Source organism: Acomys russatus, chromosome 11 (genome assembly GCF_903995435.1).
Source record: "Acomys russatus chromosome 11, mAcoRus1.1, whole genome shotgun sequence".
NCBI classification, from domain to species: Eukaryota; Metazoa; Chordata; class Mammalia; order Rodentia; family Muridae; genus Acomys; species Acomys russatus.
In genome coordinates, this window is record NC_067147.1 from 52,788,170 (window position 1) to 52,860,258 (window position 72,089).

The 72,089-nt window shown below is 42.6% G+C and overlaps 1 protein-coding gene across 2 annotated transcripts; it reads right to left on the reverse strand.

The window, feature by feature from the left end:
- Positions 1-3,114: 3,114 nt before the first annotated feature.
- LOC127195719 (solute carrier family 5 member 4A-like) lies at positions 3,115-39,951 on the reverse strand. Of its 2 annotated transcripts, none has more exons than XM_051153248.1 (15): positions 39,817-39,951; positions 39,102-39,173; positions 37,390-37,494; positions 35,501-35,560; positions 32,450-32,554; positions 26,381-26,486; positions 23,865-23,945; positions 20,441-20,661; positions 18,805-18,940; positions 14,525-14,632; positions 13,580-13,730; positions 10,524-10,692; positions 9,498-9,713; positions 5,950-6,052; positions 3,115-3,446 (listed from the first exon to the last, which is right to left on the reverse strand). In XM_051153248.1, the coding sequence occupies exons 1-15, from the start codon at positions 39,949-39,951 to the stop codon at positions 3,232-3,234; spliced, it is 1,983 nt and encodes a 660-aa protein (XP_051009205.1). In that variant the 3' UTR covers positions 3,115-3,231. The 2 variants fall into 2 exon arrangements, with proteins under 2 accessions (XP_051009205.1, XP_051009207.1); XM_051153250.1 differs by having other exon boundaries at positions 5,959-6,052; positions 39,817-39,849.
- Between the last annotated feature and the right edge of the window lie 32,138 nt (positions 39,952-72,089).

The following is a 72,089-nucleotide window of genomic DNA, read 5'->3' on the forward strand; positions in this document are numbered from 1 at the left end:
ACACTCCTGCTCATCTCTCCAGCTCTGCTCTCCAGCATCCTTTCTGGCTGCTCCTGTACAGCATCCTCCCTGCCAGCCGTGTGGAATCAGGCCCAGCTCCTCATGGGTCATCTTCTCTGCACATTTTCTTCTGCTCAGGGAACTAGCGAACCCACTCCAAAGGCTTTTGTGCCTTTATCTTCAACTGCAGCTATTTGATCAAAATGATCGGCATCTTCCATACATGTTCACATGCACACGCACAAGTGTCGCCATATGTATACGCACATTATTTAGAGATACGTTTCTATGTGTGTGTGACTCTGTGTGTGTGAGCGTATGTACGTGTACATCACATTCCCTGGACGTGGCGTTCCATGGAGTTGTGAGCAACCTTAGTGGATGCTGGGAACCAAACTCAGATTGTCTGCAAAAGCAGCCAGAGTGTGTAACTGCTCCGCCATCTCCCGAGCTCATAGTGCAATATTTAAACATCAGCAGACAATGTTGTCATCCTTATTTTATCATTAATTTATATATTTGTCTACAGTTTGCTATTTTCTTCACAATGTATTTCTTGCAGATAGCTTACTGATGGACAATTTTTTTTTTTTTTTAACCTTCTCAAAGACAAATCTTTATTATTCCTTTTATATCAGGACACTGATAGGAAAAAAAAATCTGTTTTTGTTACTGTTGGTGGTTTGGTTGTAGGACTAACATAGATTTTATGTTATTTCTTCTATTTTTATTTTTTGAAACAGTATAAACAGTGGAATTCACAACCTTCACTGTAGAGCTCCATGAATTTTTCCACAGGCTTGTTCTCCCATAGCCTGCAGCCCAATCAGCATGTACAGCACTGGCCCGACTCTTACTGCTTTTTGTCAATGTCCCCAAGGGCAAGCCTTGTGATAACTGTTGCTCCGGGTTAGGTTTGGCCCATCTATGGCATCATTGAAACAGGTGCATGTTTTTTCTCTTACATAATGCTTTGTATCAATCCATACTGGCTTGTTTTATTACCCTCTAGGCGTGTGCCGTACTCTCTGTTCACTCAGCCACGCCCTGTGAACTATTTAGTTCTCTTTTCTTAGGCTCCTTAGAGTGTCTCTGCTGTGGTTCACAGTCTCTAAGAGAGATCCCAGTAGTGTGATCCGCATTTTGTTTATGCCCAAGTGTAATCCTCTCTCTTAGTCTGGGTTGGACTAAGGGATTTGTTTCCAAAGGGAAGACAATGTCAAGTATCTTAGGACATCGCAAACAATGCAGCAGTGATCATCTTTACACGTAGATCCCCATGGATGGTTATATTTCTAGAGGATGCAGACATAATTGAGTCATTGGGGCAAGGATGCCTGAGGCCCTGGGGGCCCAGCCTCTGCCCCAGTGTGCCTGAGAAGCAGGGGATAAGAGCAAAGGCCATTACCTTGTGGGCTTAAGACCAACTAGCGACCAGTGACTGCTTTCTATGCCATGTGTCTATGCTGTGCTGACTCCACCTCTGAGCTTTGGAAGCAGCATGTTTGGTTTCCCAGCATGGCAGCAGGGACTTGTTTTAGAATGTGTTATTCCTTGAGTCTCATTCCTGGCTGCGTCACACAAATATTTTCTTTACTTCTGAGTTGTTCTGCAAACAAATTAGGGCCTTTGGTGTCACCAGAATGAAACTGGTATAATTTGAATGTAATGGATGGCGTGTAATTCTATATTTGAATAGATCCAATTCAGTGTCAGTGCAAAGAGGAGAAACCTCAATGCAGTGAGCAGCTAATGGAGGTTCTTCCTTCAGCAATGAATTAGTGTTATTGCCCGATTAGGCTCCTGATAAAAAAGACAAATTTGGTCCCTTTTTCCTTGTCACAGATGATCTCCATCACCCACCATTTGCCATGGAATGATGTAGCAACATCTCCTCTCCAGATTCTGGCTCTTAAATATAGTCTTTTCTCATCTGAAGAGCTATCTATAAAAACCAAATTCTTACTCTTCATAATTCTGGATATGTTGTGTTTGATGCAGCAGCACAAAGTACATAGAGCAGTGGTGCTTTCCAGGAGCTCAGGGATGGGACAGAAAGGGTGCAGGTGTTAGCTGTAAGATGAGTGCATTATGGAGATCCAATAACACATTAGATCTATACACCTAGGGAAAGTAACGATGTACTGTGTATTTCAAATTTGCTGAGAGCAGATTAAGTATTTTCTCCTTGTTTAATACAAAAGAGCAAGTATGCTAGGTTATGGATGCACAGGCATATTTTTTAAATCTATTTTTATTTTGGTTTCTTGTATCTCTTTCTCCCTTCTCCACTCCAGTCCTTTCCACCACCCCAACACCAGGCAAGAAGGAAAAAAGGTTAGTGAGGAGATGGGGTGTAGTTTTCCTTGGCTGCTTCCTGCTATTTAGAGTCATCATAAGCATCTCCAGCTAGCAGATGCAGCAGGAGACCCTCTTCCTCTTCTGACCATCTCCTGCAAGCATTCTTCTTGCAGCCCTTTTTCTTCTTTCTTTTTCTCTTTGGGCTCTTGTATTTATACCCTCTCAAAGTCCATATCAGGTTGTTTTCCAACTGGCAAAGACCATGCCTCCCCATGAAGCAGTTTCCTGTTGATAAAGATCGTGTGCCCTCTCAGGAGACTTATCAGCTGTGGACAAATTGGAGCAGGCCCCATATCCCACACCTGGGATTAAAACAAAAACATGTTTATATAATATAACTGAAAAAAATTTTGAGACAGGGTAGCCTTGGTTGTCCTAGGCTTACTTTATAGACCATGTTGGCTTTGAACTCACAGAGATCCGCCTGCCTCTGGCTCCCAAGTACTGGGATTAAAGGCATGTGCCACCAGCCTGGCCATAACTGAATTTTTAAATAAACCAAAAATTCCACAACATGGATGTGCCAGTTGATTTTTTTGTGGTGACACTTTCACAACATATATATGAAACCATCACATTATGCTTCTTAAATCTATAAAATTTCAGTCAGTAATGGTACTTTATGAAAGTATAAAAAGATATTTAGGTTCTTTGCCTACTTCATTTCTTATTATGAAGTCACTTTCGTGGTTTTATAAATTATAAACTATTTTGTTTACAAGGAGTGACAACAAAAAAATCAAGTCTGACGTCACCTTATTAGATAAAATTACCAGTTGCAAATGCCCCTTTGCAAGATAATAAACTGTAAAATGAAAGTGCACACAGTGATCCTTTGCTTAACCAATATTGTTGTGGATGAGATAGAGTTCAGGCAAAATAGCCATAGAAAAACACTGCCACAGCCAGGAGGACAATGACATTGGTGTTCACTACTGTCCTCCAGAAGGGATCCTCTGAAGTGTCTTCCAGCTGCTTCTTCAGAGCTTCTTCCTCCTCTTTTGTCAGCTTGTGTTCTGCATTTTGCAAACCACAGAATAAGTCACAAGTCCTCTTGAGACATCCATGAGGCTTTTCAGTTTGGCCTGGAACAAGAAAGAAAAATAAACTATCACTAAAGATGCGTAGAATGCCTTGTCAATGCTCTACAGATGTCTTAAACACTGAGTGTTTATTTTTATAAAAACCAGAAGAATCCCAAGAAAGTATGTATAAATTTGACTATACAGAATCTGAAAACTGGGCTGGAGAAGATGGCTCAGTAGTTAAGAGCACTGACTGTTCTTCCAGAGGACCTGGGTTCAATTCCCGGCCTCACAAGTTTCTGTAACTCTAAGATCTGACACCTTCACACAGACATATATGCAGGCAAACACCCATATACATACATACATACATACATACATACATACATACATATATGTACACATATAAATATATAAAATTCTGAAAAATATACTCAGAAGTAAATAAACACAAGAGGCAAAATGGGGGTGACATGGGGAGTGCTTTGCATACAATATCACAGAGGCTTTACTAATCTTAATATACAATAGGTTTCTGTAGTTATAGAAAAAAAAAAGAGCATTTAGAGATCCAGATAAACATACTATAGAGTTGATAGACAAGTTAACAGAAGAAAAGATGATCTTAAGCTCCTTTAAGTGATGGGATAACACTTGAGTTGTAAACTGAATAAATTAATAAAATTTTAAAAAATTAAATGTAAGTCAGGAGTGGTGTTGCATGCCTTTAATCTCAGTAATTGGGAGGCCGAGGCAGACGGATCATTGTGAGTTCGAGGTCAGCCTGGTTTACAAAAAGATTCCAGGACAGCCAAGGCTACACAGAGAAACTCTGTCTCAACCCCCCCCCCCAAATTAAAACTATATTGTGGCACCAGTTGTCACAACTGGTGACACAATTTCAATATTGTGCTTTGTGAAACTATTCTAATGAGTCTTTGTGACAATATGCAAGGATCTTGGTGTATGTAGAGAAATTGATGCATCCCTCCTGCCTTTGGTATATTGGAAAGAATAGTAAGAAACGAGGCTGGAGAGGATTTGGGGCTAGAGACTTAATCACGAGGTATGAAGATGGAGAAGTTAACAGGTAACTGAAAGTCATCTCAGCACCCAGTGTGTAGTAAGGAACATGGATGGACAGGGGATGCTAATGTCGCTGAGTGGATTTCATATCCATCAAGCTGTCTTCATTATTGGGCTGGTGAGATTTTAATGTTCTAGTTTGTTATGGAAACAAAAACTTCTTGAGAACTGGATAACTACAGGGGTCATTCCTCATCAAAGAAGCTTATCTCCTCAGTCCATGAAGTCATTACAGGAAACTACAACCTGACATGATGCAGAGATCAAGCCAAGCTCTAACAGCTGCGTCTGCATCACAGCTCCTGTGTCTATGGCTCAGTTAACATCTGGGAAGATGGATCACAAAGACCGTGAGAGCCAGAATACCAGGAAGTCTGCTGTGAGGTGTTCTTTCACAGAAGATGCTATGTCTTCGTTAGGGTTTCTATTGCTGTGATGAAACCCCATGAACAAAAATCAAGTTGGGGGCACTGTGGGAGGATTTATTTGCCTTATACTTGCAGGTAGCCATCCATCACTGAACGAAGTCAGGACAGGAACTGAAGCAGGGCAGGAATCTGGAGGCAGGAGCTGATGCAGAGGCCATGGAGGATGCTGCTTACTGGGCTGCTCCTCATTGCTTGTTCAGCCTGCTTTCTTATAGAACCCAGGACCACCAGCCCAGTCATGGCCCCACCCACAGTGGGCTGGGCCCTCCTCATCAATCACTAATTAAGAAAATGTGCTCTGGGCTTGCCTACAACCCTATTTTATGGAGGCATTTTCTTTCTTTCTCTCTTTCTTTCTTTCTTTTTGTTGCTGGTTTTTTGGTTTTTGAGACAGGGTCTCTCTGTGTTAGCCTTGGCTGTCCTGGACTCGCTTTGTAGACCAGGCTGGCCTCAAACTCATAGTGATCTACCTGCCTCTGCCTTTGGAGTGCTGAGATTAAAGGTGTGTGCCACCACGCCCAGCATGGAGGAATTTTCTCAAGTGAGGCTCCCTCCTCCCTGATGATTCTAGCTTGTGTCAAGTTAACATACAACCAGCCAGTTCAGGTTATGTAAACAAGACAAGAACAATGGCAATAGTAATAGATTTGTTAATGTGAAAGGGGCAATAAAAATCTCCCCGCATCCCACTCTTGGCCAAAATCTAAGGCAACTAATGTCGGCCAAGAATGGGAGAAATAACCTCTCCCAGGGATGAGCCCTTAATTGGTTATGTAATGCAAAGCTGTCAGCCCTGAAACCAGATACACACAACAGAAACAGACTCAGCAGGCTGTACTGATGTATTTGTGAATACACATACATATATGTAATAATATTAATTAAAGAAAAGAGGCTATAATTCATGGGAGGATTTGGAGGGAGAGGGATTGGGGGCTCCAGGGAGGAAAGGGAAGGAGGAAGTGATGTAATTATATTTTAATTAAGAGGGTATATAAAAATCCTCACTAAGTCACACTGTGAAAACCAACATGTAAGTGAGGCGTTACCTCCTTCACGCCCATCATCAGCTCCTTTCTCCTCATTTTCTTCTGCATCCAAATCAATTCTTTCCTCCTTGCTGTTCCGAAGAGTCCAGCACAGGCGATACAGCTGAGCAGAGACCACAGCAAGCATGAGCAAAAGGTACACGTTAGCAAACACCAAAGAATAGGCTCATGTTTGTATAACTAAAAAACTGGGCTGCACAAAAGAGGTTGTAATGGAAGGTCCTTCTGCCATATCACACTTTCCAAAACCCAGGAACCAGTTAAAATCATTTCTGTTTTTCATTCCTTAGGAAACATTTAAAAGCTCAAGATTCCTAAACCTCTTACTTTCAGAAAAGTAGGGGACCAGGCTAGGGTGCCTTACACCGTGGCTTCACTCATTGTCCTACAGTTTAGCAGGGATAGTGACTTTATTGTTATTTCATTGTCCTTACTGTCCAACTGTTAATAGTAAATTCATTGTTATTTTCAGTCTGGCTAGAGACTGCTTTTTACATCTATCTATCTATCTATCTATCTATCTATCTATCTATCTATCTATCTATCTATCTTATGCAGGGTCTCATGTAACCCAGGTTGACCTTGTCCTTGCCATGTAGCTGAAGATGGCCTTGAACTTCTGATCTTTCCGCCCCCACATCCCAGGTGCTGGTGCAGCATCATTCCTAGCTTAAAAGTTTAACTCAACACATAATAATTATACATATTTACGTGTCACAGAGCACTAATTTGATACATATATGCACCATGTAATTACAAAATCAAGGAAATTAGCATTTTCATTTCCTTAAACATTTACTTTTGTGAGTGAGGAGGAAATGGGGGTTAAAGAACTTTTAGCTCCTTTGCTCTGTTTCCTTATAAACACACACCAAATTGTTGTGCGGAATCTCCACTCCACTGCTCTACAGGACGCAAGAAGCTGTTTCTCTGACCCGACCTGTGTGTGTGACCTTCCTCCCTTCTCGTTCCTCTTCCTCTTCCGTGATGACTAGGGCTTCTATTGTCCCTCGACACATCGTAAGTTGTAATTCTGCATCTACTGGGGTTAGACGGCTATTTTGTTCAGTTCTTGAGTTCCACGTGTAATGACACATCTCAGTCCTATCCTGCCTAGGGACTTTGCCCACTGTTGTTATTTTAAAATTTTAAGTTTCATAGAATTTTGACTAGCATTTGTGTGATCATGATTCTCCTGCTTTGTGTATTGATTGACACTTCAGAAAACATACGGGATATGTGCTGGCACGTAATATTTTTATCATTCATGCAGGGAGTGTGATTGGATCCAATGGATGACTAAGACACACCCAAGGCTATTCTGAGGAAATTGGTCCAAGTGTCCACAGGGTTACAACCATCATAGTCTCAAAGTCACGCTTCCCTTCAGTGTCCCCAACCCTACTGAAATGTGCTATTGGCTCTGTCACTTTCACATCACGCTGGGATGCCCTGCCAGAGCTCCAGAGGCTTCACCACATTCGTGTGTTAAATCCACTCTTTTCTTTATTCTTTTGTGAGACAGGCTCTCACTATGTACCTCTGGCTTGTCTGGAACTCACTGTGTAGACCAAGTTGGTCTTGAACTTGGAGTCCCATCTGCCTCTGCCTCCCGAGGGGTGGGGTTAAGGCACCATCATGCCCTCTACTTTTTCATTAAAGATATTTTCTTGAGAGTCTTCTTGACTCCTGGCGTACTTTGGGCTACCACAGACTTGGCTCAAAGCTTCTGTCCCAGGATATCTCAGTATTGCTTTCCTAGGTGAGGCCTACAGCATTACACGACCACCTACGACATCTCTGCTGATACCAACATACCTGCTTTCAAAGTTCAACTCCTTTGGCATAAGCATAAAACAGAACATGAACTCTAGACAAAAGTTTTATAAAGAAAAATCAATAATAAATTATGGTTATTTGTATTAGCAGAAAGGAACCCGGTATTATGTGCATTGGTTTGGAAACCATGACATATTTCCTGGTGCACATTCAGCCTATATCCAAGATTCAGAGCAAACATATAGTTATGAATTCTGGTGACATGTCACTGGTAAAGTCATTTCACAACTTTAGGCATTGAGTTTCAACTTCACACATTATCTACTGGCCCCTCCTTAAAAATGCAAATGCATATTGCTTCAACATTGAGCAATGGGTAGAAAATATATGAAAATATATACTGCATAAATATGTTACTAATAAACAACACTAGTATGTAAATGTGTCATATGTACATATTATATATTAAGTGTAATAAACAATATTAGTCTGCAAATACAATGTATAATATATAAAATATAACTATAATGGATATTTATATACTAATATTATTTATTACATATGGATTCCAAAAAGATAAAAATTTGCATGGTTTTCACACTGTCTGCAACTATCTCAGAGGTAATGGTGCTGAAATTGTCAGTTGTTTATTTATATGTTTGTGTCTGCATGTAGACACATACACAAACACATTGTGAACACACCCACACACATGTGCCTGAACCTATTTGAAATATATTCCTAAATGATATTACAAGATCTCATGTTATCCTATATGCATTTTTTGACTGAACAGATTTATGGATGGTCTCAAAGCAAGTAAAAAGCTGCCTTCATCCACCTGTGAACTACTTAGCACACTGTTTTACAGAGTCATTTTCTAGTGATGGAAGTTGGGGGTTGTACTCCAGCTTTTTCCCATTTTCGAGTCAATGACATTTGCACAGATAATGCTGATTCACATATTTTTCCTACTTGTACAAGTATCTCTGCATAAGCTCCTGAAACTGCGATTAGGACTAACAAACTGTGAGAGTTAACTCTTGTTAAATAGCTCATGATGACATTCTTACCAAGCATAAACTCCCACACTTACCAATAATTTTGGATGCTGAGATATTTCTAAATTTCTAAGAATATTTTATAATAGTAATATTAAGCATTTTTTGCCAGCTTGAAAGACAAAGATGGACCTTGCTGTTCTATTTTTCCTTTCCTTGGTCACTGTTACTCTGATTTTTAAAAAGACATATCTACATGAACTTTTATAATGAATCTGAATTTCAACTCAAGCCCGGAGAGGCTCAGATGGACGGATCTGTTGTAAGATCTTTCTCTGTCTATTGACAAGAGTGACAGTTCCTTCCCAATGTCTGTGACAAGGGCACAGCTGTGCTCTGCACCTGCATCATGAAGCTTGTGAGATAGTATGCTCATTGGTTTTCACTATTTCTGTGCAATGCGTGTTGGTGGGTGCTTTCATAGGCATGCGTGGCAGTTGGAGGATGGTTTTGTGGAGTTGGTACCCTCCTAGCATCCTTTATGTAGATCTCAGGGACTTGGCAAGCCCCTTTACCTGTAGGAACATCTCAGTGGCCTTGAAAACATAGGCCCAATTTTTAGCCTCTTGTTAATACACTGTTGCTTCACACACACTCGTTCAAATTGTTTAGCTGAGTAATGGAATAATTGCACTAGCCCGGCATTGGCTGAAGCTGTCATTACACAGCTGTTGAGAGCGAGTGACTCCCATCCTGTGCATCACTCACATGTACATCGGGAATGGGGTTTGTTAGGAAAGAAACTCCCAGCATAGCCAATGCAGACACAGAGAAGAGGATGATGGCGTAATACAGATAGTGAACTCCACAGATGATCTTGGGGCAGCTACTGGCCGCCAGGCAGCTCCCCGTCCCATAGGAAAACTCTGCGATCATGCGGATAAGGCCCATCACGAGTCCAACCATCAGACCCCAGAACGCTCCCTGTTGAAAACAAAGCAAGAACACAGAGTGCTTAGGGAATGTGAGTCGCTCACTCAAGTATGTCATAATTAATCACCACCGGTTTCCTAGGTGCACACCAGCACACAGGGAGAATTGTGAACACAACTGTCAGTGGGATGTCGCCCTCTGTGGTCCTGGAAAATCATTACACTGTTGAGTGTCCAACTGCAGGACTCCACTGTCAACACTGAAAACTTTCCTCACTCTTTTCTTATGTGTAGAATAAAAACCTGTGCTTTAGTTTGTAGACCAAAGAGGATTATGATCCATATTACACATATTGAAGAGATGAAAAAAATCACTAGACACTAAGAACTACTAGCCTGTCACTTGCCTGAAGAATCACATAACACAGTAAACAGAAACATATAAGGGATTAGATCAACTATTCATGCAGCAATAACAGTGACCATATTTTAATTTTTTAACTAGTGATTCAGAAAGTATTTTCTATGCTATTTCATTTAATGCGCTTGGAAACTCCTATAAAATGGACACTATTACCATCCTCATTGCACAGAGTGGAGCCCTGATGGGACGCTGGCAGTCCAGCTGCTGCGCCAGTGCTCCCCAGCACTGCACCGTGCACATGGCATTTTATGAATGCTGCTAACGGGGAGCAGGAATATCTTCATGCCTTAGTAAGTACCAGACACTGTGGTGACCACAGCAGAAACTGAGGCAGGCCTTGGGCGCACACACAGAGTAGCCAGAAAGCATCCTGTGCTGCCAGTGAGAGGAACAGACTTCTCAGACCAGCAGGGAAACCCCTCCCCGTTCTTCACTTACCTGCTCATTGACCCTTTTACAGAAGATGGCGAGCAGGAAGACAGCTGCAATGGGAGGCCCAAGGTAGCTAGAAATAGACTCTGTGTAGTGGACCAGCTGTCCACCTTGAGATACTTCTACTATCGGGACCCACAAGATGCTGGTGACAATTAGCACAGAGACAAACAACCTATAAAAAAATAATTCAGATAGTAAACCACAGCACCACAGGCATATTTGCTGAGTGCTTGAATTTATCCTCCTGCCATTCATTCTATTTCAAAACGAAACTACGCTCCCTGATCTGATACGAACCCATCCTACGCTACTTATCTGTTAATGCAATAGCAACAATACTTATCTACACAAGGCATAAAGGCTTCATCTAAGGTTAATGGTTCCTCATAAAACAGTCAAATGTCAGTGTTGGTTAATATTTATTAAATGTACATCTCAGAAATAAACACTGTATTAGTTTTCTTAATCAGTAGTTATTTGTATAATAAAGTAGAACCCACTTTTTATCTTTTTTTAAAGCTAGAGATAACTAAGTCTGTTTCCATAAGTAAGGATTAAAACATCCTCCCCTTTTCCCATAATGCTAGATGAATTGATAAAAAACAATACATGTATTGACAAATACTAGTTCCTGTGTTTTCTTGACAGAAAGGGTTGGTTAAAATGTTGACTAGAAGATCCTAGGATTCATAAAGATGAGCTGTAAAGTTTTCTAAACACAGGGTTTGCTTTGTGTATAAATAAATGAGCAAATATGGTTAACAAGATTATGCATGAGATTTCATCATCTCCATATTCATCTGAAATATGGACAAGGTGATGGAGAACAGAGGAAGGCGTCTTTGGGTAGAAGACTGAGACACTAATGTCCACTACACTCTACAAAATCTCTGCCACCTTGTAACACAGCTTAAATGTGACAATCATGCAGCCCAGAACACAGTAAAGGTTGAATAAATTACACTGTTATTATTGCTGCTGTCCCTCTGGAAAGAAAACCAGATGCTTCCCAGCCCACTTTACTGGTCCTGTCACACACTGACATGGCCTGGCATGACCCAGCACCTGAAGACCTTGGTCAGCTGAGCCCTTTCTATTTTCTCACTTGCTCCCTGGGCTTTGTCCCTTGGCGTTAGCAAAACTGCCACACACATGACTCACAGGGCCTTGGCCTCCCCTTCCCCCACTTCAGGACTTTGCTCAAGTGCCACCTCCACAAGAGATTTCCTGACATCTTGCCAGGTCACTGCCATCTTTTCACTCTGACTTACTTTTATCCCTTTTGCTATCCTATTTTCCTTTTACTGAAACTAGATTTTTTTCATACAATATAGTCTGATTGTGATCTCACATGCTGTAGCTGTGTCTAACTCCCTAATCTACAGAGGCACAGCTTGCTTATATGAAGCAAGTATTTTTGTAATGTGCCTTTTCCATATTTGTATCTTGGGAGATAAATATTTGATAAGAAAGAAGAAGCATATTATCTTTTCAGTGAGATTTGTGTCTAATTATGTATTGAATGGTGGGATCACTGTATCTTGAATACCATCCCAGAAGAACAAACCACACCAACAACCAGCCAAACAGAAACAAAAAGCGATGTATGCCTTTCCATTTTCTCTCCTACATCCCTTATCTAGTCAGTATCTAGGCCACGTTAGGCCCGTCAGGTTTCCATCTCCAAGTGTTTAATGTAGTAAAGGTATTTTAAACCAAGAGAAATGTGGAAATGGGTGGTGAGTTTCTCTTGATATGAACGTCACAAGAAAGCAGGCAGTGCCCTTCTAAGACTGGTCTGGACAAACACTGCTTCTCAGGACTATGTGAGAGCGCATCTATCCAGTGCCACAGTGAGAAAGCCACAGGGGAAGGGCAGATTCCACACAAGGGAGAAGGCGAGGGCTCCGGTTTCTCTTCTGACTAGCTGAGAAGTCCTGGAAGGAACTTGCAGTGGTTCTCCAAGGGAAATGATAACCTGTTTTCATTAATGGAAACATACTCTAAGTTTATTACTAAAAATAACTACAAAATGGAAATGATTAATATTATCTTATGACAATACCCATATTTAGAATTAATACCACCAATGTAGGCTCTATTTCTTAACAATTAAACTTTATTATACAACCCAACTAGCTTACACAAGAGGGAAAAAATGTTAAAGGGAAAAAAGAGTGAACCTTTCAGTATCTGTCCCACGGGACAGGTCCTTAGTGTCTCTGGTCTGTGTGCTGGTCCAGCCTGTTCGCTGATCCACATGTGCTCAAACCCGATCTGAACCTGTTGCCACTCTCTCCTCTCCGCCTGCCTGTCTGGGAAATGGGGTCTGTCTTTCTTCCTGGTGATTTGTTTTTCTGTTGTTTGTCTTCAGGGCTTCCAGACAGCTTAGGGATTCTTTGGTTGACATAACCCTCTAAGCAACTTCTTGACCTAGTCCCCTAGCTGAGTCTTTCCCTTTCTAAAAGCCAGTCCTTAATGAATGTGAAGATTATAATCTCATCAGTGGTACAACTTAATTTATCATCCCTTGCAGATGATATATTTAGAGACATTGAAAGATGAGGCACCAAGAATAGGTGGTAATTTGTGAAGATGTGATTGGATGGGACTTGTGGAAGGAAAATTTGAAACAACAACAACAACAACAACAAAAAAAAAACCATGTGAACCCCCATGAAACACTTAAAATTGGTGGCACATGCCTTTAATCCCAGCACTCAGCTCTGTTACACAGAGAAACCCTGTCTCAAAAAACAAAATAAAACACACACAAACAAACAAAAAACAAAATAAAAAGGATAGGAAAGACAACCATTACATTTAAATGCCTCAGTTTTTGGCTATATGAGAGGATAAGTTGAATTGTTCCTAGCAGGTCTGGAAAAATGGCTCAGTCATTAAATCCCAGGCACACAACCAAAAATACGGATTGTTCCTAGTGTTCCTCCTCCCAAGGTAGATTGATGATTATTTTCACTGAGGTCAAAGATACGCAAACTTTAGTTCTACATCTCCCCTTCTTGAGAGGAGTCTAGGCAGAGCCCGGGTTCCCTCACCGTCCAGCTATCAGGAGCTCTCTCTCTGATGCCTTCTTCCTCATCTTGGTGTAGAGGTCCATGGTGAAGAGGGTGCTGGCACTGTTGAAGATGGAGGTCAGGGAGCTCATGAGAGAAGCCAACATGGCCGACAGCATCAGGCCTCGCAGTCCTGGGGTCAGGAGAGGGTCAAGCTCTGGTTAGACAGGATGCCCTAGCCTATGAGTGCCGGATAAAAATAGGGGATTTCTCCAACACAATGGATTTGTTTGAAACATTGAAAAATTGAGCCGATATCAGTAATACTCATATAATAGAAATGCGTGTGGAGCTTCCCACATCCTTCTTGGTGATCTCAAAATGATGTGACGGGGGAATTTAGTCTCAAATAGAAACTCAGATGACATCTTTTAGAACCTAGTTTTAGAATAGAAGAAACCGTGTCATGCCATCTTTCCTTGTGATGATCTCTTGACCTCACAGAGCTTTAGTGGAAACATCTAGTTAGTGTATCTGCTGTCTTTGGAGAGGAAAAACCAGCATTTTGAGGCTCTATTTCCCTCTGGCCTGACATCTGCTAGGACAGAGGATGGGGGATGTGGTGTCAGATCTGTGGGCTATATTCCTGTCACCCTGAGAATGTTCATGCGTGCCAGGATGGAGAAAGGGCCTTGGAAGTGTTGACCGAAGTTGTCCACTGGTCCCAGCTGAGCTCTCTACCTTGATCGGCTTCCGTTTCCCACAGTCACTTCCATCATCTTAATAAGTTACTTACTTCACATGTGCAACCTATTTCATATCCCAAGAAACTGAAATGCAATATGTGAAAGGTGCCCAGGAAATGTCTGCAAACAGAGCTGAATCAGTGGCAGTTAAGTGATAATAGCCAAGGGTTATATCACAGCCTTTCTGTGCTCATCTACAGACCAAGCATCTGAGGCTGTGTGAGCCCAGGCTGGTACTTACCCATGGGCATCAGCTTCAGCACCAGTGTGGGGTAGGCATAGTTGGTGCAGCCGACATCAACACCACACTGCTTTACACACTCAGAAGGCACAACACAGGCCACCATATCTGGGGAGATATTCAGAGATGAGTTCAGCGAACGGGACTCCAGCAGGCACAGTTTGCAACCACTGGACAAAGAGGAAAGCCCATGGGTAGGAGGGAAGGCACTTGGTAGAAAATAGAGATACATTTTTGGATTTTGTGTCAATGACCCAGCACCTCTTTACCCAGAATAGGGCATTGTTATCGTCTCATTTTCATAGATCCCAATAGACTGACCTGACAGGCAGGATGGTCCCTAAGATCTGTCCCGCTGTTGTTTTAGAGCACATGGAAGTAGCTCATCACTCCCCAGCATTCCATGGGGACCCAGTGTGGGGGAAACAGCTGAGGATCTTCACTCTCTCTCCTCCCCTCCAAATCCAGTCCCTGGTCTCCCCTCTCCCATCCCTGGAGTCTACCACCCGCCACAGTCTCCCCTTGCTCTTTGTGCAACCTCTGGTGGATCTTGCAGCCTTCCTCACTAGCGCATCCTGTTTTCTCAGCCATGCAACATGGAGGCTAGAAACCCGCCAGCCATGAAGGCCTGTGAGTCAGACAGACAATCTTCACTCTTCTTCCTCTGCTCCAAATCTACTCCCCACCTCCTCAGTTGGGTAGCCGACCAACTTTCTAAGTTCTCTCCCTGCCTCCTCATTCTCAGGGGACTCTACAGAGATCCTGGTGGCACACTCTGCTTTCCTCCCTCTGGTAGACATCCTCAGCCTACCCTTCTGGCTCCTTTCCATTCTCAGTCATTTCAGAAAACACTGTATACATAATAAATCAATATATCTTTTAAAAATAGTCAAAACACTAAATGTATAGAATAAACACAGACTGTTAAAAGTTCCCAGGGGAAAAGACCAAACAACATATAAAGGCAGATCTATTAGACTAACCCCTGACTTTTCAGTTGAGACTCTAAAAGCCAAAATGGCTTGGATTAATCTTCTACAAACTATCTCTTTTTAAAAACAGTTTATTTATTTTACGTATATGATGCTCCATCTGCATGTACACCTACATGCCAGAAGAGGGCAGCAGATCTCATTATAGATGGGTGTGAGCCACCATGTTGTTGCTGGGAATTGACTCAGGACCTCTGAAAAGCAGCCAGTGCTCTTAACCTCTGAGTCATCTCTTCCCTCTACAAACTCTTATAGACCACAGATGCCAGTCCAATCTGCTATGCTCAGTAAAACTTCCACTCACAATAGATGGAGAAAGACATTTCACAATAAAACCAAATTTAAATAGTATCTTCCTACAAATCAAGCCCTACAGAAGGTACCAGAGAGAAAACTTCAACCTGAAGGGGTTAAGCACACACACGGAATAAACATTATCAGGCCAGCAAATCAAAAGAGGGGAAATGCAGCCAGCACAGCAAAGTAACAGAACAGCAGGCACTGCTCACTGACAACTCTCACTCCCAGTGCTCATGCTTCCCAGTGTAAAGACACCAATGAACAGAATGGATTCCAAAACAGCTCCATTCTTCAGCGGCATCCAAGAAATACACCATAACATCAAGGATAGACACAACCCTGGGGTAAAACGATGGAAGAAGATATTCCAAGCAAGTGGACCTAAGAAGCTGGCAGGTAGAGCTGTTGTAACATCTGACAAAATAGATGTCAAAGCAAAACTAATCAGAGGAGGAGTGGAAGGAAAACTCTGAGAGGACAGTGTAATTCTTGCCATGTACACATGGAGCACAAGGGCACCCAAGTTCATAAAAAAAAGACTTCGGCAGCTTGAATCACATATTGACCCTCATAAAGTGATAATGAGTGACTTCAGTGCCCCACTCCCACCAATAGATAAGTCATCAAGACAAAAAGCTAAATTGAGAATTGCTAGAGCTAACCGATGTCATAAATCATGTGGATATAACAGATATTTACAGAACGTTTCACCAAACACAACAGAATACTCCTTTTTCTCAGGAGCTCATGGAACTTTCTGCAAAATTGACCACATATTTAGACATGAAGCAAGTCTCAACAGATACAAGAAAACTGAAATAACACGCTGCACCCTACCTGAGGGCCACAGATGAGAGCTGGGTACCAATAACAACAGGAACAACAGAAAGCTTGCAAACTCATGGATACTGAACAACTGAATTCAAACCTTTTTAGAACTGAATAAAATGAAAATACAATGACATATATGGAATGTTGTGAAGGAGATTATAAGAAGCAAGTTCACAGCATCAAATGTCTACATTAAATATTTAGAGAGACCGCATATTCGTAACTAAACAACACACTGGAAAGCTCTAGGATACCAAAAAGGAGATAGGAGGAATCAGGGATGAGATCAATAAATTAGAAACAAAAACTACAAAGAATCAATGAGTTGGTTCTTAGAGAAAATCGGTAAGATTGACAACCCCTTAGTCAAATTAAGTAAAAGGCAGAGAGAAGATGCAAATTAAAAAATTCAGAGATGAAAAGGTGGATGTAACAAACACCGAGGAACTCCAGAGAATTATAAGAATATACTTAACAAACCTGTATTCCACCAAACTGGAAAATGGAAATGAGTAATTGTTTTCAATATATGGTGACTACCAAAGTTAATCAAGACCAGAAAAGCAATTTAAATAACATATATCTCCTAGTGCAATAGAAGGAATAATTAAGTTTGTCAAATTAAAAAAAAAAAAAAAAGTCTAGAGCCAGATAGTTTGAGCACAGAATTCTACCAGAGCTTCAAGGAAGAACTAACACAAATACTTCTCAAACTATTCCACACAATAGAAACAGAAGGACCATTGCCCAATTCTTTTTATGAGGCCACAGTTACCATGATACGCAATCCACATAAAGACCCAGCAAAGGTGATTACAGACCAGTTTCTCCTATGAATGTATATGCAAACATTCTCAATAAGACATTTGCAAACCAAATACAAGAAGACACACAAGTGTCACCCGCCATAATAAGGCAGACTTCATCCCTGAGTCATAGGTATATATTGTTCAACACACACAAATTAAAAATTAAACCACCATCGAAATATTCTGAAAGATGGAACGACATGATCATCTCACTAGATACAGAAAAGGCTTTTAACAAAACCCAATAGACTTTCACAATAAAAACCCCTAAAGAAGTTAGGCATACAAATGACACACCTCAACATAATAAAGGCAACTTACAGCAAGCCCATAGCCCCCATCAACTTAAATGAGAGAAATGCAAAGCAGAACTAAAACCAGAGAGAAACTAAAACCAGGAACAAGACAAGGTTGGGCACTCTCTCCACACCTAGTCAATATCATGACTTTAGTTTTAGATGAAGAAATAAGGCAAACTAAGGGGTTGTAAATCAGAAGGGGAGGGGTCAAAGCATCTTTACTTGCAGAGGGTGTGATAGGGCATACATGAATGACCCTAAAAATTCCACCAGGAATCTCTCACATACCAGCTAGATACTTTCAGCAAAGTAGCTGGATACAAAATTAACTCCCTAAAATCAGTAGCCTTCCTACATACAAGTCACAAACGGACGGAGAAGAAACCAAGGAAACAAAACCTTCTACAATAGACTCAAAATATATAAACTATCTTGGGGTAACTCTAACCAAGTAAGTGAAAGACTTGCATGATAAAAACTTCAAGAGGCTGAAGAAGGAAACTGAAGAAGCTATCGGAATACGGAATGATCTCCCATGTTCATGGGTGAGTAGGATTAACATGGTAAAACCAGCCATCCTGCCAAGAGCAACCTACAGGTTCAGTGCAATCCCCACCAAAATACCAACACGGTTCTTCAATGATCTTGAAAGGATAGTTTTTACCTTACAGGTCCTTTGGCTATATAGTATGGCGTGTGTGTGTGTGTGTGTGTGTGTGTGTGTGTGTGTGTGTGTGTGTGTGTGTGTGTGTGTGTGTGTTGGAGAAATGGCTCAGCAGTCCAGAAAGAGCACTTCTGTTCTTGCCGAGGGCTTGGGTTTGGTTCCCAGCATCCACATGGCAGATCACAACCATTCATAACTCAAGTTCCAGAGGACCTCATGCGATTCTTCTGACCTCTGTGAGCACCGGGCATGCATGCGACACACAGACATACATGTAGCCAAAGCACCCTTACACAGAAAATAAGTATTTTTTTAAAATAAGATTTTAAAACACCCTCATAAGAATTCAAGCGTAAAATGGAGATGAGGTGCGTCCGTGGCTTGCCTGTGTACAGGATGCGGCTGATCATCCCTGGCATCACCATGAAGAACAAGGGCAGCAGCTTCAGGTACCCACACGCTATGCAGGCGGCCTTCACGTGGGACATGTTCTTGCCACACAGGCAGCGCTGCACAATGACCTGCCGGAAGAACACAGTATAGTCGTGAGACAACCCGAACATCACGTCCACGCTGTCTTCCAGCTTGTCGCCTGGGATCAGGCAGGTCCCACCCCACGCCCGATTCTGTCCTTGGTGACCATCTCATGATCTTGGCGTCTCCACTGCAGCTGAGCTGCGCTTTCACCAGAATCATGGTCTGGCCCCTCTTGGGCGACTCTGACTTTGTCGCATCGTAGCAAGCCTCCGCTTCTTCCATGGCCCTGCTGTAACCCAGGCTGCACTTTTACCAATAGCTTCTCCTAGACTCTCACACACCAAGCCTCAGAGGCTCCCCATGACGCCTTTATGCCTTCAGAACCAGAACTACCTGGAAAACCATTACACATGTCTCAGTTTGGCTGCTAGTGCTCGCTATAGCCTGGACTGCCTCTGGACCACAGCATCTGCGTTGACCCTAAGAAAAGACTTCCCGGAAGATTTTACCTCATTGATGCTGGTTGCTTCTTAATCACAGCTGATTTCTCAGCCCCAGCCAACCAGCATCTACTTCCTAATGGAGCAAAAGTTTCATTTCAATGGTTTCTGAATTCAAAACATCTAACGGCTCTGATGGGGTCCTTGAAGGGCCCTCAAACTTCCCTCTGAAGCTTCCTAGGGCAGGCCTCCACCGTCTGCCCTCTCTCCACAGTCCTATCTTCTAATCTCCTCAGAGTCTGTGCTTATGGATCAAGACCACTCTTTCTGTGCAAGAAGCCCACTGAGCTCTGAGCACTCAGTGTGTTTTCTAGCGCAGCGTTCAAATATTACCACACTCCTCCTTAAAATGCATGGCCAGGTCTGTCATGGCAACACTCCGTGACCCAGATTTCTGTCTTAGTTAATGTTTCTATTGCTGTGATAAAACACCACGACCGAAAGTAACTGGGGGAGAAAAGGTTGGTTTTATCTTATAGCTTATAGGTCCATAACTGAAAAAGCCAGGGCAGGAACTCGGGGCAGGAACATGGCAGCAGGAGCCTAAGCAGAGGCTATGGGGGAATTCTGCTTCCTGCTCTGCTCAGCCTGCTTTCTTTCTAAACTGGGCTGAGCAAAAGGTGGGACCCGAAACTGTTTATTTCTCGTGAGATCTGAGGTCACGTCTGCGCTTATGGTTCACAGAGCATTCTTTCTGTGCAAGAGTGGTGGTGAACAGCAAACACTTGGTGGGAGGAGCCTGCTGTGATTTCCTTCTGAGGAACATGATATAGGACAGGGTGTGGCACCAGGCAGCTGTTCTTCATAAGTCTTGTAAAAATGGTTGGATTTGAAAATGATGTTTGTGTGTAGAAAGTAGAACTTAGTGCTTTTTGTGAGATGAAAAGAGCAACATAAATTCTGTCTCTCTCTCCCTCTCCATCACCCTCTCCCCTTCTCTCTTGCACACAAGCATACACATATTGAATGCACATACACACAGAACACACAGCACACACACACACACACACACACACACACACACACACACACACACACACTTACCTGGTTTGTGCACCAGTAATACAGAGCTGTAATAACCATCCCAAACGCAGTCCCTGGCCATGGGATGTCTCCAGTGACAGCATCTCGGAAGATGTGGAAGGAGTCTGCCTGAGGCATGTAGCACCTGGGGTTGATGGTCAGGTTGTCCCCCTCGACCACAGATGGGATGGCGCTCATGTACTTCTCTGTAAAATTTTCATAGCCTCCAACTTCAATAAATGCTGCAAAAGCATCACAGAAGTAAAACGTCTCCTGCACATCGCAGACAGTGGCTGTTTATGATTATCCGCTGAAGTGGGGTCCCCTCAAACCTTCAGGGACCTTCCCTCCTGACCCATGCCTTTCTCCACTGGCAACAGGTCAAACTTCACAAAGCTCACAACACAAATAATTATTGCACTTTTTGCTTATGATTTCTTCACCATGTGTGTTTATTATCTAACATCATGGTAAAATTAAAAATATTAAGCATCAGGCTGCCATTGGTGTCTCACAGCCACGCAAAGCAGAAACAAACCTGATGGTTAAGTTTGCAGAGCAATCGCAGTGGAATTAGGCACCAGGAATCTCAACTCCTCTGAGAGGAACAGAAAGCAATGGCTCTCCTTATGCACATCAAGTTTTGTTTATATGACTATGTTTTCTGTTATATAATTATGATATATATTTAATTGTGATTATTATATATGTATATATACATATGTATGCAGAATGGGAAGAGAGGAAGGGGGTTAGAGGCAGCGGGTTAGCTGAGGAGAAATGGTGAGAGAGACATCGTGGGTCTGCAGTGGCTATTCAGGAGTCAACAACAGTTGATATGAGAAAGATGAGCCTGTCCATCAGGGCTACTGAGTTCAGATGATGCAAACATTTATCAGCCTAGTGAGGCCTGGAGAAACTATTCTGACGTCACATCACTAAGTTCAAAACACAAAGACCAAGGAACGAAAAGAGGGTAGACATTTTGGATAACTGCACATAATGTACACAGAGAACTGTTTCTAACACTTGTCTCCCATTCGGCAGTGTGCGGTGGAAAACCTTTGCTGTGCATGATGGGATTGTCTGAATTCCTGTTGTCTATGATGGGGAGGGACTAGTATTCCATGAGACATCTGACGTACAGCTGGGTAAAGGAACTGGATTTCATTCCATAGCCGTATGGCTAATGTATCCAGACTGTGTTGAGGTCGCCATACTGGTGTGGATTTGCTGTTTTCTCAGTTTTTGCTTCATACACTTCGAGCTACGGGTGTGGATACCTGCACGCTCAGGGTTGTTTTCATGGGGCTTATTGCACGGAACCTGGTGACTTCAGACCAGGGAGAGACACTTGTTCTCACCTTGTCCTCTTCTGCAACATTCATGGATTATCTAGGCAAAGTATCATTTTAAAATAATCTGTGCAAGAAGGGTACAGATCACCATGCTCATTAAACCAACTAAGAACATAGTAGGTCTTTTACTTAGCTTGCTGACAAAGAGTAGAATAGAACCTCAGAAAAGCTCTTGGCAGCTAAAACAGGGCAGGGTAGGACTTTAAAGTCAAAAGGCTACAATCACACTACACCAGGTGCACGCTGAGGCTTTTTGTTTTTATTTTTGTTTGTTTTTACAATGTACCTTTCCATGGCAGGGAAGGAAAAGACCCCCTTTAATCTGTAAAACATCACACAAGATCCTGTTTTAGGGAGATGCCTTTATCTGTATCAACATTCTCTCCCAGCAGGAAAGAAGGAATGCCTGCCCCCTTGAAGCCAGGAGATAGCACTGATTTACAAGGCCCATGAGGCTCCAGTGGGGAGGAGGTGGAGTCAGGGTAACCTGACCTTGGCTAAGCCACCTCAGTGTAGAAGAAAATTAAGACCTGCACATTGATGGTTCATTACTGCTGCCTGCCAACAAGATAGGAGAATGAGCCGGTGATAGATACAGTGAGAATCAGAAAGAAATAGCCAAGCCATGTTTGTGCATTCTAACAATGTACTGAATGAAGTGGGTTTTCTCTTAGAGTGTACATCCCAGCTCAGCCCCATCCTGCCACTCCTCCAAGTCCTCCCCCCCCCACCTCCCCTCTCCTCCAGCTCCACTGCTCCTCCTGTTCCCTTTAGGAAAGAGCAGACCTTCCAGGGTTATCACCTGAACACAGTGTAACAAGATGCAATAAGACTAGGTACAAACCCTCATATCCACTCAGGAGGAGGAAAAGGCTCCCAAGAACAGGCAAACCAGTCAGAGACACTCCCTTTTAATAGACTGCTATATAAAATAAATACAACTAGTTGAGAGTGTCCTGAAATTTTTTTAATGTTTAATTCTCTATTTAGTGAAAGTTCCAGATAGATCAAAATATTTTTTATTTTAGTAATTTTTTGATTTGAAATAAGGCAGGAGTGGTGGAGCACGCCTTTAATCCCAGCACACAGGAGGCAGAGGCAGGCAGATTGCTGTGAGTTTGAGGCCAGCCTGGTCTACAAAGCGAGTCTAGGACAGCCAAGGCTACAGAGAGAAACCCTGTCTCAAAAAACCAAAAAAAAAAAAAAATTTTTTTTTAAACATCATTTTCCCTCTTCTTTTTTTTCCCTCTATAATCCTTGCCCTGTACCCCTCATTGCTCTTTCTCTCACATGCATAGCTTTTAGGTCATAATGTGGGCCCCAAAATGGCAGTGCTGACCATGTCCTAAATGAGGGCCTGGGTCCAACCCAGTCTGGTTCTTACTAGATGAATGTGAGAATTCGTACCAAATAAACAGAAGCAGCATTCCCCAGAAAACCTTATTCTTCAGGGTTCTGTTTGTCAGGAAAGCCACTACTTCCGTGTGGAGCTACTAACAGTCCACAGATGGGGGTACAGTGCGTATGGTTCCCTATCACCCAGAACAGCCTGCAGCCGCTCAAGGACCCCGTCCTGCTGAGGGCCAAATACAACCCACTTGCTTTCCTGCTGAATTGCTGCTCTCAGTTCCTGTGTGATGGCCTGGCAGCCTGTTCTCCACTAACCTGCTTTTCTACTTACAGAGTGGTCTAGCTCAGGGTTTTTCTGCACTCAGCTACAATGGCCTCTTTAATAGTTGTTACCCTATTGATAGAACTACAACAGAAATCAACAGTTTTTGTGCTTTCAATCTGATCTGCCGATACTCCTCTCAAGTTATCAACCAAGGGCTTTCATCCATTGTGAGCACAAAGGAACACAGGTTAAATCAGATAATTGTCCCAAGCAATGTGTTTAAAGGAAATAAAACTCTCTCTTAGTTCCTCTTTTTTATGTAATAAACCAAGAAAGAAGCTAGGCAAATATTTCTGTGATGGAATGACATAAGTGACAGGAAGACGTGACCCAGGAGACTTTGAAGGAAGCACTGATGAGCAGACAGACAGACACAAGAGTCCGGGCATCTATACACAGGGTCCTGGCTTACCAAATACCATGAGAATGAAAGATCCAACAATCATGATGATGGCCTGGAGGGTGTCTGTGTAAATCACGGATGCCAAGCCCCCTGTGGAGAATGGAGAGGAGCCAGTGTTTCATTCCCATGAACTTACGCATTTGCCTTCATAGCTGGCTTCTCCTCCAGCCCAAATGCATAAAGAAACATTTTTTGTTTTTTCCATATTGCTGTCTTTTTTTATTAATTTATTCAGATTACATCTAAATTGTTATCCCATCACTTGTATCTTCCCATTCCTCCCTCCCTCCCACCCTATTCCCCTGCCCTATGTCTGTGACCAAGGGGGACCTCCTCCCCGACTATATGGTCACAGGCGATCAAGTCTCATCTTGGTAGCCTGCTTATTCTTTCTCATGGGGAAGTGTTCAAATATGGGGCATCAGAGTTTATGTCTGAGTCTGTCCCTGCTCTCCATGCAACTGTGGAGAATGTCCTGTTCATTGGATAGATCTGTGTGGGGTTCAATCTTTACTGCAAGTATTGTCCTTGGTTGGTGCAGTAGTTTGAGCAGAACCCTTGGGCCCAGGTCCACCCATCATGATGTCCTTCTTGTGGGTTTCTAGGACCCTCTGGATCCTTCTGTTTCCCCATCCTCCCATACTTCTCTCACCTAGAGTCCCAATAAGATGTCCTCACAACTATCCCAATCTCCTGGTAAGTGAAGACTATCATGGGACCTGCCCCTTGGGCTAGTGTCCAATTATAAGTGAATATATACCATGTGAGTCTTTCTGCTTCTAGGTTAACTCACTCAGTATGATCATTTCTAGTTCAATCCATTTGTCCACAAATTCCAGAAATTTCCTTGTTTTTTATAGCTGAATAGTATTCCATAGTGTAAATGTATGACAGTTTCTTTATCCATTCTTCAACTGAGGGACATTTAGGTTGTTTCCAGGTTCTGACTATTATAAATAAGGCCGCTATGAACATGGTTGAGCATATGTCCTTGTTGTGTGGTGGAGCATTTTCTGGGTATATTCCAAGGAGTGGAATAGCTGGGTCTTGAGGAAGCCCTATTCCCAGTGTTCTGAGAAAGTGCCAGATAGATTTCCAAAGTGGTTGTACAAGTTTGCACTCCCATAAGCAATGAAGGAGTGTTCCCCTTTCTCCACATCCTCGCCAGCGTGTGGTGTCACTTGAGTTTTTGATCTTAGCCATTCTGATGGGTGTAAGATGGAATCTCAGAGTTGCTTTGATTTGCATTTCTCTGATGACTAAGGACATTGAGCACTTCTTTAAGTGTTTCCAAGCCATTCAATACTCCTCTGTTGAGAGTTCTCTGTTTAATCCTGAGCCTCATTTCTTAATTTTTTTTTTTTTTAACACAGGAAGGAACGGCCAAGCTCCTGGCTGCCAGGAGTGAGCCTGTTATTCCAGCTACCTGGGAGGTTGAGGCAAAAAGATTGCAAGCCTCAAGGCCATCTTCTTCTTTTTTTTTTTTTTTTAAGATTTATTTTTACCTATATGAGTGCTCTATCTGCATGTGCGCCTACATGCCGGAAGAGGGCGTCAGATCACATTTTAGATGGTTGTGAGCTATCATGTGGTTGCTGGGATTTGAAATCAGGACCTCTGGCTGCTCTTCCAAAGGTCCTGAATTTAATTCCCTCAAGGTCATCTTAATCCCAGAATCAGTTCAAGGACAGACAGAGTAACTTAGATTTTGTAACCAAAAACAAAGCAAGAGAATAAAAAATCTGGCTAAGTCACAAGCTTGACTTTCAGTTTTGTTTTGTTTTGTTTTGTTTTGTTTGAGATAAGGTCTTACTCTTTAGCCAAGGCCAGCCTGGAGTCTCTATGTTGGCCTTGTCTGTCTTGAACTCCTGGCAATCATTCTGCCTCAGCTTCCGTTTTCTGGGAGTACAAGTGTGAGCCGCCATAGCTGCCTAAATAAACTGTTTCCACACCCTCATCTTTTCTATACTTCTGTCTTTAGTTCTACTGTTTCTCTTGCTTTGTTCTTTTTTATTCTGTTTTCTCTTCCCTCTCTCTCCTCCCGTCTCTTCATCTCCCCTTTCCTTTTCCTCCTACCCTTTGTCTCTTTATATCCCAGGGCTTTGCTTTATGGCCCAGGTTCGCCTTGAACTCTCAATCCTCCTGTCTCAGCTTCCTTACTTAGCTCTGGGATTAGAGGACATGACACCATATATGGCCTTATGTTGTATCTGTCTAATTCAAAGTATCTCTTACAGGGTAGTTTCCCTCTTAGGCTTATTTATAAATGATAAGTAGGAGAAAGGGCAAAAGTTTACTATCACAAACGTTTTCCTTAATAATCCCCCAGCTTCCCCCATTGAGCAGTTCCCTGTGCAAAGCCATCTGGCAAAACTGTTTTCGCTCTAGTTTCCTCCATTGACCGTCTTGTTTGGTGGCTATGCTTTCTGCAGTATGGCACAGGCACGAACATGTATGCACACACGTGTGTGGGATCAGCAGAGGGTGGCACAGCTCAGTGAAGGGCGAGGACACAACGGACTCACCAGTGATTGTGAAAACAGCTGTGATAGCCAGAAGGATGAAGATGGCCAGGTAAAGGTCCAGCCCGAAAGCCAGCTTGATGAATATGGCGCCAGAGAAGATGTTTGCCTAGAAAGGGGACAGAGATGATGAGGAGAGGCGTGCACCTCAGGGTCTGGCTTCTTTCCCCACTCTCTTCCTGGTGATCTCCTATTTGTTGAAGTAAAGGGGAAAAAAGCAGCTAATGATGTTTATTATTAAAACCTGTAGTTATCATGGCTGTTCTCATTACCCTGCTATCAGGGAGGCAAGGTTACACAACAATATTTGGGGTACATGAGTGTCAGGGAGCAACACAGTTAACAATCAAATAGAAAGCATGAGTCCATGCTGTCACACCTATTCATCCCTAAAGATGCTAACATCAACGTTCCCACAGGAAGATGTTCACACAGCAGTTTCAACACTGTTTATCTTTAGTGTTTAGTTCATTGCTCCATTGAGGCACTTGTTAAGTAAGGTCCATAGCCTAAGAATCTCTGTACCATGAGATTTAAGGATGCTCATTAGTCGCCTATGGGAATGTCTGGCTATGTTGGCACAAAATATATTCTTTTTATAAGTGTGTGTAGTGTGTATGAATGATGTGTGTATGTGTGTGTGTGTGCCAGCATATACGCCTACATGTGTGTACAGGGCAGAGGAGGAGATAAGATATTCTGCTCTGTCATTCTCCATCTACCCCCCTTGAGATAGCATCTTCCAGAGAACTACAGTAGACGGGTGACGCAGCAGCTCACCGATCCTCCTGCTTTCCTCTGCCTTGTCCCCCAGCTCTGAAGTCATAGGCGCTCACTGTGTCTGACCATGTCTGGATTGTTCCTTGGGTGCTAGGTATTGAGACTCCTGTCCTCATGCTGACACAGGAAGCCTTGGTACTCATAGAGCCATTGCCCCAGCTCTCAACATACATTCTTACCATAGAATTCTTTTTGTGGTGATGCGGATTGCAGGGTGGGATCTCACTATGTAGCCCTGGCTTGTCTCCAGCTCAGAGATCCACCTGCCTCTACCTCCCAAGGGATGGGATTAAGGGTATATACCACCATGCCCAGGCTTCGAATTAGTGTTAGTATTCTTGTTTACCAAAGAAAACACACACACACACACACACACACACACACACACACACACACCATATAATTTTATATGGGATTGGTCTATTTCAAGGGGTAAATGAGCTAATATTTTTATTCTTCATTCTGGAAATCCTTTAGCTGCAAGAGAGTTAACTGGATGTTTTAATCTTTGAAGAAGACTCCTGTCAAATGTCAGGAAACCAGTGAGGTTTAGGGGTTGGGGTGACATCACACAGGCAGCAAGTGGTAATGTTGGGGCTCATTGGTTCCTATGTCCAAAGGTCACACTGTTAGACACTTTGTTGTACAGCTATCATGGGATTCTAATTAGTGATATAAATCTGGAACACCTGGAAATATAGGGAAATTCTTCTGGGAAGATGATGGGGTTAGCACGATAGTTTGTGAACCTCTAGGAATCTTTACATTAAACAACAAGTAAATACCAGACAAAGTACAGTGTCAGGGTATGTCCATGGGGTCAGTAACAGAAGATGTGGGGGAAACCAACCCCAGCTACAAGATCTGAGCGGCATGAAGATTAGAGAGGATGCAAAGAGAAACAAAACTTACCCGAGGGCCCTGGAATTATGCAGCATCCGTACCCAGCAGCACTCGCTTACAAAGACTCCGGCCAGTCTTAGGTCTACAGCTGAAACTGGTAGAGGATTTGATCTAATGACTGCTGGGTGAAAGTAAACATTTCTGGGTTTCTCTTCCTGTCTTCCCCTTGGACAGTGTCTCTCTATCTTGACCAGGCTAGCCTTAAACTCCTGGACAAATATCATCCTGTCTCCTTGGCCTCCCAAGTGGAAGCTGGAAATAATGGGTATGTGCAGTCACTGGGCATCTTTACTATTACAGTTGTGTATGTGTGTGTGCGTGTGTATGTGCACAAGTGTGTGTGTGTGTGTGTGTGTGTGTGTGTGTGTCCATGCACATGTGGGTAATGATTGTGAGAATTGATTCTCTCCTTCCATCGTGTGGGTCTCAGGATTTAAACTCTGCCTGTCAGTCCTGGCAACAAGCACCTCTGCTCCCTGAGCCTCAGCCCCGCCCCTCGTGGTGGGTTCTGAAAGGAGATGACTAGAAGCCAAATGACTTCTCAGACCTTACTGACAAAATTGTCTTTCAGAAAAGGGCCCCGTGCAGAAGAGAAACCTCTAGAAGTAAACCCCACATTTAGTAAAATGAAGGGTAACCCACTAAATTAAGCTTCTGAGATTTAAATGTATATGTGTATAAAACTAAAACTAAAATTGTTGTTTTGAGGCAGGGTTTCTCTGTGTAGCCTTAGCTGTCCTAGACTCGCTTTATAGACCAGGCTGGCCTCATACTCACAGAGATCCTCCTGCCTCTGCTTCCCTTAGTGCGGGGATTCCAGGTGTGTGCAAATGGATGGAACTGGAAACAATCATTGTGAGTGAGGTAACCCAGACCCAGAAAGACATGTATGGTATATACTAACATATACACAGATATTAGCCCAGTAATACAGGATAACCACACTACAATACACAGACTTAAAAAAAAAAAAAAAAAACCTAAATAACAAGGAGGGCCCTAGGGAGAATGCTTAATTCTTATTCAGAAGGGCAAACAGAATAGATACTGGAAGCAGTTGAAGAGAGGGAACAGGACGGGAGCCTACCATAGAGGTCCTCTGAAAGACTTGATTGAACAGGAGACCCAAGCAAATGCTGGGGAAAGGTTTTTGGGTTTTTTTGGTTTTTGTTTTGTTTTTTGTTTTTTTGTTTTTTTTAGCAACTACAGATCTAGGTTAATACCCAAAATATACAAAGAATCAAAAACTCTGGACATCAGAAAACAAATAACCTAATTAAATATAAGGTACATATATAAACCAAGCTAGGAAAAGATGAAACAAATACTTAGAAACATTTAAAGGAAAGTTCAACATCCTTAGTCATCAGGGAACTGCAAATCAAAACTGTTTTTGAGATTTTATCTAAGTCCAGTCAGAACAGCCAAGATCAATAAAACAAATGACAGCTCATTTATTGCTAGTGGGACTGTAAATGTGTCCCGCCACTATGGCAATCAGTGTGGAAATCAGCTTCAGGAAGCTGAGAGTAGATCTACTTTAAGGCCTAGCTATACCACTCTTAGGCATATACTCAAAGGACTCTGCAGCCTACCACAGAGACACTTGCTCAGCCATGTTTGTGGCTGCACAAACTAGATGACCATCAACAGATGAAATGTGGTACATTCACAAAATGGAATATATTCCTCAGCCATTAAAAAAATGAAATCAGGGATTTGCAGATAAGTGGATGAAGCTACAAAAAAAAAAAAAAAAAAAAAAAAAAAAATCATCCTGAATGAGGTAACCCAGACCCCAAAATAGAAAAATGGTGTGTATTCACTCCTGTGTGGATGACAGCTGTTAAGTCTTCAATCAGCAGGCCACAATCTGTATAATCAGAGAGGTTAGGTACAGAGTAAGGGACTAGGAAGGAAGTGAATATCCCTAGGGAGGCAAAATAGAACAGATTTCGATGGATGATTAGGAAAGACTAGAGTGGGAGGATCAAATTGGGAAGGGGTGGGGAGATGGTACTAAGGGAGGGAAAGTGGGGAAAGACAAATGAAAATAAGAGCTGCTTGAGAGGTCATGTGGAAATCTACAACAGAAGCTTCTTAAAATATACACATGTATGAAAGATATCCAAACTGGACTCACCAAATAACGAAAAAGACAAAGCCCCAATTAAACATCTCTTTCCATCAAGTGAAACCTCTAGTTCCAGGAACAGGTTACAGCTAATTGAGTTGTTAGGCAAACATGCCACATGGAAACCCTAAACAACTATTGCCAGAAGTACTGCTTGGTCTCCACAAACTGATGGTGAGGCCTTATTGCTGAAGACAACATCTGTATAACCCACTGAACACAGAGACGCTGATCTGGTGCCTACCTAGAGCCTTCACCCCCCTTCGATAGTGTTGATAGCACTGGAAGGTACTCTGCACACTACCAGAGAAGAAATGTAAACACCCACCCAGCTGCAAACCCTGTGACCTGCTTTGCAAGATACGCTGGTGTAGTAGTGGCACCAAAGTTGTGTGAGTAACCAACCACTATCAGGTCGGGATTAAGGGCCACTCCATGAGATGGAATCCATAAATGACATTACTTGAGTGGCCAAGAATCTGAGATATTCTTGGTGGGTGGGTGAGAAGTTAAAAATGTAGTAGTAAAAAAGTCTCAAGAGAAAGGAAAAACAAAGGAAAAAAGAAATATTTCTAATAAAGAGGAATTTTAATGACACAGGATTTTCTTTTGCTAAAAGGGACCATTTTAATATCTCAATAAAATAGCAGCTTGTAGATATGTTGATTTCCCAGCTTTGTGGTTTTACAGAAGAACAGCAGCATTTTAGGGACTGTGAACTGAAGTCCTTGGGGATTCCAGGACGCCGTGCCCACTAATGAGCCTCCATCACATGTTATTGGGGTTGAGAACCTGGGCTCCATCTTTTCTCAATCCTGCCAGGTGAGATTCTGAAAACTCTTCCATCTTAAGTTCTTATAATGATTTGTTTAAGGAGTAGCCAGGATAGAATTGGCTATCAGGACATTAGTGTATATAAACAAACATGTCTCAGGTAACCCTCATTAGCGTCACTCCAGGCATAACCTTGTAGGCGTAAGAGGACATCTGCTGCGCCACCAGCCGATCACAGACACACATGGAAACACCTGCGCACGAATTCCGTGTACCCCATTCAGCTTACCTGCATCCCACTTCTCATTTACCACCCAGAACCCTGCACTCCAAAGGCCAATTTCCTCGAGGGAGCATCTAACTGCCACCCCTCTGTTGTGGCACACATTCACGATTTTTGGAATCATAAAGCTGTAGATGTCAGAGAGGACCTGGGAGATTAGCAAGTCCCGCCCACTCAGAGAACATGCGAACACAGTGTCTCTGGCACCAAGAAAGTTACTGTGCAGTGGACAAGGCAGAAGCACGAGGCCCCTGCAGGCTCTTCTGCTTCTACTAAGGGTCCAGCCTCAGGGACTGGGTAAAGGAAAGGCCATTTGCAATTCCCCCTGGCAGGTACTGACACCTTCCCTGGCTGTGTTTATGTCTTCAAAAGTAGCCATGCATTAATGTAGGCACTCTTGTCTCTTGGAGTGTGGTGGCTTCTGTTCATGTCGCTCTCGGCTCAGTAAAGGGTAAAAGTGTGTGCAAGGCTGAGGGAAGCCTGCAGCATCTAGGCCAGCAGCTGGTTTTCTCATGACAGTGACAGCCTAACGGGGAAAGCAACTGTTCTCTCCTCGCACTGACACCTGTGCCCGGGCTGTGACCCCAGGTGTTTTATTGGACATTGATACGTAAGGATAAACAAGGCACTCCTTCTTTCTGCACGTGCTGCCCAAAGTTCAAATCAGAGATGATTTCCAGGAAATTATCACTTTAGCTCTGCATTTATGATACAGTTTTACAAGGGCAGCCTTTGATAAGGCAAACTCAAGTGAGTTTAATGATACAAAGCACGTCCCTTCTGGATCAAGTGTTTGACAACCAAACTGTAAAGAAAGATGCGGGATTTGATTCCGAGGGAACATAAGAAAATGAGTGTGCAGTGGGCAAGGCAGAAGCAAGAGGCTCCTGTAGGGAACAGACATTATTACTATCATGACTGACATTTGCTCTTTGGCCACACCTGCTTTTTCCCCACATAGATTGCTCTCAGGGATAGATATGCATACATTCTTGTGCTTCTGATGATGCAGTGTCCGGTGCTCTAGGCATAGGCTTGGGATAGCCCCAGCATTTTTCCACCCAGGCAGGTTAAAGCGTCTGGATGTTTTGACCCTGCTAGAGTGATCAGCAGTCGATGCACACCAGTCTCTGATTCTAGCAGCTGGCCCCAACAAGCCAACTGTGGACTCTCCATAGCCAGGAGGCGGGGAACTCACCGAGATTGACAACGCCACACAGGTGAAGAGGGAGAGGACGGAGAGATAGATCTGGAGTCTCTTCCCACCAAACCGCTTCCTGAGATATTCTGGCATGGTCGTCACCTGCAGAGAGAGACAGCAACGGGGATTCACCTCCGAGCCTAGTGCATTGAGATGATGTGAGATTTGCAGTTGCACACCGTGTGTGACATCAGGAGGGTACAGACGCAGGAAAGACACAGTTCCTTGGCAGAGTGACGATTCTGGGATGAACTCAGGCACTGGAGGCAGAATGACAGTCTCTTCCAGGCTCTGCTGTTTACCACACACGTGACTGTTAGCAAACGACAGTCTCTGAATTTCCCTTTTCCTAAAGTAGAAGGGTAGCACAAAAGTACAGATAAAGAACCTGCCGCATCACTCAGCGGATGACACGCAACAAGCAATATTCATTATTTTTACTAGAATGCTGGAGTATAGCAAAAATATTTGGCTGTCATCTGAGAGCCCTGAAGAGATGGCAGGCTACAGCACAATCCACACATGTGTTCTGGGGCAGGAGCTCTGGAACCAAGGACGCCTTCTTTCAACAGGGATATCGGGGACAGACAAAATGGCCACTGCCTGTGGCTGTGCACGGGAGGGGCTCCTCATCCAGTGTAAGCTTTCAGACAACCATCCTGAAGAAAGTTTACCTGGCCACTTGGTTTTTCACTGCGCATCCTCAGAGCCACACAAGGCTCCCAAACCATGTTTCCAGAGAGCTGGGTGCCCATGTTGGATCTCACACAGATCTCCCTCCTGACCAACCTGCTCATCTCTTCACATGTGTACTACAGGATACACACACAGAGAACACAACACACACACACACGTACGTGTGTGCATACTCACACACATGTGCACACATACACACATATGCAGGCACACACAAACTGTTGATTCAGCTCCCCTCTGTCATTCTTGCTCCGTTAATGGAGGAACCATGCATTCTGGCCCCAATTTTAAGCCTGAAATTATTCATGCTGCCTTTACTTCTAATCTGCTAACTACCACGCCACAAGTAACCAAGACATGGCTTCCCTTCTCCCTGTTTCCTTCCTTGAGCCTCACAAGGGATTGTATGAACTTTTAGTCATTATTTTTGAAGCATGGTCTCATGTAGCCCAGGCTAGCCTCAAACTTGATGTGTAGCCAGCCAAAGAGGATAGTGAACTCCCGGTCTTTCTGCCCATGCCTCCTAAGTTCTGCTATTATAGGCATGTGCTACCATTCCTAGCCAAGGCTTTATGAGCGCGTGCACACGTGTGTGTGTGTGTGTGTGTGTGTGTGTGTGTGTGTGTGTGTGTGTAAGCCAAAGGACAGCTATGGGTTTCATCCCTGAGGAACCATCCACCTTGTCTTTTTGAGGAAGGGCATCTTACCAGCCTCGAACTTGGTGATTAGGCTAGACTATCCATATAGGAAGTCCGAGGCATCTGCCATGTCTGCTTCCTCAGTACTAGATTACAAGCTCACACTACCATGCCCAGCATTTAACATCAGTGCCGTGGATCAAACTCACGTTCCCCTGTTTGCATGGCCAGCACTTCATTATCTTCCCAGCCCCAGATTGTGTGGACTTTTGATCAAGTCCATTGTCCAACCAGATGCCCAAGTGAAACTTCATAAAATAGGAATATTGATAATGATCACTGAATCCTTGAATGCCCTTCACCTCCCATTTCTAAGAGGAGATAGAACACTTCAAATTTTATTAAATGTATCTAACTATTTTTCTATGTGCATATATATATATATATACACATACACATATATGGAGAGAGAGAGAGAGAGAGAGAGAGAGACAGAGAGAGAGAGAGACAGAGAGAGAGAGGGGGGAGAGAGAGAGAGAGAGAGAGAGAGGGAGAGAGAGAGAGAGAGAGAGAGAGAGAGAATGTGTGTGTGTCTAAGTCAGAATCAGCTTGCAGGGTTGCTTCTGTCCTGCCACACGGGTCCTTGGGACTGAACTCAGGTGGTCAGGCTTGGAGCAAGTGCCTTCACTTACTGAGACATCTCTCTTACCCTAGAACACCTTTTTAAAATAGAAAATCATTTACAATTTGTTGCCATTATACTAAGTATATATTAACTTCATTTCACTGTATTTTTTACTTTATGTGTGTATGAGTCTTTGCCTACATTCCTGTCTGTGTACTCTATGTGTGCAGTGCCTGAGGGGGTTAGAAAAGAGTGTTGGTGTCACTGGGACTGGAGTTACAGATAGTTGTAGTCACCTTGTGGGTGTGGAGAATCAAATCTGGGCTCTCTGCAGGAGCAGCCAGTGCTCTTAACAATTGCTCCATCTCTCTCCAGGCTCTCTATCACTGCGTTCTTATCAGCACATTTTCCTTATATGAAGCGGTGCATTCACTGTGACAGTTTTGCCCATGTACATAGCATCCTCTGACTGTCTTCCTCTCCTGCTTTCTCTGTCCCATCCCCTCTTCCATCGCTGTGACAGTTCTGCCCGTGTACATAGCATCCTCTGACCGTCTCCCTCTCCTGCTTTCTCTGTCCCATCCCCTCTTCCATCGCCCTCATTCCTCTTCCCAGGTAAGGATGCACATGAGACCTTCATAACTGAACCCCACTGTGCCTACGGACACGTCCACTTCTCCCTACTCTTCTCCCACAGAACTCGCCATTTTAGCTTTAATTTTAACTGACCTCCAAATACTCCAACAAGGAAGATTTTCAGCTTCCATATATGGATTCCATCAGTCTTTCTACCTGAAGAAGCCAGCCATATCCCCTAAGACTTAAGCCAGGTCACCATTTCTCTTGAAACATGCCTGTGACTCCAGCTTTGCTCCCTGCTCAGGCTTACATTTATCATAGTGATCATTAGGCAGGGCCACCACTAAATTTACCCAGTGACAAACACATTCTATATTGGGAGACCCTGTGGGCAAGCGATTTGATATTTTTCCTTCTGTATGTTATTAGCATTAGTACAGCCAGGTTTGAATATTTAACATGGAGACCAAGTAGGCTGATAACTGTGTGACAGCTGCGTCACGTACTCACCCCTGCCTTGATGTAGATGGGGACAAAAAACCACCCCAGAATCAGCAGCAAGAGAAACGACTGTAACAAACCAAGAGCAACATTAAGTTAAAGAGAGTTTGGCCTGTGGCCTTCTGTTATGACCTCTGACCTCTGAATCTCAAGACAAACAAACAACAAACAACCACTTCTCTTAGCTCCTGTCTAACACAGTATTTACACAATATAATATCTGATATTTGGCAAGCACAAGATAAGGAGTTTTGAGTTGAGCTGGACTAAAATAAAAATATTCTAGAACCTCTGTCAAAGCATTGAACTTAAATTGGAGAATCATAGATGTGTGTCAAAGCAATGAGAAAAGTGCCCTTTGGAAAGGGAAGAGCACCCCCAGTTCTCTTTAAGACTTGCCAAATCTAGTAGAGCTATCGATATAGCACAGAATTAAAGTGCAGATTTGATGGCATCTGCACACGGCACTGACACTCTCCCACAGCTAGTGAGGCAGGTAAATGACCAGCAGAGTTATCATTGTCATGTCAAGGGCAGGAAGGATCTGAGCTTCATCCGGATAAAGAAATTCAACATCAAAAGCTAAAATAAATAAACAAACAAGCAAATAAATAAATAAAACTTAGATGTCTGCAACCTAATAGTGTATTCATTGGGTTATAGTTCATTTTCTTCATGCCTATGGAGGCAGTCTTCATTGTATGGTTTATGGCACTATCAAAAAAAAAAAAAAATATCCTACTCCACAAGGCTTAACTGCCCAAAGTCTGGGTATGTTCTGATATTTGTGAGGTAAAAGTAGGAAAAACAAAACAAAACAACCTTTAGCCTTGAAAAGGCAGAGGCTCTTGTAAGTGGCCCAAGGTTACTTCCTGAGTCCACCTGACAGAATCATGAAAAGAGTGGTTCTGACCTCCACATGAACTTGTGGTGTGGCTCAGCCCTAACACACATCTTCAATCCATGAGCTTCCTGTACACAGGATTAAATAAAATTAGCCACAGGTCAACAGTCAGATAGAGGGACCAGCTGACCAGTTGTAAACAGAAAGGAGGGACATTGAGTTGAAGGGTTTGCAAGACTATGTGGAGAAATTTTTTTCCATCTGGCATGTAGGTTGAGTAGGAAAGTCAACCGGGTGCTTTCTCTGCCTCTCTGAGCTAGCAGTCTTTCACCCCAGCATCTGGCTCTTGAGTCCCTATTGGTAAAATTGAATCTTTGGGATTTTCCTTCTTTCAAACAACACTCATGAGCTGTATATGACACCCTCACCACACGCCCAGCTGTGTGCTAGAGTGGTGTGTGTGGAGAGAAGACATGATCTCCAATCTTAAGAACCTGGGTCTAGTTAACGGATAGAGCTTTCTGTAAGATGGCAATGGAACAGTTAGGAGGTCAGTCATGAGATCTCATAGGCTTGATGCGCCATCTTTGAAAACATTTATTCCTTACCACACTGCCATTGCCTAGTCAGAGCTCACTGGAGTTCCTACTCATCCTGGCCCAAGCATCTGTAAAACCTCACGGTACATGCCAACAACCCCTACTCTTGTCTGTGATGGGTGGGCCTCCTGTGTGATCTCTCTTTCAAAAGTGGTTCCTGAGGATTGCCTACATGCATGCTGTAGTCCAGTCAATTCCATTCCTCTGTTCCCCTTCCAACATGTCATGTGTCACTCACTCCTCTTTGTGCTTGGATTGCACAAAAGTGACACTCTGGAAGGAAGAACCGCCTAGGGAAAGAACGAGGCTACAAAGAGTGGACTCCTTGAAAGGAAAATAAGAAGGAGAACAAAAGGAGCACATTTGACATACCCAGGGAACCCCGAGATAAGTTTTGTTGAAAATACAGAGGCATGGATTTGACTTAAAGTGAAAAAGAATTTGCTGTCACTTACGTGGGATTCAAATGCGGTAACGGCGATTCCTGAGGCTGCACCTGTGCCAGCCAGGCCCACGAAGTGGCCACTGCCAATGTTGCTGGCAAACAGAGAGGCGCCCATCTGCAAGGCAAGGGATCAGACTAAAGCTCGGTTCAGAAGCCTCAAACAAGAGCGCTAGGAAACAGGAAGGTGTCGAGATGTTTCAGTCGCTGCTTCTGGGAGCAAAAGCAACAAGTAATCGTGCATGGACAAACGCTAGCCGGTTACCAGCTCTTCTGTGGTCTGTGAGCCAAGAACACTTCCTATACTGTGAATAGTTTAATAAAAAAAATTTATTTTTAATGTGAAGAGTAAGATGTATAAATTTGGGACTATGTGGAATTTAAAATTCAGCATCCCATCCTCTTGTACAGGAACCACAGCCATCAGTTTCATATGCCACAGCATACCGACTACAGGTGCATATGTTGGAGGCACATTGTGTGTGTGCATAAGAGACTCCAACCTCTAAAGCACCAGATACTTAACAATTAGGCCTTTAACAGAAAGACCTGCTGAGCCCATCTTAGGGGAACATGGCTGTTTCCCTGTATGTGTTGTGAGTGGAGCCCAAACTTGCAGATCTCCTGCCAGCACTTGACTCTTGAGTTGGTGACAGACTCCAAAGTTTCCTCAGAGGGGATTTCTCTCCTCACAGGAATAGCCCCACTCTCATTAGTTCTCCTTTCCACACACTGCTCTGTGTCTTTAAAGTTTGGAGACTTTAAAGAGAGCGCCCCCCATTGGTCAGAGACCAGCACTGGCCCTGGGAACCAAACTGGAACATGGGGTCCTGTGGCACCATCTTCGCCTCTGTTCTGCATCCTTCACATTCACTCTTTGTATGCAGTGTTTGGGGTCAGGAAGGGGCGGAGCTGGATTGTGACTAGGATTAGTTGAGAATCACATGTTTCACAAGAAGAGTAGCAGGAAGGCAGCACCTAGATGATTGTGTAACCCAAGGAAATATGTTCCTACCTTCCTCACCAGATAGTTTTATGTTATCTAAATAAGGCAGAATATCTGTTGAAAGGAGTGTATTCTAAGCACTTACTCTATCCCGAACCTAACCCTGAAATGATCTCGGAACATGCTGCCTCTTCTGCAAAAAGAAAAAAAAAAAAAAAAAAAAAAAAAAAAACTGGCTGAGGAAGCTATACACCAAAACTCAGAAAGAAAATACTGGTGGACAATGGTCCAAGAGAATCATTGTAAACGTCATCACTGTGAACACAGCTGCAGTCAGTAAGCGTGCAGAACAGAAGAACATGATGCTCAAGGCAGGACTTGGGTGATCAGGGAGGGAGATGATACCGATGTGGGTGGTCCCAGAAGGTCATCTCCCAGAGAGGAGCAGGATTCGCTCACAGTTGGGAGCAGAAGAGAAATTCAGGGAGCTAATAAATGCTAAGGAGGTTTTTCATGAGAACTAGTGTAATAGAACTGAAGCGGTAGATGTCCTGGGCCAGACTAAAGCTTTTTCAATAGATTATATGGTAGAGTCTTTCTGGAACCCCAAGTCCCACTCGTGTGTGTGTGTGTGTGTGTGTGTGTGTGTGTGAGAGAGAGAGAGAGAGAGAGAGAGAGAGAGAGAGAGAGAGAGAGAGAGAGAGAGAGAGAGAGAAGCAAGTGCCACCACCATGACTTGTCAGTCACTGCACATCTCCAGAAACCTTGGATCCACTTACTGGCCACCAAGTCATAGCTCGACCCGCCAGGAAGAAGCCTCCAACAGTGCTCCGGTTCGTCTTCACCATTGCCTGAGCAGAAAGGAAACCATGGAAGGTTAGAAACCACAGGTGCATCCAAGAGCAAGGAGACTCTCCCACCCCTACACACCCCAGCTGTTCCACTCAGCAGGCTGACAGATATTTCTGCACTCCCCCCAGAGACATGCCTTTTTATATAGAATGACACAGCGTCAGGTTTTGAGGAACATACAAATCATGGTTTTATAATGGCTCAGCTGAGGACTTCAAGAAATTATACTTGAAAACCTGGTATTTATTTTAGCTCATGAAATCATGGTATGTGTCTTGAAAGCTGTCTTTGGAAGAAAAATATTTAGCCTCAAACTTGATACTAAAAAGAGAGAATTACAGAATACAAATGGTCTAAATTTCTCACTCAGTGAGAAAGTGAGTAAACAGCAAATGGAAGTAATTAAATGAGATAACAGAAGCAGCAATTCCTTTTTTGATGACAGGTTGTGGGCATGCCAGGAAGAGCAAACACCCAGCCCTAGCTGTGCTCAAATGATGGTCTTGCAAGCACTATTCCTACACACACAAGCCGGTTATGCAGGCAGAATGACAATGATACTTGGAAATCACACATCAACGTGACATGTTCTCCTCTGCACTCTTAGTGTCCACCCAGAAATCCCACTGAGCGCCCACATACCCACACTCCAACAGCCATCACCACCACAAAATAGATGACAATGACAGAGATGTCAGCAGCATTATTGATGTTCTGTGACAATGAAGACAACTCTGAACCCTCAGTGCTGGCAATGGCACTTGCTGTGGTGGCCATGGCTGTAAGGCAGCGCTGTCCCCGTTGCCAGCACTGACAGGTCTTTATATATAAGTAATAAGTTAATGATCAGCCCCAGGTAGGTGGGAAACAAGGCCGTATCTGTCCACAGGAGACCTTTAACCCTCTCCTGCACACTCAGGCGCTCACCTTACAGTGACGAGTGCCAGCCTCGGTGGAACTGGAAAACCAAGGAGAGAACCCAGCGCTGGGCATGAGTGCCGAAGATGGAGTGATGTGCCAAGCGCAAGGGAAAAGGTAATTAAGACATTTGGCCAGCACGAGGCCACGCAAAGGGAGGTAAGGCAATGGAGAAGTGAGGAGGGCAGGACAAAGTCAGGTGGGATGGACGGTGGAGGCTCCTCGTCAGACGGATGGAACTCCTGGCTAACTCCTGCCCCTTGAAACTGAGCTCACTCAGAACAGGTGGACTAAGGCGTTGGCCGCATCAAGACCCCCGCAGCCTGTGCAGAAAGGGCAAGCCACGCCACCTGACCCACGTGCAGAAGGGTGTGGGCGAGGCTGTATAGGGAGAGAGGCAGGGCTTTTGAAGAGTGAATGAACCTGCAGCCATGTGCCGGTGGTCCTCATGGCTCAGGATCCAGGCTACACTGTAGACACCTGCTTGGCATTAGGAGTATGACGTCAGAGCATCCTCCTCCAGAGTTCATTGCAGAAAGTCAGAACCGGTCACAATGCATAGATCAACTGACCGTGGAGTGTCTTCTCCCAATTATTAACTACTGTATTTACATCACAACCCCTGCACTTAAGGCTCATAAGACATTGTGGAAGGGGGCATGGTAGAAAGATTGTAAAAACCAGAAGACCAAGACACCTACTGGAAGAGAGTCTCTTCTTTGAAAAACATGGGCATGAAAATGTGGAGAAAGCGTTCTGAGTGACCAAGAACCAGGAATGTAGATGTAGGTTACCCCAAATTCCATTTTCCAACATGGAGGTAGTTTCACATGATACATATATCGATATACACATACACACACATATATGTATATATACACGCATATTTGTATATATACATATACGTATATGTGTGTAGTTTTACAGGACAAAGAAAATCAGAAATTAAGGCAATTTTAATCATTGGTGGGTACTATATAAACTGAGCTCATGACTGTCCAGGTATGGTTGAGGAGAAGGCTTTTATTGTAGATATGAGGGAGGGGATAGTCAGAAGCATCTAGAAGAGCAGAGAAAGAAAGTAGTCATTGATCATGGCCAACAGAATGGATGTGGCCATGAGAAGAAAGGGGCCAGGGAGCAGGAGAAGAGGATGAGATGACTGCGAGAGGAGCAAGAGAGAGGCATCAAGACAGGAAGACAAAAGAGTGCTGGCTGCTCGCTGTTAGTTAACGGAGAAATCTGTATCTGGCCATCAACACCCACAGAGACATGATAAAGATAAGTTTAAGCAGGAAATACAATCCAAATGGCCCCTACATCAAATAAAACAACAGAGACGTCCCTTCCACCTGGGTGGCTACCCTAGGCTCCTTGATGGTTTTGTTGAGGCAGAGGTCTTCGGTCCTCAGCTGTCACACAGGACAGCACTGGATCTTCAGTTGCTACCCAAAACAGCACCAGCATTCATCTGCCAGACCCAGAAGGTCTCAGAGATTTTCCTGTGTAGTAGGTGTCAGTCCAAAAGAAACGCAGGACAAATGGCTACCTCTGGTGCCTGTTAGCATACCAAAGTTCATGCCAGCCTCCAGGCTCACTCAGAACTTCTTCTCTTTCCTCTCTTCTCAGCTCTTTCTCCCTGGCCCTACTCTAATCTTCCCATGGGCTTCCCTTCTGTCAGCTCCCCATGCCCATATAACCCTGCCCTTTTGGCCAGGCCCTGTCTTTGCTCTCTTCACACTCTCCTCTTTGCTTCTCTTTTCCCTTCCTCTCTCCCTCATCCCCCCTTTTCTCTCATGGCCTGGTTCAGTGTCTTGACCATGTTTAGTTTACTGCATGCTCTCTCTGCTTTGAATGTGTCCATATGCTTCTATCTGTGATCTTTTTGTTTGTCTGTTTTGGTTTTGGTTTTCGAGCCAGGGTTTCTCTGTGTAGCCTTAGCTTTCCCGGTCTTGCTTTTTAGACCAGGCTGGCCTCTAACTCACAGAGATCTGGCTGCCTCTGCTTCCCAAATTCTGGGATTAAAGGCGTGCGCCACCACTATGTATTCATATCTGCAATAAAATACCTTCCCCTTGACCATACCTTTGAGCAACCATGTTCTTACCGCATACAGAAAGAAATTTGGAAAACTGGCTGTAGTGATTTGAATAAGAATGGTCCCCATAGACATATAGACTTGAATGCTTGGTCACTCGGAAGTGAGATTTGAGATTTCAAAAGCCCATGCCAGGCCCAGTCTTCCAATCATATGGATGTCTAACTTTCATCTATGTCTCCACCAATATGTCTGCCTGCATGCTGCCATACTGCCTTCCACAGTGACAATGGATTAAACTTCTTAAAATGTAAGCAAGCCCACATTGAATATTTTCCTTTATAAGAGTTGCTGTGGTCACAGTGTCTCTTCATGGCAAAAGAACACTGACTGAGACACTGACCTACCATGGTATGGCACTGACAGTAGGACAGTCAACCCAACAGTGTTCACATTGTCCTGGCAGTGTCCAGGCAGGGTCCTAGCAGTGGACAAGCATGGGGCAGTGCTTAGCACACTGGCTAACATTATCACAATCCAGGTGGAGTCATTCATGTTCCATCATCTTTTTTAGAGGAAACCTTAAGGTCACTGTAATACCCAATACAGTACAATACCTGTAAGCCCCACCTGACCAGGAACCAGGTAACTTCTGGAATTCTGGGAGTTGTAGTTTTTTTAAAGACCTCATGGGCAGATATGGTGGCCCATGAATTTTATCCATAAAAGCATCTGCAACACTTGAGGACAGTCAGCTGGGAAATTACAGGAACGGTCCTGGTCAAAATCCACCTCTTGGTCAGAACTTAGCATTTAATAAAGCATGCTCCAAATTTAGTTCAAAATGGGGCAATTCTTTTTCTCTGGTGACTCTCAGAGTTAACATTTGGAGGCCCCAGTGAGATTGCTTGCAACATGAGTCTCAGGGCCACTATGCTTGGATATCTCAGGGAGTGGTCCAGACCAAAGTCTATCTCTTGGTCAGTATTTAATATTTAATAAAGATGCTCCAAATTTGTCTCAAAATGGTATAATTGGTTTTTCTTTGTCAAATCTCAGGATTAGCATCACCTCTAGGATCTGGCATTTCTGTCTTCCATGAGAAGCTGTTTGGTTAAACATTTTAAATCCCTTAGAAATCTGAGGGCCAACATATATTAAGTATGTTTGATTTTAAATAAAGTTTACTTGTTTTCAGTTATTATTTGAGGCTTAACCTTGAAAAATATACAGACCACTAAATAAAGCTTTTTTTTTTTTTTTTTTTTTTTTGTAGCTGTAATTAGCATGACTATAAACAGCTCTGAGCACATGAAAGGATTTGATCATTTATAGGTAACCGGCCATTAAGTTGCATGTCTAAATTATCTTGAGCACCTTATAAGACATTAGTAGCTTTATGATTTTACAATTTTATCCCTGTTAAGTTTGAACCTTGAAAAGTTTAGATTGAAGATTTGATTGAAGATCCTTTAGCATGAAGCTAAAATTTTAAGTCATAAATGCAGTTCATAGAAAGACTGGAAACTTTATTTTCCTGATCCTTTCATAGTGACCATTATAGAATATTGAGGTGTCTTGTATGACTCAGTTTATCCAAATATCTGAAGCTTAACAATGTTAACAAAGACAAAGAGACTAGACGTACATCTTCTAGTCAGTTATTGTTTTTTTTTTAAGTTCACATATTTTAAGTTTGTGAGTTTTCTATCTTCATGTACACCAGGAGAGAGCATCAGATCACAAATGGTTGTGAGCTACCATGTGGTTGCTGGGAATTGGACTCAGGCCCTCTGGAAGAACAGTCAAGTGCTCTTAACCACTGAGCCATCTCTCTAGCCCCAAGTCAGTTATTGTTAGCCTGAGTGGACCTTAGGAATTGATAAACTTAATCAAGCATACGCTGTTCCTTACCTAAGATCTTTCTAGAATCCTAGTGTCGAGCACAGTTAGCGAAGACATACACGCTCAGATAGACATACACCAACTAGGTCAGCATTTGCTAATCTGAGTAGATCTTTATAACCTTAGAAGTTTATAGGTCTTATTTATCAAGTGTGCTTCATAACGTAAACATATGTTGTTCCTTATCTAAGATTTCCTAGAAGCCTGGTGTTAGGTATATATCACTAGGTCACCTTTTGGTGATCTGAGTAGATCTTTATAACCTTAGGTGTTTATAGGCCTTCTTTATCAAGTGTGCCTCATAAATCAAACATATGTTGTTCCTTATCTAAGATTTCCTAGAAACCTGGTGTTGAAGAGAGTTAGCAAAGACATCAGTGGTTAAACATACATCTCTAAGTCAGCTTTTGCTAATCTGTGTAGACCTTTATAACCTTAGGAATTTATAACCTTAGGAATTTATCAACCTTCTTTATCAAACATATCTTATTAAGCAAACATATGTCATTCCTTAGCTAAAATTTTTACTCTCAGAACAAAAATAATCATAGAAAAATCCATCCTAATCCAAAATATCTTGGAGATCTATTGCTGCCTCTTTAGTCTAAAAAGGAGACACAGTGATAAACAGAGATTATGATGTTTTATGAATGCTGCCCTAGTTGGTTTGCACCACTTGGTCGTCCTAATCAAGGTGGAAGTAAAGTCACATGACATGTATTCTTTGTTAACCTTAGTAAAGATGGCTGCCAGACACATGGTTGCTTCCATCCCGATGAGGTCATTATCCTGATGAGGTCATCATCCTGATGAGGTCATTAGCCAATATGGAGGCAATCCACATTTTTGCTATTTTAAAACATATTTTCTAGCTAGGCATGGTGGTGCACTTATTTTTTTTTTTTTATTAATTTATTCTTGTTACATCTCAATGGTTATCCCATCCCTTGTGTCCTCCCATTCTTCCCTCCCTCCTCCCCTTTCCCCTTATTCCCCTCCCCTATGACTGTTCCTGAGGGGGATTACCTCCCCCTGAATATGCTCATAGGGTATCAAGTCTCTTCTCGGTAACCTGCTGTCCTTCCTCTGAGTGCCACCAGGTCTCCCCCTCCAGGGGACATGGTCAAATGTGAGGCACCAGAGTACGTGAGAAAGTCATATCCCACTCTCCACTCAACTGTGGAGAATGTTCTGCCCATTGGCTAGATCTGGGTAGGGGTTTAAAGTTTACCGCCTGTATTGTCCTTGGTTGGTGCCTTAGTTTGAGCGGTACCCCTAGGCCCCAAATCTGCCTATCATAATGTTCTACTTGTGACTCTAGATGAGAGAAGCATGGGAGAATGGCAAAGTAGAAGGATCCAGAGGGTCCTAGAAACCTACAGGTGGTGCACTTTTTTAACCTCAGCACTTGGGAGGCAGAGGCAGAGGCAGGTGGATTTCTGAGAGTTCAAGGCCAGCCTCATCTACAAAGTGAATCCAGAACATCCAGGCCTCAGTGTCACAGAGAAACCCTGTCTTAGAAAACAAAACAAAAGAAAAAACAAACAAAAATAAATTTAAAAAGCCATATATTTTCCTAAGTAAAAATTGAACATGAGTCATATACAAAGTATTCTGTAGCAGATCTATTTTTCTAAACAAGTTAAATCACATATATAATATACTGCTTAACTTGTAGTTTTCCTGGAATTGTTAAGACCTTGGCTTAGTTAGGCAGAGTAAATACCAGAAGCCTCTGATGGAGTTGGACTAGTCAAGTAAACTGGGGCTTTTGGGGGGCCTGGGGTCTTTAGGGAAGTTCTCTTCATTCCCCCCTTGAGACATGTCCCATCTCAAATTGTTGAGATGCATCTATAAATTGATGTGGTATTAATTATACCGTAGAAATGCATTCTTTGATAAATCTTATTAAAGTATTGATAACATATGGGCCACAAGTGAGAGCAAGCAATAATAGGATAATAGGCCTAGTGAGGGTGGGGACTGATGTGGTAAGCCAGAGAGGACAGGTTAAACATAGACTCATTCCAGCTTTGAGATTTTTTTCCCTTGTAATCCTTTTCTAACAAAAGCCATAGATTCTTTCACTATGGCAGAGTGGTCCACATAGAGACAACATTCCTCCCCTAGGGCTACACATAAACCTCCCTGTTAGAAGAACAGGAGGTCTAGGCCTCTTCTATTCTGCAGGACTACTTCAGCCAAGGAAGAGAGTGATTCTTGTAGATGAGTCATGGATTTTTCCAGCTGTTCTATGTCTGCATCTATGGCTGGCCTTAAGTATTGATAATTTTTGTCTTGTAGTACAAGGGCCGCAGCTCCTGTCCCTAATGCTCCTACCTCCTCAGCCCCTATAAGGGATGACAAGAGAATGGCTGTAACAGGCTCTCTTTTTACCCTTGTAGTGATTGCCCTCGGGTGGGGATAAATCTCATTTCCAGGATGATAGGTAACCTTAGGCACCAGTTGGACAAGAACACAGAAATCAGTGGTGTCATTTAGGATTACAGTGTGCACAGAAGGAGCTATCCCAGAGTTACAGGCCCACCATGTATTTTCGGGTAGGATAACATACCCAGTATTTTTAGGCATCTGGGTGTCATTACAGAGATGAGAGAATCTTTTTTGGAACTGATTTTCCTAGGCAGAAACCTTTTCTAGCAATTTCCTGCAAGGTCAACCTCTCTCTTCCTGATTGTTGCCACCTACAGGCCGAACCCCTTGACACCTTTGAATAATTTCCTGTTACATCAACACCTTCCTAAAGGGTGGCTTAACATCCTAGACATAGCCAGCAAGCTTCAGTAAGGTCTGGCCTGGAGGTATTTAAGACGTGGTAGGTGACCTCTAGAAGCCTTAGGGCCCTGGATCTAGATTTGGGCCCTGGACAAGGGTGGGGACAGTCCTGGACTGTTTAGCTGTTAACTCTTGTGTTAAGATGGGCTCAGACATTGCTTGGAGAGGGTCTGTAGAAGGGTCTTGGATTGGTTTAGACAAACTCTTGTTAGTGCCTAGGGTTTGCTTTTGAGTTGGTATTCAACTTATTAATTGGATATTAATTTAAAATCCCCCTTTTCCCCATCGATGGCCCCTGTCCACACATGATATGCTTTTATCCCTCAAGTCTTCCCAGTGTCCCAATTCGTTTTCTTACCAGCCTCAGTAAATTTGATTATGATGATCAGTTCACCCTTCCTACAGCCATATCTGGCATATGTACCTCTCCAGGGTTCAAATTTTTGGGACATAGTGACCAAGTCTGTAGTGACAGGTGCCTTCTAGGAAATGTGGCCTGCGGAAACGCCGTTCCAAGAGGCACAAAAATAGTCGGCTGGACCTCCAACCTTTTTTCTTCCATCCCTAGTTAGGTTATGCTGTGGGCAGACATAGAAGGAGCCTGCAGTTTTCTCCTCATGCTGTACAGGCTACAATACCATTAGTGTTTAATTCAATGTCCAGGAACCAAGTACATTTTGGAGTAATTTGAGAACTCTGAAAGAGGATGTCTCCAGTCTCAACATGAGTCACTACCCAGGTGAGGTTGAGTGGTTGATGAGGGTTTAAGGTGGCTAGGGTAGGGAAAGTGGAACAAAGGAAGTAAAAAATATGAACATAACTGAAGCTTCAGGGGGTCCCTGGGGTGAGGCGTGGCCATCCAGCATCTCTGGTCTTCTGTTGGGATTTGTTCTCTACAATGCCTCCACTGTTGGGAAGTTGCTTGCCCCACCGGCTTGATATGGGGATGAATGGTGTATCCAGGTCCAGATTCTGTCTATCTCCACAGCAGTGGGGGTAGTCAGGATCAGTGTGTGAGTCCCTTTCCCGCGTGGCTCCAGGGTCCCATGGTTGTGCCTCTAGGATCCAAACCTCGTCACCTGGTTCAAAGCCATGTGGAGGTGGGGCAGACTCATAAATCTCTTTCATAAAAGGCCAGAGTTTCTTTTGAGTCCTCTGTAGTGCTTGAAGAGACTCTTAAAAAAAAAAAAAAAAAAAAAAATCTCTGGCTATCAAATTCAGCAAGAATCTCTGACTGAAGATTGGGAAGAAGGGAAGGCGGTCTCCCATAGAGGATTTCAACAGAGGTAAGGCCTAAAGTATAAGGGGTGCTTCTAGCCTTACACAATGCATATGGAAGGAGGGCCACCCAGTCACCGCCAGCTTCAAGGGTTAATTTGGTTAGTGCCTCTTTTGGGGTCCGATTCATCCTTTCTACCTGGCCTGAGCTTTGGGGACAATAAACAGAATGAAGTTTCCAATTTATCCCCGATGTATTTTTAAGTCCCTGGGCTACCTGGGAGATGAAGGCCGGTCCATTGTCTGACCCTGTAAGAGTAGGTAGTTCATACCTGGGTACGATGTCCTCCAGCATCTTCTTGGCGATTACACTGGCAGTTTCTTTCTTTGTGGGGAAGGCTTCTACCCACCCTGAGAAAGTATCTATAAAGACTAGCAAATACTTATAGCCGTACATTCCTGGTTTTATTTCAGTGTAATCTATTTCCCAGTTGGCTTCTGGGCATCGGCCTCTCACCCTAGTCCCAGTCAATCTCTGATTTGGGCCAGCGGCATTAACAGCCTTGCACACTGGATGATGAGAGATAAACATATCAACCATTTTTCTTACATGGAAAATCTTATATTTGACCACCCCCCCCCCTCTTAATAGTCCTTTGATTTTTCTTTGACCCAAGTGTGGACTCTGGTGAACCTTGTGAATAAGTTGCTGGGGCAAAGTCTTTAGGCAGGATGATTTAGTTATTGGCAGTGTGGAGCCATCTGTGCTTTCGAGAAACTCCTTGACATTGCACTATGTCTTTTTTTGTCTTCCTCGTCATACTGAGGTGAGGCAGGAAGTTCAGGTGGCACTATGGCTACCAAGGCTTGGGAGGAGCTTGATGCATGATCAGCCTCACTGTTTTCTTTAGCTATTGCACAAATTCCCTTTTGATTACCCAGGAAATGAATAATAGCAACTTTGATGGGGAGCCATATAGCTTCTAACAGGGCTAAAATTTTCTTTTCTTTTCTTTTCTTTTTTTTTTTTTTTTTAACAGTTTTCCCTCTGCTGTGAGAAGGCTTTTTTCTTTATTAATGGCTCCACGCACATGCGCCTCTGCGAAAGCGTATCTGCAGTCAGTGTATATATTTACAATGTCCCCTTTGGCCAATTGCAAGGCCTTAGTTATAGCAATGAGCTCAGCTTTTTGGGCTGAGGTCCCTGTGGGTCAGTGCTTCTGCCCAAATTTTTCCCTGAGAGTCTAAAATTGCTGCCCCCACATACCTTGTACCATCTCAGACAAAGCTACTCCCATCGGTGAAGAGAACTCGAGCTGCGTCTGGCAATGGCACCTGAGTCAGGTCTGGTCGGAGATTTCGAACATGTTGCAGTACCGTGGAGCAGTCGTGTTGGATAGTCATGTCTGGATCCGGCAGAAGGGTGGCTGGGTTAAGTGCTGATGATAGACCGTAGCGTTTGCCGGGCGGGTTGAGGAGCAAAGACTGATAATGAGCTAACCAGACATTTGAAAGACATCGATCTGGGGCCGACTTTAAGTTCCCTTCGATGGTGTGGGGGGTAGTTATGACCAGTTCTTGTCCCATTGTAATCTTGCCCGCATCTTTAGCAGGGCAGTAGCTGCTACTACGCGGTACCTCCGCCAGCCCTTTGCCCCTGGGTCCAGGTGTTTAGACAAGCACGCCACCGGCCTTTTCCAAGGGCCTAAGGTCTGAGTCAGAACACTCCCTTTGCTAGGCCCATATTTTCATCTGTGTACGGTGGAAGGGGTTGTAAATGTCCGGCAGGGCTAGAGCTGGTGCCTCTAGCAAAGCTTGCTTCAGTCTCTAAAAGGCTTTATCCATTTCGTGTGTTCAATCTAAGGTGTTCTCCTGCCCCCTAATGGCTTTGTAGAGTGGTTTGACAATTTCAGTGAATCCTGGCACCCAAAGGCTACAGAAGCCTGCTGACCCCCAAGAACTTGTGTACCTGTCTTCTCGTGGAGGGGGTCAGTATGTTCAAAATGGTCTCCTTCCGAGCTTGAGACAACATTCGCTGTCCTCCCTTGAGAGTGTACCCCAGATAGGTTGCCTCTTCACGGCAGAGTTAAGCTTTCTTTGCCGATACTCGATAACCCAGTCTGGCCATTTCTTGTAACAGGTCTGCGGTAGCTTGTCAGCAGGCATTTAGATCTGAAGCGGCCACTAAGAAGTCATCCACATACTGCAAGAGACTGCTATTAGGGTGTGCTCGTTTATAATTACCCAGGTCTTCATGTAGAGCTTCACTAAAAATGGTGGGCGAATTCTTGAATCCTTGAGGCAGTCTGGTCCATGTCAGTTGTCCACTGGAGCCCTGCTCCAAGTCATGCCATTCGAAAGCAAACAATGGCTGATTAGCTGGGGCCAGCGGCAAGCTGAAGAAAGCATCTTTAAGGTCCCGTACTGTGTACACAGTCCGCTCAGGTGGCAGGCTGCTCAATCATGTGTATGGATTGGGCACTGTAGGGTGAATATCTTCTACACGTTTATTAATTTCTCTCAAGTCCTGTACCGGGTGGTAATCGTTGGAATGTGGGCTTTTTTTTTTTTTTTTCACTAACAGCAGGAGGTGCTCCAAGCTGATTGGCATGGAACCAAGATTCCCTGTCCCCAAAGATGGTTAATATGGGATATAATGAGTGCCTTGGCTTCCAGAGGCATGGAGTATTGTTTAACTTTGATGGGGAGGGCATTTGCCTTTAGAAGCACGATAATGGAGGGCTGGTGTTTGGCCAGTCCAGCTGAACTAGTCTCAGCCCACACTTCCGGAATAGTCAATTTTAATTCTTGCAAGAAGGCATCCTGATTAGGGGCTTCAGGCAGTGAGCTATACAACTTACATTCATCTTCTTAGGCTGGAGTCAAAACATGGGTTGGGCCACTTTCATTCATGACCTGGCTCCCATTTTGGTCAAAAGGTCACGTCCCAAAAGGGGGTAAGGGCAGCCTGGTATAACCATAAATGAATGGGTTACCCGTCCCACTCCCAAGTCCACGAATACGCTTTAGTGCCTGTGGTACCTTCAACTCAGGTCTTTCTGTCTAAAATGGTTGCTTTAAAACTGAATGCTGAGCTTCAGTGTCTACCAGAAAAGCCACTGGCTTCCCCTCCACTTTTAGGGTTACCCAGGGCTCGTGGAAGGGGCACGAGCCCAGAAACTCTCAGTCATCAAGGTCCCCTGGCTCTAGAACCTTGGATTTATTGGCCTGAATTCTCTTGGGGCATTTATTTCTCCAGTGCCCTTTTTCCTTTCAGTAGCAGCACTGATTTTTTTTTTTTTCCCCATGGGAAGGGTGGGTCTCAGGCTCAACCCGGGGACCAGGATTCTCTTGGGGATACAGCCTGGTCTACTTTTTCCTCTCCTGTATGCCAGATTCTTCTGTTTCTCAGTGTCAGGCCGATCACCCTGGGCTGCGAGCAAGATCTTTGTCAGTCCCCAATTTTGTTTTTTCCTCCAGAGTTTCTCTATTGTTGTAAACCTTTTCCGCTGTTGCCGCTAACTCAGTTAATTGTTTACCTCGGAGTCCGTCCAGTCATTGAAGTATTTTACCAATGTCTGGCGCAGACTGGTTGACAAAATCCACTATAATAGCAGTTTGATGCTCTTGGGGGTCAAAAGATGTGTTAAGGGCGATATGCTTCCAATAATCATTTTATAAAGGCACCCGAGATGTCACCCTTGCCCTATACTAGCTATTTAGCTTTGTTTAAATGTTGGGGGCCATCTAGCGGCCTCCCGGAGGCCCCTCCCCCATAAGAACCTGGTGGTAGACCCAGAGCCCCTCCTTACTTCCTGCTTCCTTAGCGTCCCAGTCGGGGCGACTCAAGGGAAAAGCCGCATCAATTTCAGCCTGGACCTGGGTGGGTACTCCGTTGGCCCCCGGGATTAATTTCTGAGCTGCCTTCAGAATACGGTCTCTTTCTTCAGGTCGTGAACAGGACCTGTAACAATTGCTGGTAATCATCCCATGTTGGAAGATAGGTGACCATAATAGGATCCAAAAGTTTTGTAACTTCCAATTACATTGTTAGCAAAAGGCAAGTGGGTACGGCATTGTCTCCTGTTCCCATCGGAGGGCCCCCTAGCTCGCAAGGGGAGAGCTATAGTCCAGTCAGCTTCAGAGACCTTTTGGGGAGTTGTGTGAGACCTGGTATGTGGTGGGCTCACCATGAGGTCAGGAGAAGATGCCTGCTGTCTCGCGCCACAGCTCCCTCAAAGGCCCATGAAAGGACTGGATTTGCCGTCGGGACAGGGAGGTAAGGTGGGAGTTAAAAATCGCCTTTCTCTGGGGCCTAAGGTAGAAGCAAGGGTGGGGGGCGTGGAGCCTCCTCCTTGACAGGGAGGAGTGAGAAGGTAGAGCTAGAAAAGGTTTAAGCCAGGATGGAAGGCGCTCTGCTAGATACTGCTAGGCTGTAGTGTACGGAACCTGTTCTGAGTGTCCTGGATTGTCATATTTACAGGCTTTAAGCCTGTAAATAACAGAAAGATGAAATGTTCCTTCCTCTGGCCATCCCACGTTGAGAGTGGGCCATGCGTTCCTGCAAAAGGTGATTAGTTTTCCAGGATGTACAACTAGACCCAAATCTTCTGCCATCTGGCAGAAATCCTTGTAAGTGTTTTAGCATTAGACTCAAAAGGGTAGATGTAGTTTGGGCCATAGTAAGCACTTTTACTATGAAATCCAAAGCAATAAGACTGAGAGCAAAACGTGTGCACACACATGCAGACAGAATGCCTATTCCAGAGAGACTAAAAGCAAAACCAAACTCTGCTTAGCAAAATTACGAATCTACCGGGAGTGCACAACTCCAAGAACTGAGAGTCTCATGCCTCTCCCCAGGAGCTCAGAGCATTCTCAGGCTTCCCTGGCCAGTGGACTGTCCCCACATCCACAGTGTCCCTTTGGGCCCCCTTTCCTGCACTCTGAGTGACTTTTCAGACATAGAGACACAAAGACAACACAAGACGCAAGACACAAGGTGCACGCAGAAGCTTACTGATCGGTTGGGGAAAGAGTCCCCTCAAACACTCTACTGCCCTTGGGAGGGGTTGTCTTCAGAGATTCCCAGCCAATGCACCAAATGTTAGGGTTCGGGTGGTCTGCTGAAGAAGACCCTCCAACAGGCAGTATGCAAAAACTGAGAGTGTTCTTATTCTAGCATGCTGGGATCACCCCCTCTCCTCTAGAGGCTGACCTTGAAATGAGCGTGCAGGTTCAATTTACAGACAGTTGGAGGGATCTGTGAGGACAGAGTTGAGTCAGAGTGTTCAAGGGGATTCAGGACGGCCTGTTTGGTTATTGAGGACTTTTGAGTCACTGAAGTTTTGGCTCTTACTCAGGAGTTGGCCTTCAATTTGATTGGATGGGGCCTGCTGTGTTCTTTACCAGGGCCATGAAGTAATACAAACATGGTATTTAGTCATTTTGTTCTGTCAGTTGATTAGCTGCCCATGAGCTGTCCATAACTTGTGGTTTTTCCACAAATTGTTAGGACCTTGGCCTAGTTAGGTGGAGTAAAAATCTGAAGCCTGTCGAGTTGGACTAGTAAAGTAAACTGGGGCATTTGGGGGGCCTAGGGTGCTTAGGGAGGTCCCCTCATCTCCAATTTCCTTATAAAGGCACTTAGTGTTATGAACTTTCCTCTTAGCACTGCTTTCATTGTGTCCCATAAGTCTGGGTATATTCTGCCTTTATTTTCATTGAAATTTTGGAAGTCTTTAACTTTTTTATGTCATCCCTGACCCAATTGTTATTGAGTAGGGAATTGTTTTCAGTTTCCATTAATGTGTAGGCTTTTGATTATTTCTGATGTAGATTTAATCCATAGTAATCTGATAAAATCCACTCTGTTAATTACATATTCTTGTATTGGTGGAGGCTTGTTTTGTGTCTAAGTATATGGCGGATTTTATAGAAGGTTCCATGCAGTGCTGAGAAGGTATATTATTTTGTGTTTGAGTGAAAAGTTCTGTAGATAACTATTAGGTCCGTTTGATTCATGATATCTTTTAATTTCATTATTTCTCTATTTAGTTTCTGTCCTGATGATCTGTCCATTGATGTGAATGGGATGTTGAAGGCCCCCACTATTAATTAGCATGTGAGGATCAATGTGTGATTTAAGCTTTAATAATACTTCTTTTACAAATGTAGATGCCCTTGTGTTTGGGGCATAGATGTTCAGAATTGAAATATTTTGTTAGAGAAGAACGCTTCATTCTCATCAATCTTTTTAGTTTGGTTGAAAGTTTATTTATTTATTTATTTATTTATTTATTTATTGCCAGATATTAGATTGGCTACTCCAGCTCGCTTCTTGGGTCTATTTGCTTGGAAAACCTTTTTCTAGGCCTTTACTCTGAGGTAAAGTCTATCTTTGTTGCAGAGATGTGTTTCTTGTATGCAGCAGAATGTTGAGTCCTGTTTATGTATCCCTTCTGTTAGCCTGTGTCTTTCTATTGGAGAGTTGACTCCATTGATGTTGAGAGATATTAGTGACCAATATGATTGTTAGTTCCTTTTAATTTGACGTTGGTGGTGATAGTGTGTCTGTGTGCCAGTCTTCTTTTGGATTTGCTGTGGTGAAGTTCTCAATATCCTGTGTTTTCTTATGGGTAGTTAAGCTCCTTTTGTTGCAGTTTTCTTTCAAGTATCTTCTGCAAGGTTAGGTTTGCACAGATATTGTTTAAATTTGGGGTTGTCATGGAACATTGTGTTTTCTCCATCTATAGTAATTGAAAGTTTTGCTGGGTATGGTAGTCAGGGCTGACATCTGTGGTTTCTTGGGGTCTGCAAGATATCTGCCCAGGCTTCTGGCTTTTAGATTCTCTGTTGAGAAGTCAGGTTTGAGTCTTATAGGTCTGCCTTTATATGCTACTTGTCCCTTTTCCCTTGCAGTTTATAATAGTTTTCTTTGTTCTGTACATTTAGTGTTTTGATTATTATGTGGCAGAAGGAATTTCTTTTCTGGTCTAATCTGTTTGGTGTTCTGTAAGCCTCTTGTATGTTTAAAGGCATCTCTTTCTTTAGGGTGGGGAAATTTTCTTCTATGATTTTGTTAAAAATATTTTCTGGTCCTTGGAGCTGGGAATGGAAGGCTTTGATCTTTTACAAACCTACTTTATTTGGGATTATTTAATGCCTCTACTTTGCTTCCAACCCACCTACCCTAGATAGGAGAGAAAAGAGGTTAATGGGTACAGGAGAAGAAGACCTTTTTAGCCTCAGTTCCTTGGGCTGATGACACTCTCAGGTCATCAGGATTCTATCAGACATTAAACAGCAAACCAGCAAAAGTGACTGGAGCTGCAACAGCCAGAACCTCAAAGCATTCTCTGGAACATTTCTCTCTAGGAACATTTCAAAGCAAAGCAATAAACAGCCAAAAAATGGGAAGTAATGAAAAAAGCAAAATAACAAGCCTCTGGTTTTGGACTCATACATATCTCCTTTCAGAGTCCATACCAGGATGTTTATCTTTTGGCAAGGACTATGCCCCTCTCCCCCGCAAGAGGCAGTTCCTCTTCTAGGGGACAAACATCACACACCCTCACACAAGTCTGTTTTATATCCCACACTTGGGATCAAAACAAAAACATATTTACATCCACTACAGGGAATCATCTCTTTCTTGTATTCCTATTATTCTTAGGTTTTTGTCTTTTCATCGTGTCCTCGATGTTTTGGATGTTTTTTGTGTGTTTGTTTGTTTTAAAAGATTTATTTATTATGTTTACAGTATTCTGCTTGCATGTATGCCTAGAAGAGGGAACCAGATCTCATTATAGTTGGTTGTGAGCTCCCATGTGGTTGCTGGGTATTGAACTCAGGACCTTTGGAAGAGCAGCCACTGCTCTGAATCTCTGAGCCATCTAACTAGCCCTTCTTGGATGTTTTGTGTCAGGAATTTTTTTAATACATTCTTTGACAGATATATTGATTTCTTCAATTGTATTGTCTATGCCTGAGAGTCTTTCCTCCATCTCTTGTATTCTGTTGATGATGCTTACCTCTGTAGTTTCTGTTCTTTTCCATAAATTTCCATCTCCAGGATTCCCTCAGTTGGTGTTTGTTTCATTCATTCTATTTTCATTTTCAGGTTTTGAGCCATTTTATTCATTTCCTTAACCTGTTTGATTGTGTTTTTCTATATTTCTTTAAGTGATTGATTCATTTCCCCTTTAAAGGCCTCTTTGTTTGATTATATTTTCCTGTATTTCTTTGAGTGATTTGTTTCCTCTTTAAAGGTCTCTATTATCTTCATAAGCATAGATTTGAGGTCATTTTCTTGTGATTCAGCTGTGTTAGGATATCCAGGGCTTGCTGTATTGTTAGTTGCATTTTAATGGTGCCATATGGCCCTGGTTTTTGTTGATTGTGTTCTTCTTCTGACCTTTGGCCATTTGGTTGTCCCTGGAATTAGCTTTTTGCTCTTGGAGCCCCCTAGGATTTTCAGGCATTGGATGATATGGTGCCCTAGGTCATGGGCTGGGGGCTGGATCTCTAAGACTAGTCTCTATCTCTTCTCTGCTGGTTGTAACCCAGTTGCCCAATAGGCAGGAGATAGGGGTCTGGGTGTCTTACCTGTGACATCATGAAGTCAGGTGGTCTGGCAGGTCTTCTCAAGATGGCTAGTAGAGCCATGAACTATAGGTTGGATCTGAAAATCTCTGGAATCTGGAGCCATCCTCAGGATGGCGGGAATAGACAGGAGGTCTGAGGGTGGTACCCTATGTCTGGCAGCTGAAATTCACCTCCTCTCTCCAGGGAAACATGAATGAACAGCTGGATTTTCAGAGTTAGCAGCATGGCCACTTACTTGCTCGCTCACTGTCTGAGATCCTGGTACTTAGACTCTCTGTGTACTGGGTGCTGTCATCTTGGAGAGAGAACCTGCATGTTTCTATTATCCAGCAGGCCTTACCAGGTGATGGGTAGAATCATAGACCAGAGGCTGGGAACCTGGTATCCAGGAGCTCTCCTCAGGGAGGCAGAAGGAGTCTGGTGTCCAGAGGCTGGAGATGTGTGTCCTTGGAATTCTGAGTCATTCTGGGTAGGTGGAAGGTGCTGAGTGACCATAGCCTGGGACAATATATATAAAATGCATTCTTTTCTAGAATACACACACACACACACACACACACACACACACACACACACACACACACATATATATATATTATACATTGGTTTTTTTTTTCCTCTATCAACTGTGATTGATAGTTTTTCTGGTTATGGCAGCCTGGACTGGCATCTGTAGTCTTTTAAAGCTTGTAGAGTATCTGTCCACACCCTTCTGGTTTTCAGAATTGGCACTGAAACATAACGTGTTATTCTGATGTGTCTTCTTTGTTGGATAAGTGTTTTGTTCTTTGGCTACTATTTCCCACTCTGTGTCCCAGCCCAGTGTTGTTGCTGTGGGGGTGCCTGAGTCCAAGCCATGTGTGATGGTCCAGTGGTCCTTGTATTATCTGTTCCACAGGTTGGTAAAGAGTCACAATGCAGTGGAATTGGGCTAGAAGAAAAGAAAAATGGGGTAGCAAGAAAGAGTTCACGAGACTCTAAGTTCGTACCAAAAGACTGAGTCTCAAGAAGATGGAGCTTGGCTGGAAGAGGGTATCCTAAGGGTAGGGCACAAAAACATTAAGGGCAAGTCTAGAAAGGCCATAGTAGAGGACATGAGGGAGGATATAAGTCCCCACTTGAGTCCCAGGTTAGTTTGTCAGCTCTGGGTCCCTGGCAGAGACAGGTTCTATGGTGTCACAAAAGAATAAATATGGGATAGAAAAACAAGCCAGAAAGAGGCTACCAGGAAGAAATTGGGTGACCCTGAGTCAGCACCCCATTAATGTATTTATGGGAGGAAAAACATAAATAATCAACTTTTTCTTTTTTCTTTCTTTCTTTCTTAATGGTTTGACATTAAGTGTGCTATAGTATTACTAAATATATTTCAGTCAGGGAGAAAATCATAGGCATGAAAGGATAAAAAACGTTCTCTCTCTTCTCTCTTTTCTTCTCTCTCTCTCTCTCTATCTCTCCCCCTCCCTTTCTCAAAGAGAAATACCAATTACATGGTAATCTCACAGACTTTCTTTACCAGAGCACAATATAAATAATTTAATCAATTTGTCTTTGTTGGGATTAATTACAAAACGTGTGTAATTAAGGATGACCATGAGGTTTTGTACAAAGGCACATATATGGAAACTTGGAAATGTTTATTTGTGAACAAAAATTACCCAGTATCAGATTGTGTGAATATAACTGAGCTGCACAACCTCCCAGGTTGGTGGTTGCATATATGAGAGCACAGATTCAATTAAAGACCCAGTCAAGAGTTTTAGTTCAGTATTATCATATCCATAATTATTTCCCTCAGGGTTGTATATATACAGGGAAAATGTACAGATGCATTACAAATATTTTTAAGTATGGATGTGATGCGTAAGGATGCTTGCTCCTCAGAAACAATTGAGGAAGAGAAATTGTATGAAATTCAGGTGCATAGAAGGCAAGCTTGTTTATGTTGCCTCATAACACTAATTCATTGCTATTTTATGTACTATCTAACAAATACTGTCTTACCTACTGTTCGATTGCTGTGGAAAGGCACCATGACCAAGGCAACTCTTATGATAGAAAGCATTTAATTGGGGGCTTGCTTACAGTTTTAGAGGGTTAGTGCATGATCTTACGGCATGTGGACAGGCATGGTGCTGGAGCAGTAGCTGAGAGCTTTACATCCTGATCAGCAGGCAGCAGGCAAAGAATGAGATATTAGGCCTGGCATGGGCTTTTGAAACCTCAAAGCCCAACCCCAGTGACACATTTTCTCCAACGTGCCCACACCTCGTAATCCTTCTGATCCTTTTCAGACACTCCCTGGTAAATAAGCTCTCAACTATGTCAGCCAATGGGGCCAGTCTCATTCAAACCACCACAAATATTGGCTGTCCAAGTTCTTATAAGCTGTAAACTTTTGAAGCAGGGAGATGAGATCAAAGGCCATCAACTTTCAGATACAAAAAGAATTCCTGGGATTGTAAGTAAATTAGAGAGATTATACATAAAATGAGTCCAATGTAACTGAAATTTACTAGATGAGAAGATGGTGAGTATTTTCACCACAAACATACAAATGAGCCCATGGAATGATGGGTGTATTAATCAGGCTCATCATGGGAATCATTTCAAAGTGTGTCCATATTTCAAATTGTCATGTTGTATACCTTAAATGTATACAATTTCTATTTCAAGTTATATCTAACAGGGGGAAAGGAATTTTTACCTAATTGACACAAACGCATGCTAAAATCAAGAATTTTGTATAGTGATCTAATAGTGTAACATGCCTAATTGCTTATCTACCTTTGTCACAGAGCAAACTTTTATAAAAGGAAACTCAGTACAATTCTTTGCTTCACTCAGGGTTCAGGCAAAATAGGCATGGGCAAAGACAGCCACAGCCAGCAGGAGGATGGCATTGACGTTCACTACGTTTCTCCACAGGGGCTTCTCAGATGTGTCTGAGAACTTTTCCTTCAGGGCTTCTTCCTCTTCTTTGCTCAGCTTGGGCCCTGTATCCTGCAAACCACAGAATAAGCTACACGCCCTCTTGAGACATCCGCCGGATTGCTCAGCAGCATCTGGAACAGGAAAAAGCATCAATAAACCATCACCTCAGACAGGAAATAGGAACCACTTACAAGTATCATGGGAATGTAGGGGGACAATATGGTTAAATTGATTACATAAAGTAGAAAAATCCAAATAGTATGAATCCAATAAGAAAAGCTTAAAAAAAAAAAAAAAAAAAGCAAAAATTAGAATAGTGGCATTAACATGTCACAATAAGTGTTTTTTTTTTTTTTTTGGTTTTGTTTTTTGATATTTCAATAATATAACATGTTTATTTAAAATAAAATTACAAGCATTTTTGCATACCTGGCAATTATTATGCTTTGAATTCTTTATTTTTTAGAAACATTTTCATGGAAACAGAATTACATCACCCTCCTTCCTCCTTTTCCTCCCTCCAGCCCCAGCTGACCTCCCTCGAACCCCTCCTATCCCCACCCCAATTCTCAAGCTGATAGCTGATGGACTTAAGGCCCACCAACAGGAAGCAATCACGCTCAGCACTGTAAACCTAGCTAGGCTCCTGGCGATGGCAAGGTCATCAGACCTCAGAGAAAAACTTACCATCACCACTTCACTAGACCAATGTCATGCCATACTATATTCTAAGTCTTATCTTTACGATCACAGATAAGCATCGCAACCACCCCTCATCAGAGAGGCTTCTCTTTATAGCAAATGGAGACCATCACAGAAAAGCCACAACCAGACACATCACAGAGCTCAACCCCCAGTGGATCCATCTACGTCGCAGCCCCTGCATCTGTGGCTCAGGGAGCATCATGGGAGAGAGGGGAAGGGGTTATGGGAGCCAGAGGAGGCTTCTGTGAAAAACTTTTTTTTAGAAATGGCTTCATAAACAAGACTGGAAAATGGCAGTATCAGTGGACATGTGGGCATGGGAGTGGGAGATTTTTGAGGGCTCCTGCCCACTAGATAAAGAAATATTGGCAGCTCCTGATGCTGAGAGAAGGAGGATTAGCTCCTCCCAGGGATGACCTACTCACTGGTCATCCCTGAAGCCATACACACAAATAACAAAAACAGATTCGGGAAGCTTTGTGTGTGCCTGTGTGCACATGTGTGTGTGCACATGTATAGACATGTATACATGTAACAATAATAAGCACAGGGATATTGAATAACAGATGAAGAGACGATCAACAGCCTCATGTAAACATGCTAGTGAGATGAAGAAACCATGAGAAGAAAGACAGATTGCTCAGAAACTCACTCAGCAAAGAAATGTTTAAAGTGTTTCAAAATGCCAGCCCTCATCTACTATTTATCAATGTGTATGGCTTTATAAGGCTTGCGTTGGAAAGCTTGTGTGGAAACAGGAGCTATTATACGTTGTTGCAAAGAAACTTAACTCCCAGTTATGGGGATTTGGAGAATACAGCAAAATTATATAGGCACTCGCCCTTCAACCTGACAGTGAGTTTTCTTCAAGTCTTCAAGTGTTATAATGGGTCACATACAAAATGTTTTGTGAAATGTTCTTAATTGGAGAATTGGAAAAATTGAAACATCCTTCTAAACACAAACCTATGAAGTATTATAATAAAAGTAAGGCAAAACAGAAATAAATGGTCATGAAATGAATACAAAGCAAAGCTGTGAAATGCAAGAAAAGTTTTTAAAGCGGTGGTGGAAAGCCCATGAGCTTTGGTTTTTTAAAAAGGCTGAAATTAGGAGCTGAAAATAAATTTCCAACCCAACACCCAAACTACGTTAGAAACTATGTCAAATAAAAGAAATCTAAACTCTACAAGTGGAAGGATAAGCAAAGGAGGGAAGGTCATGAAAGACGAGGGATAACCATGAGGAGAACCAAGCCTGAACGTGAGCTCATTGCTAAGCAGATTAGCTTGGTCTTTCCCAGGACTTAGCAGCAATCTAACTGCCTGGAGTAGAAGACTACTAGGGAGAATAGTGAGGAATAAGAGTGGATAGCAGATTGTGTCCGACACTCAGGCATCATCTATCGAGACTGATTTGTTGAGCACAATATGTAATTAGAGATGGGGCAGCCTGTAATTAATTGCTATTTTGGCAACTGACACTCAGTTTCATGAACAAATGACGGATGGATGGACAGACAGACTGGAGACGAGTAACTGAATCTCATATTCAATGATCAGTAGCCTGGATATAGAGAACGTGTATTTAAAATTTTTAGTTTTAGTTGGGTGCAGTGGCACATGCCTGTGATGCCAGCACTCCGGGAGAACAAGGCAGGCGGATCTCTGTGAGTTCAAGTCCAGACTGGTCTACAAAGTGCATCCAAGGCAGTCGTGGCTACACAGAGAAACCCTGTCTCAAAAAATAAATAAACCATTCAAAAATTTTTGCTTTAGATAGATAGATAGATAGATAGATAGACAGACAGACAGATACATTTAAATCTCAGAAGCTGAATTTATTGTGTTTGAAGAACAATCATAACTCTTTTTTTTTTTTTTTTTTTTTTTGGTTTTTCTCTGTGTAGCCTTGGTTGGTCCTGGACTGGCTTTGTAGACCAGGCTGGCCTCGAACTCACAGCGATCTGCCTGCCCCTGCCTCCTGAGTGCTGCGATTAAAGGTGTGCACCACCACACCTACCACTCTTCCTTCCTTTCTTTTATTCAGTGTTATTTTGTGTGTATAGGTGGCTTGTCTGAATTTATGGCTTATGAATCTGCTGCCTGCAATGGCCAGAAGAGGGCAACAAATCCCATGGAGCTGGAGTTATGAGTGGTTGTGAGCTACATGTGGGGGCCGGGAATTGAACCTGGGTCCTCTGGAAGAGCAGCCAGTGCTCATAACCACTGAGCCATCTCTCAGCCTCCTCAAACATAACCCATAAAAGGCCACATAGCTAAACCCCTCACAGTGTTCTTACATGCTATACCTTCTCTAGGTGCCCTATTGACTTCTTCTTGAGTTTCCTCCTCTGCATCTAGGTCAATCCGTTCTTCTGTGTTGTTCCAGAGACTCCAGCACAGGCGGTATAGCTAACCAGAGATGACACGCACATTCATTAGTGATGGGGAGACGTTTACAATGATCCCATGATACCTTGTTTAATGTATGGCTTTAAAAACAACTCTTCCAGGTCAATTTAAGCTAAAAGGAAAGGTCTCCTACAAACTCATGCACCAGAACACAGCAGCCATTTTGTTTCTCCTCAAGTATTCATTCACAACTCCAAGTAGGAGTCTGGGTTTGTGACGACAGGAAAGGCGTACATGCAGCCATCCTACACCGGCCCTCGGCTGCATGCACTTTCCTATCAAGCACTTGTTAGTGCTGTGTCCTGCTTACTTTCATTTGGTCCTATAGTTTACTTTTATTCTTTAAAATAGTTTATTGGTTGGGCATAGAGGTTCATGTCCGTAATCTCAGTGATTGGAAGGCAGAGGCAGATGGATTTCTGTGAGTTTGAAGACACTGCATGGTCAATTAGTGAATTTCAGGACAGCCAGGACTGTATATAGAGAGAAACAAAAGCAAATATTTTATCTCAATCTGCTTCTGGATCCATCATGTTTACAAAGTAGTTCTGCTTGATTTGCGCCTTTCTTAAGTCACCTGCAAACTTCTACCAACTGCTATTATAAACTAAATTTTTCATTATTTTGATTGCTATCATTTCAGATTCTAATGCTTGATCTGCTTGCTGATTAATACCAGCACAAGGGAGAGAGAAGCAGGAACATTCTGTGAACTTAATGTTAGTCTAGTCATCATAGTGTGCCCCAAGCTTGCAGAAAACACTGTATCAAATTTTAAAAATTTAAACTTAAAGTGGATAACATATATTATATGATTTTTGGACATAAATGCAAGCCACAAGATTAGACATAATGAATAAATTCTAGCTTTAGGTCACTCTAGCGAAATTGTCTTGAATACCAATGAACTTTTACATTTATAATGATAATGTTGTCAAACTTATACAAATTGGTTCCTGATTTACTTCTACCAGTTTGTGAGAATTTAACTTTCTTGTCTGTTCTTGACATTAAAATTAGATGCTTTTGTGTCATCTCTAGGATTCTTTGACGATACAATACGAACACTTAAAATAACATTTCTTATATTAAATCCACTCGTTCACTTGTTTTGTTAAACCTTTCTTCTTCAGAGTCCTTGAATTCTAACCCTACCCTGCATTAGCTTCCTCCTAGTCTTCCCCAAACTGTTACCCGGCGTGTTTTATTACTGCTTTGGTTTGTGAGTTCGCAACAGTTTTCATCAATATCTGTGAGATAGCTCTCGATTCGAATCAGTCTACTTCAGAAGTTGAGAACTCACAATATATTTGAGCCAAATGATGATCTCATCCATCCTCGAGACCATTTCTTTAATAATTAGTACTAAGTTATAATTATTCCAACTGTCACATAACTTTATGTTTACATTTTCCTTGATAAGTATGTGCTTTCTTGTGTGTGTTTGTTTAATTCCCACTATCAAGTGTAAGTACTTAGTAATGAATTCTGCTAATATGTCATTAATAAAGTTTTTTATTTTGATTTCTTTTTGCTGCCAAGTGCTTCAAATTCCCAAACTAGACATCTTGTACTTGCTACTCCTCAAGTATATATGCAAATGGGCATCACATTAAAGTTCATGAATGAGAAACCCAAAATACAAGGAAGTATTAGCCCATGATAGTAATAAACTGAAACAATGTTACTAAATAATTATTATCTATTTAAAGAATTTGTGTCCTTTGTTTTAAAGTTAAGTCTATTGTATTTTAAAAATTATTTTATAGGGTTGTATAATATTCTAATTTTTTCCTGATTCAACCATTTTGTTCATATTTAAATATAAATTAGTTCTTCTTTGTGTCTATTTATTCTCTTACTGATAGAAATCTAGATTATATTTCTTTTTCCTTATAAACATTTGCAGAGAAGGCTCCTTCAGGGAACAGCTTTTATTTATGCTAGCACATAGGGCAGGGCCCATGCTCAAAAGAACCAAATAACAAGTACAACAGGGCATGTTAAATGTGATTTTTGCCACTTCATCTCCCATACATGATAACATCATTTCATTGATTATTTTAAAGCTGCAAGGTGTGATTCTAAAGGTAGCCTGGATGTGGAGCAAGAGGCGGCTATTGGGTAATCTAGCAAGGTTTCACACAGCATCTTGGCTGAGACTGAGCTGTGGTGTGGAGGTGTGTCTCTGTCTATTCAATTGCTGATTGCTAAATGGGCGGAGAACAAAGTACCAGCCAGAGCTTGGTATTGTTATTTCCATGGTCCATCACTGGTCTTGTAAATATTTGTCCTTCCTCACTTGCCTACTGGTTGTAATAAAGATGTGGTGGCCAATAGCTGGGCAGAAAGTGGAGGGCAGAACTTCTGACAGTGAGGAGGAGTCTGGGAGAAGAAGGCAAAGGCAGAAGTTCTGGAGTAGACGGCCATGAACAAGAGCAAAGAGGTAACAGAGCTAGCCACGTGGCAGGATGTAGTACCGAGATTAACTGCATTAAGCTGGATAGCTGGCTGGGAAGCTGAAAGGCTAAGCTTCAGAATATTAGAAAGCCTCTGTGTCATTATTTATACCGCTGGGGGGGTCTGAAAGTCCCGCGATACTATATACTATACACTATATACTATGCCTATAGACTATATACTGTGACCATATACTATATACTATGACTATATACTATATACTGTGACTATATACTATATACTATATACTATGACTATATACTATATACTGTGACCATATACTATATACTATGACTATATACTATATACTATATACTATGACTATAGACTATATACTGTGACCATATACTATATACTATGACTATATACTATTTACTGTGACTATATGTTATATACTATATACTATGACTATATACTATACACTATATACTATGACTATAGACTATATACTGTGACCATATACTATATACTATGACTATATACTATATACTGTGACTATATGTTATATACTATATACTATGACTATATACTATATACTATATACTATGACTATATACTATACACTATATACTATGACTATATACTATATACTGTGACCATATACTATATACTATGACTATATACTATATACTATATACTGTGACTATATACTATACACTATATACTATGACTATAGACTATATACTGTGACCATATACTAGATACTATGACTATATACTATATACTGTGACTATATGTTATATATATACTATGGCTATATACTATAATATCCTATATACTATACTATGACTATATACTACTATATACTATGACTATATACTATACTGTGACCATATACTATATACTATGACTATATACTATATACTATATACTGTGACTATATACTATACACTATATACTATGACTATAGACTATATACTGTGACCATATACTATATACTATGACTATATACTATATACTGTGACTATATGTTATATACTATATACTATGGCTATATACTATATACTATATACTATATACTATGACTATATACTATACACTATATACTATGACTATATACTATATACTGTGACCATATACTATATACTATGACTATATACTATATACTATATACTGTGACTATATACTATACACTATATACTATGACTATAGACTATATACTGTGACCATATACTATATACTATGACTATATACTATATACTGTGACTATATGTTATATACTATATACTATGACTATATACTATATACTATATACTATATACTATGACTATATACTATACACTATATACTATGACTATATACTATATACTGTGACCATATACTATATACTATGACTATATACTATATACTATATACTGTGACTATATACTATACACTATATACTATGACTATAGACTATATACTGTGACCATATACTATATACTATGACTATATACTATATATTATATACTGTGACTATATACTATACACTATATACTATGACTATAGACTATATACTGTGACCATATACTATATACTATGACTATATACTATTATACTGTGACTATATGTTATATACTATATACTATGACTATATACTATATACTATATACTATATACTATGACTATATACTATACACTATATACTATGACTATATACTATATACTGTGACCATATACTATATACTATGACTATATACTATATACTATATACTGTGACTATATACTATACACTATATACTATGACTATAGACTATACACTATATACTATATACTATGACTATATACTATATACTATGACTATATACTATATACTATATACTATGACTATAGACTATATACTATATACTATGACTATAGACTATATACTGTGACCATATACTATATACTATGACTATATACTATATACTGTGACTATATACTATATACTGTGACTATATACTATATACTGTGACTATATACTATGACTATATACTATATACTATATACTATATACTATGACTATATACTATATACTATATACTATATACTATGACTATATACTATATACTATATACTATGACTATATACTATATACTGTGACTATATACTATATACTGTGACTATATACTATATACTGTGACTATACACTATATACTATGACTATACACTATATACTATATACTATATACTATGACTATATACGAGGTCTATGGAAAGGCACACTAAACAAGGGGCAAAGACTTACAGAAAAGATGGAGTCAAGCTTGCGGACATTGCTCAGTCAGTGTGGCTGCTTTCTGCTTTTCTTTTCCTTTGCTGGTCAAGAAGCCCCAGCACATTCCCTTCTTTGACGGTCAAAGAGCAGTGTCCTGGCTACCAGGCTTTTGTTTTCATAGCATCATCGCATGGGCAGCTACTTTGTCTCCATGAAGGCCTCCATAAGGCTGGACACAGACTTCTTGACCAAGGGAACTGTATGGGGAAGAATCCAAAATGTCCCTAATAGTAAAAGCCTGACATTTTTGAGGATATATATGCATATGCATATATACATATATAATTCAATGTTTACTATATAACAGCATATATAAACATTAAATTTTATATATATACACACACATTTATATTATGGTTAGCCCAAGAAGAGCCATATTTATTGAGCCTCCCCTCCCCTGGTTACACCAATTAGCCAATAGTGTCAGACTGTGAAGTCGAGCTCCGACCAATGGATTGAAATGCAGCCACCGCCTACATCAGAGATGAACGTAAAAGACCATCTCGGCTAAGCACGTCACTTGCCTGGTTTGAGTTCTGGTACACCCTATTTGCAAAATGAAATTGCCTTCTAAGTTTTTGTTGTTGTTGTTGTTGTTTGTCTTTTGTTTTTTTGTTTTTGTTTGCTTTGTTTGTGTCTTTTTTCATGTGTCACCGTGTCTCAAATATTTAGGAGTCGTCTCAGATGTCAAATCTATCTAGAAGAGTCTCTAGACTTCTTCCTTCAAGCGAGGGATGCCCCACCTCCATTGTGGTCTCCAGTGAGCCACATGCTTTCAGATTCATCAGTGATCCCAGCACAGAAAGAGTCTTGGCAGTTTGGAGAAGGCCCAAGGAATTAACAATGGTGACCAGGAAACCTTTGCGCACAGGACCAAAGTATGAAATGCAAAAAGTGGCCTAATACTCCTTGGGGACTGGATTATCCTGGAGGATGTGTGAGAGAGTGAATTAGACGTGTAACTGGTGTGAAGTGAGTGTGTAGTCTTGATCCATGGATACATGAGTGTCCTTGTTGAGTGTGGTGGTCTGAATAGGAATGACCCCCATAGACTCATGTGTTTGAATGCTTGGCCCATGGGGAGTGGCACTATTAGGAGGTGTGGCCTTGTTGGAGGAGGTGTGGCCTTGTTGGAGGAGGTGTGGCCTTGTTGGAGGAGGTGTGGCCTTGTTGGAGGAGGTGTGGCCTTGTTGGAGGAAGTGTGTCACTGTGGGGGCGGGCTTTAAGGTCTCCTATACTCATTACACCCAGTGTGGCACATAGCCTCCTTCTGCTGCCTGTGAATCTGCATGTATACCTCTCGGCTTCTTCTCCAGCGCCATGTCTGCCCGTATGCTGCTGTGTTTCATGCCATGATGATAATGAACTAAACCTCTGAAATGATAAGCCAGCCCCGATGAAATGTTGTCCTTTATGAGTCACCGTGGTCATGGTGCCTCTTCGCAGCAGTGAACCCCTAACTGAGACAACGAGTTCTGACTGCTAAGAAGTGCCTAACACAGAACACTAATCCAAGAGGATATCGATCAGAGAAAGACGAAGCCATCAAAACCTGTGTTATAGGTGGCTGAGGGTCTTAATTGGTTACTTGAGTGCAAGAAACTTTTATTATGTGGGGTTAAAAATCTGATAGGTAGCTGGGCGTGGTGGCACCTGCCTTTGATCCTAGCACTCAGAGAGGCAGAGGCAGATGGATCGCTGTGAGTTCGAGGCCAGCCTGGTCTACAAAGTGAGTCCAGGACAGTCAAGGCTACACAGAGAAACCCTGTCTTGGAAAACAAAGCAATAGAAAACAAAAACAAAAACAAAAAAAAACCCAAACAAATAAAAAACTTTGATAGGGTTTACACCTATGAAGCCAGGATGGGAAATAATTAGCTAAAAGGATCTAAAGAAATGGATTCCTCAGAGGCCCACCCATTGCCATGCAGAGGACACCCATAGCCCTGTAATGGGAGACACTACAACGTGCAAGGGTGTGGTAGAGAGATGGGAAGAAGAAGTGGAACAGTTTGGCCACCATGAAGAGAGGCAGGCCTGGATATGCAAGGGTGGAGAAGAATAGCCTGATGTGAGTAGCCTGCCTTGCCACCTGAGGCCATGGTGGAGTCCCAGCCACCGTGAGCTATGCCTGGGTCCACAGACATGCAGCACCAGCAGGTCTGTGCCAATGTCTGTGGCTCATAGATCCACCAAAGGCCATGGGATATCCCTGGTCTGGGCTTCCACCTGGGACCCTGTTAATGTTCAAGGGCCGTGTAGAGCCGGCCCTGACTCTCACTGGCTGCAGGGCTAGGGAAAGGGGGTCACCCTCCACCTCACCTGAGCAGCACAGTAGAGCTGGGTGTGGGTGAGCCATCTCCAAGGGCATGGGTGCCGGAGAGCACCCTACAATATTGGGTAAGCTAGCCGGGGCAGCGCTGGAGAGCTCACCCTGGTGGTGAGGGTGTGGGAGAGCTGGCAGGCCGACCAATTCAGCTACTACCTGGGCCCAGATGCAGGGTTGGCCCACCCCACCATCTGCCCCATCTATGAACTGCTAGAACATGCTAAGGGGCCGGTCCTGTAGATCCTAAGCTGCAGGATCTCCATGACACAGGGCAACCACAGGATGTCAGAGAGGAGCCCTGGGGCAGATCCAGTACTGACAGCGCAGCAGAAGCCAGAGGCCTCGAACCAGACCAATGAATAACTCATTGCAACGAACATTTGCACGTAAAGATGTGTGGACAGAACGGTGTACTGTGTGACACGCTGTGACACTACAGCTTCCACAACGAGAATTTTGTGTTCTTATTTTTGGGCTTTGTTGCTGTTGTTTATTTTTTTATCTGCTTTTGTTGGGGAAGGTGCCAAGGGCACAGGTTGGACATATGAAGGGATGGGAGGCAAGTGAGATTGGGGTGTGGGATGTGAAGTTGACAAAAAAAATCACTAAAAAAAAAAAATATATATATATATATATATTTTTTTTTTTTTTAATTATAAACTAAAAAGAAATGGATTCCCTCAAACAGGGGGTAACCAAATTCTCTTACCAAAGCAGAGGCCTTCCTACTACACTCAAAGATGCGTACTTTCTCATACCACGCCATGCTTGGCTGAGACAAACAGCACCGAGGTCACTTTATTTTCTCCATGTGCTCCCATGTGTGGACACGGAGCACACCTTCTGCTTCCTGCATGGGACTCCTTTCCAAGCAACATATTATACACAGTAGCTAAAAGGGGGGGGGCATGAAAATGAAACCCAGAGGCTGCCGCTTACAGTAAGACATATAGATTCCCTTTTCTTGGTGCAAGGCCATGGGATTGTTAACCTCTATTTCTCCATTGTTGTTGTTGTTGGTTTTTTTTGTTTTGTTTTGTTTTGTTTTGTTTTGAGGCAGAGGGATGACCTATATTCCTAGGCCGCATGCACTGTCTTTTCCTATATCCGTGCTAAGCTAACTTGGTTTCTTAGTTTTTTTTTTTAGAAAAGGGATCTCGATTTCCTAGGGTCTCCATCTCCTGATGTGGACCCAGGCTCTCTCTCCCAGACTCTTTCCCTTGAATCTTCTCAGCCTTCCCTTCTAGCCTATTTTTATCCTTTGTGTGAACCACTAACACACAGAAATATTGTCTGCCAGCAACCTCCAGTTGCTACGCTGGGCTGAGGATCAAGTAGGCAGTTTTAACTTCCTTCTTGTCTTTCATTCGCGCCTCTCCCAGCTTACTCTCACTCCTATTGCAGCCTGCTTGCAGAAGCCTCTCCTCTTATCCTACCTCGCTGCCTCTCAGAGCAGACCCCAGCATTCTCCCTCACTCCTCCCCACCACCCCACTTACCCCTTTCTACTAGCCCATCTCTATTCCTTTATGTCACCCAGTAAGCCACAGGAGTCCTCTCTACCAGGTACCACCAGAGCCACCACATTTGCCTGGGATTCAGAGAAGGGTAACAGCAACCAAAAAATGTAACACCCACCCCCCATAAAAACAAGTCCAGGTATCAATACCAAGAAATGCCCCCCCAAAAAAACATAAATATAGATACATAGATGCTAGCATAAAAACACAAACATTGATAGCAAGACAATATGGCTCCACCAAGCCAGTAATTCTAGTACAGAAGACCCTTAAAAACGTAATATAGCTGAAGCACAAGACAGGGGCTTCAAAATAATAATTATGAATATGCTCAAGGACCTTAAAGAGGATACGAATACTTCAACTAAATCCAAGAAAATGCAAAACATTGTAATAAAATCATGAAAATTATTCAAGATATGAAAGTAGTGTTTAACAAAGAAATTTTCAGGCTAGGTGTGGTGGCACACACCTTTAATTCCCAGCACTCGGGAGGCAGAGGCAGGTGGATCAATGTGAGTTCAAGGCCAGCCTGTTCTACAAAGTGAGTCCAGGACAGCCAAGGCTACACAGAGAAACCCTGTCTCAAAAAAGAAAGAAAGAGAAAGAAAGAAATTGTCACTGACAAAAACCCAAACTGAAATAAAGCTGGAAATGAAATATTTAGGATGCCAAACAAACAAAAAAAAAAAAACCTCACCAACAGATTATAACATGAAAAAGAGACCTCAGATGTTAAGGACAAGGTAGAAGAGATGGATAGTTAGTCAAAGGTAAAACACAGGTACAAAACATCCGGAAAATCTGGAACATTATGAAAAGACCAGATCTACAAC

What these genes read in the sequence shown, in the direction of transcription:
- LOC127195719 (XM_051153248.1), bottom strand. Translation starts at nt 39,951, where the DNA reads ATGGCCACCACAGCAAGTGCCATTGCCAGCACTGAGGGTTCAGAGTTG. An exon ending in TGATGGCTGTTGGAGTGTGG is followed by an intron (nt 39,174 to 39,816) that starts GTATGTGGGCGC and finishes CTTTCTGCTCAG; the next exon opens with GCAATGGTGAAGACGAACCG. An exon ending in GTGTGGCGTTGTCAATCTCG is followed by an intron (nt 26,487 to 32,449) that starts GTGAGTTCCCCG and finishes TCCCCTTTCTAG; the next exon opens with GCAAACATCTTCTCTGGCGC.